Source organism: Camellia sinensis, chromosome 15 (genome assembly GCF_055761805.1).
Source record: "Camellia sinensis isolate YWXY chromosome 15, ASM5576180v1, whole genome shotgun sequence".
Taxonomy (NCBI): domain Eukaryota; kingdom Viridiplantae; phylum Streptophyta; class Magnoliopsida; order Ericales; family Theaceae; genus Camellia; species Camellia sinensis.
In genome coordinates this window covers 51,200,366-51,272,454 of record NC_138975.1, presented here as the reverse complement: position 1 = coordinate 51,272,454, position 72,089 = coordinate 51,200,366, and the positions used below count along the sequence as shown (strand labels likewise).

The 72,089-nt window shown below is 34.8% G+C and overlaps 2 protein-coding genes and 1 pseudogene across 5 annotated transcripts; 2 read left to right on the top strand and 1 right to left on the bottom strand.

Annotated features, from left to right (window-relative positions):
• Nucleotides 1-37,537: 37,537 nt before the first annotated feature.
• On the top strand, nt 37,538-48,100 carry LOC145789024 (uncharacterized). Of its 3 annotated transcripts, none has more exons than XR_014356714.1 (2): nt 37,538-37,749; nt 47,863-48,100. XR_014356714.1 is itself a non-coding variant. In XM_082909148.1 (2 exons), the coding sequence occupies exon 2, from the start codon at nt 43,760-43,762 to the stop codon at nt 44,849-44,851; it is 1,092 nt and encodes a 363-aa protein (XP_082765274.1). In that variant the 5' UTR covers nt 37,544-37,749; nt 42,607-43,759; the 3' UTR covers nt 44,852-44,973. The 3 variants fall into 3 exon arrangements, 1 of the variants encoding a protein (XP_082765274.1); XM_082909148.1 differs by lacking the exon at nt 47,863-48,100 and adding an exon at nt 42,607-44,973 and having other exon boundaries at nt 37,544-37,749; XR_014356715.1 differs by lacking the exon at nt 47,863-48,100 and adding an exon at nt 39,743-39,876 and having other exon boundaries at nt 37,610-37,749.
• A 12-nt stretch (nt 48,101-48,112) lies between these two features.
• LOC114283784 (pentatricopeptide repeat-containing protein At5g50990-like) lies at nt 48,113-51,655 on the top strand (annotated as a pseudogene). Its single transcript, XR_014356716.1, has 3 exons — nt 48,113-49,212; nt 50,231-50,325; nt 51,058-51,655. The product of XR_014356716.1 is annotated as a pentatricopeptide repeat-containing protein At5g50990-like (transcript).
• Nucleotides 50,366-57,136, bottom strand: LOC114283783 (uncharacterized). The gene is made up of 6 exons (XM_028226667.2): nt 56,798-57,136; nt 52,688-52,946; nt 51,728-51,764; nt 51,251-51,356; nt 50,790-50,900; nt 50,366-50,656 (listed from the first exon to the last, which is right to left on the bottom strand). Exons 1-6 carry the CDS (start codon nt 57,002-57,004, stop codon nt 50,540-50,542), a joined length of 837 nt encoding a protein of 278 aa, XP_028082468.2. The 5' UTR covers nt 57,005-57,136; the 3' UTR covers nt 50,366-50,539.
• Nucleotides 57,137-72,089: the final 14,953 nt, after the last annotated feature.

Sequence of the window (72,089 nt, the reverse complement as noted above, 5' to 3'; positions counted from 1 at the left end):
ATTCATATAGTTGTTGGGAAAAAGTACTCTACTTATGGTATTTTGAAATTATAAAACGTCACTCTACTATATGGTATCACCCTGCACGCATGATCATTTCTCTCTGTGTGTTAGTTATTGATTGAGAACTATGAGATTCCTACTGGGCATTAGTGCTCACCCCGTTGTTGTTTTATCTTTTTACAGGAAGAAAGTTTGGATTATTTGATTGAAGATTTATGGAGTTCTTGAGTTCATTTGTATAACTTCATAGTAGATGCAAAGGAAGTGGATTTTGTATTTGTATTTATTTATTTGTAGCACAGTAGGAGATTGGCATGTATGGTTGTCAATGTAATATTCATTGTGAGAGAGAATATGTATTATTGTATTTCTATTACTCAAGTGTAATAGATGTTTATATATGTATAAAAAAAAAAGGACCTAAATTACAGGCTTTGGTAATGTTTCCGAGTAATTAAAAATTGGGGCATGACACAGGTAATCCCTAGGCTGGTGTTTGCAAATAGGCATATCAAACACTACCAAATCTCTACTTTACCGGTCTCTCACCGGAAGGGCAGTGATACCTCCTCCGCGCATGTTTTTGGTCTTTCACCATGAACACTCAGGCCAACTTAAACCAATATCAAACTACACCCCCTATTCTAACTTACCAATGTATTTACCCAAAACAAATCCAAATAATCTTGTTTCACAAAAACTATTCCTTTCTCAAAACAATAGTTTTCAATTACAATTTGAAATCCATGATAACAATAAAATGAAATGGCAATGCAATATGTAACAATGCATTAGAATAGTTCCAATTTCAATTCCACCACACAATGCTCCATTGTGATCAATTTCCATATCTCTGTCAATGTAATACCATGATACCATCCCAAAAGATAATTTAATAATGTCAATGTTCATGTATTTACCACATGTAAATCAACAACTTCCAACTTAGTCTTTTCAAGAAAACTCAACAACATTCTTTATACACAACAAACTTCCAAAATCAAACATTTTCTTATCTTTCCAAGAATCTCATTTAACTACCAGAATGGAAATCCTCTATCGGTTACCAAAATCAAAACTTTTAAACAATAGGTTCATCATTAGCAATAACATATAACACCAAGGTGGGTTCAAGGTTTCATCAATTTCTAATTCACACACTTTATCAATGAAATGTAATTACAATCCCCATCCCAAACATTAAATAGAATCAAATTCCCATTTTCCTCATGCAAGTGAAATATCAAGATTTTCAAGTTCAATCATAATTCTCACTAAGCATAAGTGAATATTCCAACACTTAATCAATTATATCAAAATCTCCTCTTGACTATAATTATAAAATATAACACGAGTGTTCACTTTCCAATTATCAACATCCATCCCATCGAATTAAACCAAGGAAAAATAATAAATAAATAAAAGTTTTGATAACTCTTTTTTTTTTCTAATTTAATTCATCCATTTGCTCCAAACGAGCTAAAATCGCATTCTATTCTTTTCTTGTCAAAAACCGCTAAATAATTCAAATATCTCATAAAAGTTTTGAAGTATGAAATTATTATTATAACATTACTCAACTAGTAAAACTAAGAACCCAACACCATACCACATCAACTCCATCTCGCTTATTTCTCCAAATCTCATACTTGGTCAACTTCGTCACTTTTAATCTCATAATATTAAAGTTATGAATTAAATAAACCCAATAACACTCCTTTAATTGCGAAGGATTTAAAATATTAACCAAACTAATTTAATTCATCAAATTAGTAAGTCCATTATTTTCACCATCTTCCAAATTAATAACACCCAACTTAACCTCACATGCCTTATCCCTCAAACATAACTATTTTTCATGCCAACTTCAAGTGGTAATATTTTTTCCAAATTTTCTATCAATAACAATTTCACAACTTTTTTCTAAAATTACCTAACCAACATGATATTTACATCAAAAATTATGAAATATGCCCAAGAGTAATATTTTCAAGGTTATGAGTTCGAAAGTTTACATTTCCCATTTTTTATTTTCACAAAAATGAACACAACTTAATCATCAACATATCATCTTTCATAAAATATCTGGAATATAGCACTTTTAGGGTTTTTAATCCCAAAATAACTCTATAATTCCAACTTAAGCATTTACTCAATATTCATCAACATTAATTTATTTTTCTCAAAAATAAATTCCAAATCAAAGATGAAAAACAAAATATTTCAGCTTTATATTTCTCAAAATAAATCATCTAATCATAATATGATATAGATACAATCCATACAACTATAAAAATTTAATTTTCAAATTTTTAGCAATAAAATTTCAACACAAAGTGATCTTCCCAAATCAACCTCAAAATACCAATATTCTTAACCTTTCAACATAATTTTTCTTCTAAAAATTACCAAACAAAAATCTGAAAAATATAAATATATGTAATGCCTTCTATGAATATACATTTTCTCAAAATAACCCTAACATAGCTATAATGTAATAATATAAAGAGAGTCCCTACCTCAAATGTGAAGAAAAGCTAATCCGAAAGTGCAAACATTGCCTGATCATGAATCTGAGACCACCATTGCGAAGATCATGACGAGCTCCCCGACTTTCATTTACAAAACTTTTGCGAAATCTCACTCTAGGGACTCCCATTTGAAGCTCAAATGCAAAGCCAACAATGGAGGCCAAGAGAGAGAGAGAGAGAGAGAGAGAGAGAGAGAGACGGAGCTCTCTGCACAAAAGAAAGCAAAGCAAAAGAAAGTAGAAAAGAAAGGAAGAGAAACGAAGAGTCTGATGGGCAAAAGGGAAGGAGCGTGGGGACAACCCCACGGGGGTTCACTTCCCTATGGAAGCTCACCAACTTCATATAAATTAATATAAAATATATGACCATAACATCGTTAAAATTTTGTAACATAATTTATAAAATGATATAATTTTTTTCACCATAAAAATATAATATTTTTATACATCACAAACTATAATATAAAAATATTATATTTTGCTCACTACCAAAAATATACCTGTTAGACTTATTTATTTTGATGATTTATTTAATTATGTTTTAATTTATTTAAAAGAGAAAAATAGAATCCAAAATTTATTTTGATGATTTATTTAATTATATTTTAATTTATTTGAAAAAGAAAAATAGAATCCTAAATTTATTTTGATGATTTATTTAATTATGTTTTAATTTATTTGAAAGAGAAAAATATAATCAAAATTTATTTTATCCCATTATTTCTCACCTAAACTTTTATCCTAAATATTGTTTGAATGTATTTAATATTTGCTTAAATCAGGAGTTCATTTCAACCCAAAAATGATGCCCAAACTAGAGATTCAAATAGGCCAAAACAAAGGTTCAAACAACCCAGCACAGCAACCGGCCAAAAGGTTCAAGTGGAAGATATTCAAATTAGTAATTATGGAGTGGAAGATATTCAAATGAATACAACGGTTATAAACGGCTGTAAATTTCATTATAATTTGTTTTGCCTCTCTCTACTTTATCTCTTTATTTTATTTAAATTGCCATAGCTATATTTCACGTTTTCACTGTGCTAAAATCATTAACTGACATAGTTGTTAGAACACTTATTTTAATTATTTTTATTTCATTAACTATATTTATCTATTGTGTTAGTGATAATTTTTATTGGGGTATTATTCTTTTGATTTGTAAAAACCTAATTCACCCCCCTCTCTCTTAGGTTGTCTTTTGGGTAACAATTGGTATCAGAGCCTAGACTCTTGTTTTAGATTTAACCATCTGGGAGTTTCGATCCATGGAAACCTTAGCTGAAGAACAAGCCACAAATAGGCCACCATTGTTTGACGGAAACAACTATAGTCATTGGAAGGATAAGATGACCCTATAACTACAAGCCACTGATTATGTGTAGACACCCCATTTTGGACCGACCTTAAGACTCAGACGTCATCGATTGAGCGCTCGGTGATTGCGCATGTTGTGCTCGTTTCGAGGTTTCGGAGTTCTTGGCTGAGAGCCTCGCCTCCGGACCTCAGGACCCTTTGTACTATGACTCGATCCGCGGACCAAGTCTTGTTTTCTCTTCCCAAAGGGAGAGAGAGGTCTTGTAGACCATCTCTCAGTGGTCGCAGGCTACTTTATGTGGTCGTAGGCTGCTGTTCCCGTTTGGAGACTAGTTTTCGGTTTTCGGAGCCGTCGGTCGTGCGCCTCGGCTCGGGATCACTTAACATTCTCCGCTTCGCGCGGTTTTTGGAACACACCTCGTTTCCTCTGTTTAGAGGGACACTGTGGTCTGGGAGACCACTTTTGTGGTTGTACGCCACTTTTGATGCTCGGCAGCTGGTTTTCGAGGTTCCCGGCCTCGCGTCTTGCCTCCCGAACCCTCGTCTTGCATCCGTTTTGGTTTGTCTTGGGTACAAACCTTACTTTCCTTGTTTGAGAAGTGGTACAAGGGTGGGAGACCAGCTTTTATCCTTGGAGACCACTCTTCTCCCCGCCAGCCGATTTTCTGGTCAGGAAACTGGTTTTCTTAGTCTTTGGGCCACATTTTCTGGTTTCCCACCCCACCATTGGCTTGCTTTCAATGTGGAGACCACTATTTCCCCTGGCCGACCACTTTTTTCCTGGGAAACCACTTTGGGTGGTCGGCCGACCACTAAAAGTGGCAGGCAAACCACCTTTTCTGGTCGGCAGTTTTCCCCCTGTTTTGGCAGACTGTATAGATGCCAGCTGTGCTAGCTGGAGGGCACAAACTGTATCCTTTATACACGTGTATGGAGGGATTGCATCCAAGTTTAGCTTCTCCAAGAAGCTTGAACCCTTTGTTTTTCTATAAGAGAGGCTCTCCCTCTCCATGCCAGAGGTTCTGAATTTTGGCCTAAGGCACAAGTGTGTATCTCCCTCTATATCTCTATATTTGGTGCCTTAAAGAGTGTTATTCCTTCACTTTTGCACTACAACTCCTAGCCACACACCACCACATTTGAGCTGAGATCATTGGAGGTGGTTTTTGGGTCATAAGAGTTGGTTTTGGGCGGGAGGATTGCTGTTGTTGCAGTGCTTCAAGGGTAACCTTTTTCTTCCCCTTTTTAGCTCTATTTTGATCACTCTCTTAGCCATATTTTCATGCTTCTCTTGGCTTAACTTTAAACTAAAAAAAGCTTTATTTTTTAGTACTTAACATGTTTGTTTGAGGCTCCTTGGGTGTTGGGGGTGTTCTACCCCTTGTTGTGCCTTGTTTGGCCTTGTTTTGTGCCATGCCTTAGGGCCTTAGGGCCTCTGTCCATGGTTGGTTTGGTCACCCTTGGCATGCTTCTCATATGTGTAGTGTATTCTCATTTATTGCTCATCAAAGTAGCACATCAGTCTAGCATGTTTTAGCTCCATTTCTGTGGGCTTTTGGTCATCATTTGGCATGTCATGGCTTTGTTTATGGCTGGTTTAATAGCCTCTTGCATGCTCCATATGCTTGTAGTGTAAATCTTGTTTACTAGCTTGGTTCGCATGATGTTTTGGCTCTTTATTCTAGCACATTTTGGCTTTGCTCCAACATGGTTTTGTTCATATTTTAGGCTGCCTTAGCTCTGTTTTGAGGCCTCGTGGTCGAATGATGCTTGCCATGCATGCTTGTTGTGTAATAGCCTTGACTAGCTTTGAGTTTTGAGGTCTCTTGCATGCTTAACTCAAGATATTTGCATGTTTTGGCATCATCGGGAATGTTATTTCAGAGCATGTAGGGCTTCCATACTTCCATATTTTTCCACTCTTTGAGTGTTCTTTAGAGTTATGCTTTTATGCCCTATTTGTGAGCCATTGCACGAGCCCTATTTTTGTGCCTTTCAAAGCCATCATCCCAACTCATTTTGCTACTGTTTTGGGCTACATATGATCTATTTGGGGTTGGTTTGGTCATTTGAGCATCGCCTTGCATGTCTCTAGTGTAATATCTTTCACTAGCTTTCGATACTTGAGCCTTTCAACATGCATTGCGTGAGTTGTTTGCATGATTCAAAGTCATCTTGCATGCCATTTCAGTGCTGGAACATATGCCACTGTACTCCATGTTGCATCCTTTCAATGCTTTTGGAAAGTTGTGTTTTGTGCCTTAGGCTTGGGCTCTTACATTGTGCATGCTTGTATGTGTTTTGTTGTCTTGATTTCATCACCATTGGCCACTGATTTGGACATGGTTGAGGCCGATCCATCTTGGTTTTAGTCCATTGTGTATTGAGTATGCCATGTTGTTGCATGATTGATCATTACACTTGTGCATGCCATTTTCATCGCATTATATATGTTAGTTACCATGTGCATTGTGTATGCAAGCGTCATGAGCATTGTGTATGCCATGTAATTCATAGCATTGTGTATGCTAGTTGCATATTTGCATGTCCATCACTCGCATGTTTGCATGTCTAAGTTGTATTGCATTAGGTTGCATACTTAAGGTCGCATTGTGCATGACATGTTTGTTGCATTGTGTTTGGGATAGGAGTTAGCCCAAACACGGGAAACGAGGCACGTTTCATACTCGAAGTGATGAAACGTACCTCGATTCCCAGTCACCGACACTCTTGACTATACATGACGGAGTCCTAGGCTTTAGGTGTTTGTATGTGCATTCATTCCATATCGAGTTGCGCAATTCAACCCCTCGGCCATCATGCATCGAGATGCGTGATTGGTGGCCTGAGGGTCGAGACCTGTACTCTCTTGAGCTTATGTAATGATAGGGAAGATGGTCGCGCATACATGTGTTGCAAATACTTTGCCATGCCCCTTGCTTGCCCTCTGTTGCAGAAAACCAAAAACCAATAGCAAAAACTGGTCGGCCGACCAGATAAAGTGGCTGACCGACCACTTTTTTTGGTTTTCACCACAAAAACTGGTCGACCGATGGTCTCCAAGGCTAATATCTGGTTGGCGGCATCCCTACAGATTCCCAAGGTGGATTTCATCTCTCTGGAGCTTGGTGCAAGTTTCTGAGATCAATTACAAACAGAGGCAAATCGGGGCGTCGCGAGGGATTTTCGAACAAGGCGACTCGAGCATGCATGCATCCTTTGTCATCCAAAGCAGAGCTGAGGCAGCCTACATCATATAGTTTATATGCTTATTTAATTGTTAACTTAGTTAATTTGTTAATTAGTTAGAGTTGTGTAATAATTAGCTGTAGCTTGTTATTCATTCTGTTGTGTAATAACTAGTTTAATTAGATTAGCTTAGATTAGCTAGTCGGTTCTGTATTATTCATTTGGACCCTCCGTCGAGAGGGCACAACTGTTGTAAATAAGTGTGCATGTGTATGATGCATGTCTTCCAACCCCCATTTCTTTCTCCCTTTTATTTACCAGCTTACGATGGTTAGTTTTAGGGCATGTTTCAATTAGCATCCTTATGCTCGCATGTTTGCATCCATTCATTTGTCTTGCATGCACCGGGCTCGGCGCATCATACTAACTGCATTGCATTTCAATTCCTGTTTGAATACATGTATCAAATTGCATTTCACATGACATTTTAGAATAGCCGAGCCTATCTTAGTTGCATTTTGTATGTGTTGCATTAGGCATTCTTGACATAGCTAGGATCATGCATTGATTTCCAACATAGCTTTTGTTTTGGCTCGGAGTACTCGGTAAGTGTTTATGCTTTAGCATCCTTGCATGTGTGTGAGTGACTACCATGATAGCATGCTTACCATGAGGCTAACTGCTTATGTCATATAACTGTCTGAATGCCTGTGGGTAAAGGTTGGATTACTTGAATTGGAACAATTCATTGATTGCGAGTTTTAAGCCTACTTGCGAGTAGCAAACCGCTTTCAAAAACAAACATGAGATGTTTTGTTCCAACTTAGGCGATCCAATCTATACTTGTATGTTGTGCGCATCACATAGTAATTCTAGGTTAATAACCGGAATAAGAGCACATGTGTTTTCAAAAACAAGATATCATGTTAATAAAGGCCGATCTTTGATCGGGCAAGCGGGGGTGCTCATTGCATGACCTTCCCCTCTCGTACCCAAGTTCCCAAGCCGAGGCAATTTTGGTGATGATGGACACGTGGCCTTAGGCACGAGTCAGGGTTTCCTTAATTTTCCAAAAATAAAATATTTAGGTGGCGACTCTGTATCTGGAAAAGCAGTCCATGTTTGGCACTTCTTTCTAAAAATCAGTTTTTCAAAACGATTTGCCGAATTTGGATTCTTTGGTGATTTATCAATCTCGCATTACACTTTGCAAGATCAGATTAAGAACCGTGACATTTGAGTCCGAACTGTAGTGAGCCCAATGAACAAAATGGGATTTTCCCAGGACGTTCGGGTGCGTCTACATTATGCCATATGGATTATTGTCACCAAAAGTCTAAAAATTCCTACCAAATTAGTAGACAATATTAGTGTACTTAAAACTGAAGATGAATGTGGTGAGAGGGATCATAAATTATTGCAAGTCAATGCTAAAGTGAAACTCACCCTTGTTTGTGGAGGCAAACAAGGGTGTTTACCAAAGATTTTTGGCTTATATGATGGCCGTGACCTTTGCCTCCACAAACAAGGATAAAGTGTTTTTGGTAAACACCCTTGTTTGCTCCAGATAAAGATTTTTGGCTTATATAACTACCAAAGATTTTTGGTAAACACCCTTGTTTGCTCTAGATAAAGTGTTTACCAAAGAATTGGGAGGCAAAGGTCACGGCCATTATATAAACCAAAAATCTCTCCACACTTGGATTGGATGAGCTTATGGGTTCCTTTATGACTCATGAGATCACCATGAAAGGACATGAGGATGTTGAAAACAAAAAGAAAAGTGGAATTGCATTCAAAGCCTCATCAAATGAAGAAGAACATGAAATATCCAGTGAGGATGAAAGCTATGCCATGTTTAGTAGAAATCTCAAAAAGCACTTCAAGAAAAACAATTATGGAGGAATAAGACCTTTCAAGAAAGAGTACAACAAAGATAACAAGATAGAGCCTATTATTTGCTATGAGTGCAAAAATCCTGGACATATAAAGATGGATTGTCCAAAATTGAAAAATCATGAAAAAGACTACAAAAGAAATGAGAAGGCCATGGATGCAACTTGTCACGCCCTCAAAATAAACCCACAATATCATACAATCATCAGAGTATCCTTACGGAATGTATTACACGTTGACAACAAAAGTAACTGCCCTATAGGCTTACAACTTTCCAAGTCAACACTTGGTTACAAAATGAGGGTACTAACTCAAATACATATTAAGCCCTTAGATTGAATTTACATGAAATACATCCAAAGAAAACAAAACAACAAAATAGTCTGTCTGCCTCTAGCCTCCCAAGCTATGTTCTTGGAGGTGGCATACCGTCGGTACCTTAAAATGAAGTCCCATATAGGGTGAGCCACAGCCCAGTAGAAATATACTAAACCAACTATAAACAATGACTAAAATAGTAACATTCAATAGATGGTCCACACTTATATTCCAACTTATGTCATATTACAGTTTCATGACAATCATGCCCATGCTATATTTCACCTTCCATTCCTTATTCGTCATCAAGTTTGAAAAAAGGCTCAGAGTCTGGCTAAATAATTTAACGGAATTATAACTCATCACTAAAATACTTTCGACATTCATTATGGATACACATTTTGGTTCTGTATCAATAACACATAAAACCACTTTCATACTTCACAAATGATAATGATATACATTTTAGTGCTATATCAAATCAAACAAATACTTCTATACTTCACAAATGATACACATTTTAGTGTTGTATCAAGCTCAAAAAAAATCCGGTTTATAGGTCCATCCCCCATCTTCCAATAAACCGTGGAATACATCTCCCATCTCCTCCCACACAATACAATGTATATAAGCAATTATCATATACAAATTTAATCAATCAAAACAAGTGATACACATTTTAGTGCTAAATCAATGTCAAACAAAACACTTCTATAATTCACAAATGATACACATTGTAGTGCAGTATCAATCTCAAACAAAATCCGGTTTAGAGGTTCATCCCCCATCTTCCAATAAACCGTAGAGTACATCCCCCATCTCCTCCCACACAATACAATGTATATAAACAATATCATATATAAGTTCAATCAATCAATACAAAATTTGATGTATTATACCAACCGCTGCATTCGATAACATACCCAATTGATTAGTTATAGTTTGCCTAATCATCATGCATTGTCTACAACAATCAAGACTATCCTCCACCAATAGCCCAAAGCAGTTATTTCTAAACAGAAAATAAATGCGCCAAATGGATAAAGTATCAACATTTTATCTGGGTGAGTGATAAATTAATCCAACAACACCCTTTGATCCCGTACCTTTCCAATTTGAATATTTCCCATTCCATTTCTCACTTTCCTAAATTAATTATACAAATTAATTTATCATAACAGTTAGGGCTTTTTCCCATATTTACAATACCAACTCTAAGGTTCCGTTTTCCATCAATAATCCAACACCAAGTCCATCTTCCAATGTATTACATACATAAAGGTTTATATGTTTGAAACCTCATCTTTTGAAAATTACATAAAGACCCCAAAACCTTCTCAAAATTACCCAACAACCCCCAACATATCAAAATGCCAAAATTTAAAGACAAAGCTCATAAGATGGAGTAGGATATCCCTACCTCGACGTTAGAGCTCAAACAGAGGAGAGGACCAAACTCAAAGCGCTCCAAACTCCAAACTTTTTGGATCAAAACGTAGCCCTCGACGATCAACACATTTTTTGTAAAGGCCCAAGGGTAGGAGAACACGCTAACTAGATCAATCCTAAGAGAGAAGGGAGATTCTAGAGAGAGGAGCTCTCAAAAGATATTTTGGGAAAGCAAGAGAGAGAAAAGAAAAGTGAAAAGTGATTCCAAAATGCCCAGCTGCCAACTGATATACGCATGACCCGCTCGAGCGGATAATAGAACGCTCGAGCGTCAAGCACAAAAATTGGACCTGCTCGAGCGCAAGAAGTCCTGCTCGACCGCGAAAACCATTCCGCTCGAGCGTAGATTTTTCCCTCCCAGAACTTACACCAAAAAAAGTACTACCCGCTCGAGCGCGAACAAACCCGCTCGAGCGTGACCCGCTCGAGCGCAAAGAAGTCCGCTCGAGCGTGAATAACGCACCTGCAAAAGTTTTACAGAGCACAAAATGTTGGAAGCGTGAAATCTCCGCTCGAGCGCCCAATGACCCGCTCGAGCGGACCACTCAAAAACTGGGCAACGAAAAGAAACCAAAGCTCTACCAACCCGTACCAATCAAGCCCAACGCATCCTAAAACTCGAACAAATGGAATTAAAGGACGACAACAAGATAGATACAACTACCAGCTCCACAGAACCGAGTCCGGAATGCAACTGAACAGTAAAGGGACGACCGGGATCGCTATAACCTCCCCCCTTAAAGAATTTCATCCCCGAAATTAAGAAAACAACACAATTACAAGGTCAACCGACTACAAAGCACTCAACACCCGAGCACTTAGGGAAGAAACTATTCTCTCAACAACTTGGAGAGAAAGTGAAGATGAATGCTCAATTGATGAAATTGAAAATTGTAGCGATCTTGGTTTTGACCCGTCTCTTGTGATGTTCCGAACTCAGGCTTATAATGTTTGAATGGTGGCTCATGTCGTGTTTCCCTTGTATTTCCCTCATTGTTGGTTATTGGGTTACAGTTATGTGTTTGGAAAAAGTTGTTTGCTTGTTTTTCCAAACTTTTAGTTGCCCAAAATTTGGCTCTTCCGCTCGAGCAAGGCTTTCTACACTCGAGCGGGCTTCTGAAATTTTGCTCTACGCTCAAGCAGGCATTCGGGCGCTCGAGCGGGGTCTTTATCTGCAAAAGTACTGGAGGAGCGTATTTTACGCTCGAGGGCAGGGTTTCACGCTCGAGCGAGAGTTTGTATCTGATGCTCGAGCGGGACTTTCCACGCTCGAGCGGACCACATTTTATCAGCTCAAGAAAGTGACATTTTAGATCACTTTTTGCAATCTTCTCTCTCTCTAAAACTTTCCAAGATCCAGATCTTAAGCTTCTCTCTCTAGAAATCATATTCTCTCTATGATTTCTCTAAATCCATTGGGATTTTGGCTATAGTTTCTTCATCAAAGTACTATAACTTCTCGAGGGCTTCGTTGTATACGGTGGAGATCGAGTTTTGACACTATAAATTTTGGGGGTTTCAGCTCTTTTCTTCTTCAAACTTGAGGTATGGATTTTCTTTGAGTTATATATATATATATATGTTTTTGCAAGATCTAGATGATTTTCGAAATCATCATTTGATTAGTTTTGAAAATAGATTGTTGATTCAAGAAGATGAATGTTTTTGAAAGTGGGTTTACTTCATTTTCCTTTAAAAATAGAAATTTAGAGTTTTTGAACTATGTTGATGAAAGAAGATGTTTTTGGTAAGATTTTCTCAAATATTTGAAGATGAATGGTTTTTTGGTGAGAAAACCTAGAAATTGGGGATTTTAAGAAAGATGTTGAAAATCTTTAGAATATGTTGTTATATTTATTTTGTGTGCCAAAATAAATGATGTTTGCAAAATTGTTTATTTATTACATATAAACGATGAATTTCAGGGAATACAAGAATTGTTTTTCATTTTGGAAATTATTGTTTAGAACGTTGAAATAGTCTTGAAATGACTAATTGTTGAGAATACTTGAGAAGAGGAAATTGTGTTATTCCTTGGATGATGAATTGGAATAAAAGTATTTATATTCGTCTTGTGTTATTGACATATCAATTCATTTGATTACATTAAACTTTGAAAGCTGATCTGAAAACTTGCATTGAGAAAAGAATGTTAAGAAATAAGTTTCCATAAATTGGTTTTGGGATAAATACGGTGGTAAATCTTGACAGGTAGTATAGATCATGGGTGTCGAGCCTTCCAGCTAACACTGGTAAAAATGACAAACTAGAGGTGTCGAGTCTTCCAATTAATACCGGTAAAAATGACAAATTGGTAGTATTTGTATAGTCTACTTGCAGACATCGACCTAGGGATTACCAGTGTTGTATTTACCGCCCTTGAAATAAATTGTTAAGTTTTGAACAATTGAAATTGCATGGCATCATTGAGCATGATGGTTTTTCAAAAGATGAAAATGTGATTTATCTTCAAAAAAGGGCATAGCATGGCATATGCATTTCATCTCTTGAGACTTGTATAAAATGTATATACTTTGTTAAGGATTTCCTGCTGTGCTTTATGCTCACCCTACGGGATTTTTGTGCAGGAAAAGATGTGGTGATGCTGCCTAACTAAAGGTGAGGAAATGTGTGTTGAGAGTACGAAACTCTCATTTTGCTGTAACTCTGTGTGTAAGCCAAGGGTTGTATGTGTGTGGGTTTGAATAACCATTTTCTGTAACCAGGCTCAAGCCTTGGAACTTATGGGTTCATTTAGCATGCTTAGGAAGTGTTATGCATTTTTTTGATTATGTGATAATATGTTTATGTGACTAAATGGGTATGAGATTGGACTTTTGGGATGTTGTTTGTGCCTATTAAATTCCTTGAGGTCTCATTAGAAGGGTACTTGATTAGTACTCGTTCTACAAAGAATTCTTAATTTTTCGTGGGACGGATTTCATTGTAAAAGAATAGTCCGTATGTGTTTACATGACTAAGTGTTTATGTGGAGTGAAATTGAATTGTGTATACGGTGGAAAAGTATATGGAATTGTTGTAGTCGAACGTGTAAGTCAAGTTACGAGCACATATGAGTTAGTGTGCTAAATTATTTCTCTTGTGTCCTTTATTAGGATGTCAGGAAGGGGTCAAGTCCCTGGTGGTAAAGGCAGGAGGCGTGGTAGGGCTCGCCGGGGTGTGCATGAGGTATCGGTCCAAGAGATTCCGGTACAACAGGAAGAGTTAGACCAAGCTAATGTGGCCGAACAAGCGGAACAAGTGGGTCATACCACAATAGGGACCCTGGCCCGAGAAAAAGCAAGGGCTATGAACTTGTTGAGGGTAGAGAATCGAGCCCGAGAGAACACCGCGGAGTCAAGGGCGAGCTTTCTCACTAGAGAGTTTTTGCGGGTCAAACCGGATAAGTTCCATGGTGGCCCTGAGCCTAAGAAAACGGATGAGTGGCTCGAACAAACGGTGAAGACATTTGAGATGTTTCACATCAAAGATAGTGAACTAAGAGTGACTCTAGCGAGTTACTACCTTAAAGAAGATGCGGGTTAATGGTGAAAATATACCAAGGGTAAAGTGGAGCCGTCATGGGAAGCCTTTGTGGTTGCTTTCCAAGATAAGTGCTTACCTCCCGCTGCTAGGGAGAGATTGAGGCAAGAGTTCAAAGACCTCAAACAACTCAACATGACTGTGGCCGAGTTCGAGGCAGTGTTCTCTAGTTTATCTAGGTTTGCACCTGAGTTGGTGGCAACAGAAGAGCGTCGTTGCATTGACTTCAAGAAAAAGTTGAAAACCAAAATTTTCTTTAAGATTGTTGGGAACATGATTCGGAACTATGACCGTCTTGTAGAGTCGGCGGCATACGTAGAGATTTCCGTACAAGCCAAGGAGGAGAGGCTTCGGAGTTCGAGACCTAGGGGCCAAGAGTCTCAAGGAGACTATAGGTAGAATAAGAAGAGCAAGGGTACCTTTTCATACCAGCCCCAACCATAGCAGTTTAAATCCACTTTTCCTTTGCCTAGTGTGGGTTTGGGAAAAAGTGCATCGAGTAGCTTCTCGTGTTTCAAGTGTGGCCAACTGGGTCACAAAGCCTTTTCATGTCCATAGAAGGGAGGGGGGCAGCTGACGTTACCGCCACCACCTAACCGATCTCAGAGTCAATCTCAATCTCATAATAGAGGCCAAGGTTTAATTGTTATCAGTGTGGTCAGCCAGGGCATATGAAGAGAACTTGCCCTTAGTTGGGAGGCGCATCTGGCGCATCAGGGTCGAAGCAGACTCAGAGCCACCAGCAGGCTCATTCAGCTCAGGCTTCACGAGCAAATCAGGGAGCCGCTTCGACTCAATCAGCACAACAGGCCTATGCTCCGAAAAGGGAGCAAGTTAATCAGGGGCCATAGGGGCACATGTATGCTGCTACCGTGCCAGAGCAGTTGCCAGAATCCTCAGTTGTAAGAGGTACTTTTGTTGTGTGTAATTCTTTGGCTAATGTGTTGATAGACACGGGTGTGCCTCATTCATTTATATCTATTACATTTGCTTCTGCATTGGGATTAGAAGTAGCACAGTTAGTGTCTCCACTCAAAGTAGTCACTTATTAGGGGTACAGTTGATTTAGACCAAGGTTGTCGTGATTGTGAAATAGAAGTTGCCGGGCGTCGACTTCTATTTGCTTTTGTGTTGCTAGATATGTCGAGTTTTGATGTCATTTTAGACATGGACTGGTTGTGTTCTTATCAAGATGTGATTGATTGCTACCGTCAGAGAGTTACAGTGTGCACTTCGGGTGGTGATCATTTCTATTTTCTAGGGAACCGAGTTGATAGAGCCTTGTCGCCAGTTGTTAACCCTCGTAGTAGCATCAAGCTTAGTGGCCTTCTTACAACTCTCTTGGATAGTAAGAGTGACGGGACTCGTGTTGAGTTACCAAGGGTAGTTTGTGAATACCCAAATGTCTTTCCAGAAGATCTTACTAGTTTACCACCTCATCGGGAGATCGAGTTCTCCATTGAATTAGTGCCTGGCACGGCACTGATTTCCATGTCACTGTATAGATTTGCACCCGCCGAATTACATGAGTTGAAGATTCAACTCCAAGAACTTTTAGACAAGGGCTTCATTCACCCTAGTACGTTGCATTAGGGAGCGTCGGCTCTCTTTGCGAAGAAAAAGGATGGGTCATTGCGGTTGTGTATTGATTACCACAAGTTGAATAGAGTTACAGTTAAGAACAAGTATCCTCTACCCCGAATAGATGATTTGTTTGACCAACTTAGAGGGTCTCGTTGCTTCTCAAAAATAGATTTGAGGTCGGGGTACCATCAATTGAGAGTCTAGGAGGAGGACATTCAGAAGATGACCTTTCGTACTCGTTATGGCCACTATGAATTCCTTGTAATGCCTTTTGGGTTGACCAATGCACCGGCTTCCTTTATGGATTTGATGAATAGAATTTTTCGGGAATACTTGGACCGTTTTGTGGTCGTCTTTGTGGACGACATCTTGATTTATTCAACCTCTGAAGAGGAACACGAGACTCACTTGCGGGTAGTGCTGGGTTTACTTAGTGAGCACCAATTGTATGCCAAATTTGAGAAATGCAAGTTTTGGTTAACTGAGGTGAAGTTTTTGGAGCATGTACTGTCTAGAGAGGGAGTGACTGTGGACTCCTCAAAGATAGATGTCGTACAGAATTGGGAACAACCCAAGAATGTTTTTGAAATCCAGAGTTTCTTAGGATTAGCGGGGTATTATCGACGTTTTGTAAGGGACTTCTCTAGACTAACTGTACCTTTGACTAGGTTGACTAGAAAAGGTATCAAATTTGTGTGGAGTGAGTCTTGTGAAAAGTCATTCTAAGAGCTTAAGACTAGATTGACTACCGCACTGGTTTTGATAATTTCGAAAAGGGATTTGAATTACACTGTCTATTGTGATGCGTCTGGGGATGGACTTGGTTGTGTCTTGATGCAATAAGGAAAAATTGTGGCCTACGGTTCACGACAATTGAAAACTCATGAGAAAAATTACCTCACCCATGATCTAGAATTAGCAGCGGTGATTTTTTCTTTGAAAATTTGAAGGCATTACTTGTACAGTGAGAAGTTTGAAGTCTTCTCCGATCATAGGAGTCTAAAGTATTTGTTTTCTCAAAAAGACTTGAATTTACGACAACAGAGGTGGATGGAATTTGTGGAGGATTATGACTTTGAGTTACACTATCATCCAGGGAAGCCCAATGTGGTGGCCGATGCTTTGAGTCGAAAATCTGTGAGTAGTTTGGCAAGTGTGGCCATTCGAGAATGGGATATGCTAGATGTTATTGGCAAGTTTGATTTGCACTTGGGTGAGTCTGGAGGGAGTGCTACCTTGTTTACTTTGAATGCTCAACCTACCTTGGTTAGTAAGGTCATAGAGGCACAATGAGGAAACCGTGATATGGAATCAATCTGTGTTAAGATTTCCAACGGAAAGGAAGAGAAAGGTTTGAACTTTCACTCGAATCTGAGTGTACGTTACCTAGACCATTTGTTTGTACCAGAATCTTGTAGAGAGGAAGTACTTCGGGAGTTCCATCACTCACGCCTTGCGGTACACCCGGGAGGCACTAAAATGTATCATGATCTTAGTCGTCAGTTTTGGTGGAGGGGCATTGTTACTTAGCTTGTTGCGCCCCCTTTCGGAAGAATGAAATAGCCCCTACAGTTCAGACTCCACTTGTGTTGGTTCTGAATCTGATTTCACAAGTGCAACGTGAAACAGTGAAAACACAAAAAGAGTCCAAATCCAGCAATTGTTTTTGGAAAATCGATGTTTGAATCAAATGCCAAAAATGGACTACTTTGTCAGATTTCAGAGTCGCCACCTAAATGTTTATTTTGGGAAATTTAGGAAACCTGTGACTCGTGCCAAAGGCTATTAGTCCGTCATTACCAAAGTGTCTTGGTTCGGGAACTTAGGTATGAGAGGGGAAGATCAATAATGAGCACCCCACTCACCCGATCAAAGATCGGCCCCTACTAATTATGATGTGATTCTTAGGTACAGTATATGTTCTTATTTTATCTTTAACATACAAGTATAGACTAATTTCACGAATAGTTGGAACGTTTGACTTCATGTTTTTTTTGAAAAAGTGTTTTGAATATGTACCGCTTGAAAAAGTGATCTCATATATATACATTAATCAAAGTATCCCAATGTTAGTGAATAGCCTTCATCCACAGGCATTCAAACAGTTTATCATTTAAGCAATTAGCCTCATGGTAGTATGTTTGGTACGACAGTAATCACACTTATGCAATATGCTAAAGCATAAAAACTTACCTCGTACTCCAAGCCAAAAAAAAAAACTAATTAGAAAAAAATGCATGATCCTAACTTTGTATTATGACTAATACAACACATACAATATGCAGTTAATAAGCTCAGCTACTAGCATGGCATGCGAGTCAATTCAAGGCATGTGATAGCGCACATATTCAAGTAAAGAGTTTGAATTTGACATTTGAATAATATGATAAGCCGAACTTTTATGCATGCAATACAAGTGGATGCAAACATGAGTATGCTAATTTAAACATGATGTCCCTATGCTAACCATCATGAGCTGGTAAATAAAAGGAAGAAAGATGTGGAGTTAGAAGACATACAACTTATTACATATTTGTCCTCACAAATGAGGGTCCGAATGTCCAAGTGTCCGAATAAATAAATATTACAAATCCGAATGAATAATAATGAAAAGAGGCTGTCTAATTTATTACAACAAATAATATGTAATGATCGTGCGATGCTCCTCAGGAAGTACTCTGTCTGCCTTGTTAAGATTTGTTCTGTTTCACCTTATCATTGCTTTCGACCAAAAGTGTATTGTTTGTAATTTATTGGAGCCTTGTCGACCCAAAACAAGACTCGGTCGAGCCCAAGCATACCTTGTTTTCTTTGCGGAAATCTGTTTTTTGTGCCTGAAGTGAAATAGTGCAAACATGCAGACAGGGTATTCCTAGCCATGTTTGTCTTTCTACTCTTCTCTATCATGGAAAACACTCAAGAGAGGAGTGAACTCGGTTCCCAAACCATCTATGGTTGCAAGTTGATTTGCAAGATGATTTTGGACACGATAGGACACAGATCAATAAATGCAATGCATAACAACCACCCCTCCCTCCTATCATGAAGCAAATTCAAGAAGGGAACTAGAGACGCTTCAAGATTCATCAAAGCATTATGGATTAATATAAGACAAGCCTTGACACAATAAACTCGGTATAATGTCTGACCGAATTCAATCAGTCATATTGGTTCTTTATGTTGGTTGATTCATTTTAAGCTCAATTTTATTAGCCTCTTTTATATTACCTTCCCTTTTCTTTAATCCATTAAGTCCACAGTGATATTTACATCCACTAAGTCTGAAATGCAATAAAGGAAAATAATTGTCAACTTAACCCTAATAAATAAATCTTATTTTCTTCAAAGGAAATTACAAAGGAAAAGTCAAACTTATTTACAAGCGATAAGGGATTTCAAGTCAAACTCAAGATGCGCAACAAGGACTATTCAAACTCCAAAGAGTAATAATGACTTAGAAAAATCCATAGTGAGCGATAATGACTTGAAATCCAAACTTGATAATGAGTGATAATGACACTTTCCTTGGCGATTTCCAAGGGTCGATTAATCCCTTAACAGTAAACACACTGATGATAAATTCTTCAGGGGAAATTACAAAGGAAAAGTCAAACTTATTTACAAGCGATAAGGGATTTCAAGTCAAACTCAAGATGCGCAACAAGGACTAGTCAAACTCCAAAGAGTAATAATGACTTAGATAAACCCATAGTGAGTGATAATGACTTAAAATCCAAACTTGATAATAAGTGATAATGACACTTTCCTTGGTAATTTCCAAGGGTCAATTAATCCCTTAAAAGTAGACACACTGGTGATAAAAAGAACTGAAAGTACCTTATTGTACTTTAGTATAAGAAAGGTTTTATGCCATTGATAATGAACCTCCGGAGAGATTAAACCATTAAGCATGGGAAAGTTTTATGCCTTTGGTAATGAACCTCCTAAGAGATTAAACCATTAAGCATGAGAAAAGCTTCTTTCTTATACTTGAACCACAATCCTAATTTTTCACAACTTTTTAATCAAAATCATCAAAGAATGAAGGGAGGTTTCAGAGGTAGTTATGCAAGGTTAATTAATTGGTTAATATAACACAAACAAAATATGTAAAACAAACTTATTGAAGTAAATTAAATAGCCCCCAAAATAACATACAATAGTGCTGAAATTAAACTATAGAATATGTACAATCAAAGAGAGATTAAAGCTAATATAATTATGAGGAAGGGTGGCTAACCCCTCCCCATTTTCACAACTTCCAATCACATAGTTTAGATGTTGAAAGACAGCTCCAAAATAAATTAGCCCCAAAAACAGTGGCAAAAATAGACGAAAGCGAATGGGAAACACAAGGATTTAAGCTAGGAGTAAGGTTCAAGCAAGAGGGATTAACCCTTCCATCTTTGGGTAGCTTTGAATCACAAGTTTCAGCCCTCAAAATAGCCCAAAAATAATATGAAAACACAAGAAAAAGATGAACAAAGATTGAAATAAAAGCAAGAAGGCTTTACCTCTTGTAGAGAAGGTGTTTTTGTTGTAAACCAAACTTGATTCCAAAGTACCCTCAAGTTTGAGTATGATTTTCAATTCTCAAATCAAGTTCAAGTTCAAGTTCAAGCTCTTGTATGGTATGAATGGATAATATGAGAGCTTCAAGGTTTGTGGAGGAACAAGAAGGGTGATAGCTTTGATCTTTTCTATCTCTTGAAATTTCTAACTCACTCTTGATATTTCTAACTCACTTGGTATTGAATTGATCTCTCTAACCAAATTCTATATGTGTTTTTTAACCTCCATACAGCAGTCTGAACCTTGCTATATATAGCCGCCGAGTAGGTTTGAGCAAAATATCTGCAGAATTAGGCAGCTGGCAGTACACTGCTGAATCTATGAGAAAAGTCAAGATGTCCGACCGGATATTGGTATATCCGACCGGACTTCACTTAGGTCCGGTAAGACTTCAATGTATTTCCACTATCTCTCACTTTTAGGTTCAATACAAGTTGATACAAGATGCAATGCTGAAATTTCGGGGTAAAAATATAGTGCGTATTACAGGTTGGAATTGTCTAGAGCTCGAACTCAGATTCTTTTATTGAGAATTTAAACCATTGGCTCAATGTAATCGTCATCATCGAGTACTCAGAATCATGCGCTTAAGTCTTACAAGCAGTCAAAATTAGGGTGTCTACAGGTATAAAGTAGGATGTCGCTTTATTTGTATTGAAGTGCCTTACTTGTCAACAAGTGAAGGCCGAAAACCAAAAGCCAGCGGGTTTGTTACAACCCTTACCGATAGCCAAGTGGAAATGGGAGCGTGTTACCATGGATTTTGTAGTTGGGCTTCCTAGAACACAACAAGGCAATGACGCCGTTTGGGTGATTGTTAATAGGTTTACTAAGTTTATCCATTTCATTCCGATGTGCACCAGCAACTCAATTGAACGCTTGGTAGAGTTGTACATTAGAGAGATAGCTCGACTTCATGGAATCCCAGTGACTATTATGTCAGATAGGGATCCTCGTTTTACTGCCCGGTTATGGCAAAGCCTTCAAGAGGCGTTGGGAATTAAGTTGACTCTTAGCACCACTTATTGTCCTCAAACTGATGGACAGTTGGAACGTACCATTTAAATTTTGGAGGACATGCTTAGAGCCTGTGTCCTTGATTTTAAGCGGCCTTGGGAAAGGCACTTACCATTAATTGAGTTCGCCTATAACAATAGTTATCAAGCTAGTATTGGGATCGCACCATTTGAGGCCTTATATGGCCGATCTTGTAGATCACCGGTTTGTTGGGCCGAAGTGGGTGATGTACCGTTGTTGGGTCCAAAAATTGTTAGAGAGACAACCGAGAAAGTTGTTCTCATTCGGAAGAGGTTAGCTACGGCCCAAAGCTGACAAAAAAGTTATGCCGATAAGAGGAGATAACCATTATCTTTCGAAGTTGGTGACCGTGTGTTTCTTAAAATCTCACTAAGACGGGGTCTAATGAGATTTGGTAAGAGTGGTAAATTGTCTCCAAGGTTCATTGGACCTTTTGAGATCTTAGAACAAATTGGGGAAGTGGCATACAGGTTAGCATTACTGCCACAACTTTCGGGGGTTCACAACGTATTCCATGTATCTATGCTTAGGAAGTATGAACCCGACCCTTCATATGTGCTTGATTTGGTTGATTTGGAGGTAGATGAGGATGCCTCTTATGAAGAGTGACCGGTTCAAATTTTAGATACCCAGTAGCAAGTGCTACAGGGCAAGACTATACCGTTAGTAAAGGTGTTGTGGAGACACCATGGGGTTAAGGAAGCAACATGGGAACGAGAGGCAGAAGTCCGCTCCAAATATCTGGATTTGTTTGAAAATGTTTGAGTTACTTTTCGTTGTAATATTCCCTTGTGTTTGAGGGAAATGTATAGAGATTGTTAAATACATGTTGTTATGTATGTTTTTATTTTAAGCATGAAGTTGTTATGGGTTATCATTACCTTTGGAAGAACTTCATGTTGATGAGTAATTGAGAGGTTGCTGATAATGAGGTAACCATGATGTAATGGTGAGATGTAGTTGAGAGCTAATGTTGTGATTTGGAAATTGAAGAGCGTAGTTTTGATCGCTTGAAAAATCTTTATTTGGGTAGTTTGATTTAATTTCGGAGACGAAATTCTCTAAATGGGGGAGGTTGTAGCGATCTCGGTTTTGATCCATCTCTTGTGATGTTCCAAACCTGGGTTTGTATAGTTTGAATGGTGGTTCATGTCGTGTTTCCCTTGTCTTCCCCTCATTGTTGGTTATTGGGTCGTAGTTATGTGTTTGGAAAAGGTTGGTTGCTTGTATTTCCAAACCTTTAGTTGCCCAAAATTTGGCTCTTCCACTCGAGAAGGGCTTTCTACGCTCAAGCGGGCTTTTGAAATTTTGCTCTACGCTCGAGCGGGCATTCGGGCGCTCGAGCGGGGTCTCTATCTACAAAAGTACTAGAGGAGCGTATTTTACGCTCGAGCATAGGGTTTCATGCTCGAGCGGGAGTCTGTGCCTGACGCTCGAGTGGGGCTTTCCACGCTCGAGCGGACCACGTTTTATCAGCTCGAGAAAGTGACATTTCATATCACTTTTTGCATTCTTCTCTCTCTCTAAAACTCTCCAAGATCCAGATCTAGAGCTTCTCTCTCTAGGAATCATATTCTCTCTTTGATTTCTCTAAATCCATTGGGATTTTGGCTATAGTTTCTTCATCAAAGTACTATAACTTCTCGAGGGCTTCGTTGTGTGCGCTGGAGATCGAGTTTCGATACCATAAATTTTGGGGGTTTTAACTCTTTTCTTCTTCAAACTTGATGTAGGGATTTTCTATGAGTTATATATATGTTTTTGCAAGATCTAGATGATTTTCGAAATCATCATTTGATTAGTTTTGAAAATAGATTGTTGATTCAAGAAGATGAGTGATTTTGAAAGTGGGTTTACTTCCTTTTCCTTTAAAAATAGAAATTTAGAGTTTTTGAACTATGTTGATGAAAGAAAAATGTTTTTGGTGAGATTTTCTCAAATATTTGAAGATTAATGGTTTTTTGTTGAGAAAACCTAGAAATTTGGGATTTCAAGAAAGATGTTGAAAATCTTTAGAATATATTGTTATATTTATTTTGTGTGCCAAAAGAAATGATGTACGAAAATTGTTTATTTATTACATATAAATGATGAATTTCAGGGAATATGAGAATTGTTGTTCATTTTGGAAATTATTGTTCAAAACGTTGAAATAGTCTTGAAATGGCTAATTGTTGAGAATACTTGAGAAGAGGAAATTGTGTTATTCCTTGGATGATGAATTGGAATAAAAGTATTTATATTCGTCTTGTGTTATTGACATATCAATTCAGTTGATTACATTAAACTTTGAAAGTTGATCTAAAAAATTGCATTGAGAAAAGAAAGTTGAGAAACAATTTTCCATGAATTGGTTTTGGGGTAAATACGGTGGTAAGTCTTGACAGGTTGTGTAGATCATAGGTGTCGAGCCTTCCCGCTAACACTGGTAAAAATGACAAACTAGAGGTGACGATCCTTCCGATTAATACCGGTAAAAATGACAAATTGGTAGTATTTGTATAGTCTACTTACAGGCATCGACCTAGGGATTACCAGAGTTGTATTTACCGCCCTTGAAATAAATTATTAAGTTTTGAACAATTGAAATTGCATGACATCATTGAGCAAGATGGTTTTTCAAAAGATGAAAATGTGATTTATCTTCAAAAAGGGGCATAGCATGGCATGTGCATTTCATCTCTTGAGACTTGTATAAAATGTATATACTTTGTTAAGGATTTCATACTGTGTTTTATGTTCACCCTATGGGATTTTTGTGTAGGAAAAGATGTGGTGATGCCGCCTAACTAAAGGCGGGGAAATGTGTGTTGAGAGTACGAGACTCTCATTTTGTTGTGACTCTGTGTGTAAGCTAAGGGCTGTATGTGTGTGGGTTTGAATAACCGTTTTGTGTAACCAGCCTCAAGCCTTGGAACTTGTAAACCCTTGGGGGTATTTATTTATTTATTTACTTGTTGTTGGATTAATGTATTGTTTCATGAAGAACTATTGTATCATGTAATGTAAGTTTGGAGATTTATATTCGGTTTTTCCTTGAAAAAGCCATGATTGTTGTATTATCATTTGGGCTAAAAATTTGGGGCGTTACAAAAATGAAGTAGCCAACTTGTGTCTCATGGCTCTTGAAGATGAAGACTCTACTCAGGATGAGGTAACTACTCTTTATGATGAACTTGAAAGTGCATTCCATGAACTACAAGATGAATTTAGAAAAGTTAGTGCCAAAAATAATGTGTTAAAGAAATCTGTTGCATCTTTATCTGTTAATGTAGAAGAATTAAAGAAAGTTTGTGCCAAAAATAACGTGTTGAAAAAATCTGTTGCATCTTTATCTATTAATGTAGAAGAATTAAAGAAAGAAAAAATTGTTTTGAAAAATGATTTTGACACCATCTCTAATGAGAAAACTGCTATACAAAACAATGTTGATGATTTAACAAAAACACTTGAAAAATTTGTAAAAGGTAGAAATAATCGTAATATGCTTCTTGGAAATAAAAGATGTGTTTTCGATAAGGCGAGCATTGGATATGACCCTATTAAAAAACAAAAGAATCTCAATACAATTTTTGAAAAGGCACCTCTCATGACTCACCCTCATATTACTTGTCATTATTATAGAAAGAAAGGCCATTATATATCTTCTTGTCCATTCAAAAATAATATAAACATGGGAATTAAAAAGATTTGGATTGTTAAGGGATCTAACAAAACTAACCAAGAAGGACCCAAGAAACTATGGGTACCAAAAACCAACACTTTATTGTCATCTTGTAAGTTTGCTTTAAGTCCAAAGCTAAAGAAGGAAAGTGGTACCTTGATAGTGGATGTTCCAGATACATGACCAGAGATAAATCCTTCTTTACTATACTATCATCCAAAGACGGAGGCTTTGTTACTTTTGGAGACAAGAAGAAAGGAAAAATCATCGGTATTGGTAGCATCGCTATTTCTCCTAACCCTTCTATTAAAAATGTTTTACTTGTTGATGCACTTAAGCATAATATACTTAGTATTAGTCAATTATGTGATAAAGGTAATCGAGTTATTTTTGATAAATCATATTGCACAATTGAAAGCACAAATGATCATAAAGCTTTATTCGTTGGTAATCGTCACGCTAATGTTTATGTTTTTCATCTCAATGATCTCTATGCTAGTGATGTTAAATGTCTATATGTTAATAATGAAAATAGTTGGTTATGGCATAGAAGACTTGGTCATGCTCATACGGATTTAACAAAACCGTTTCTTCTTTCACAAAACTCTATCGTAAAATTCAAAATGAAAAAGGCTTTCTTATTAATAATATTCGAACCGACCATGCTAGAGAACTTGAAAATGAGAAATTTGAATTGTTTTGTGATGAGCATGGTATTGGACATAATTTTTCAGCACCTAAAACCCCTCAACAAAATGGTGCAGTAGAAAGGAAGAATAGAACTTTAGAAGAAATGAGTAGAACAATGCTTTGCGAACATAATCTTCCTAAATATTTTTGGGCTGAAGCCGTTCACACCGCATGCTATATCTTAAATCGTGCATTGATTAGACCTATACTTAAAAAGACTTCTTATGAACTTTGCCATGATAGAAAGCCCAACATTAGTCACTTGCATATTTTTTACTGTAAATGTTTTATGCATAATAATGGTAAGGATAACTTAGGTAAATTTGATTCAAAATCTGCTGAAGCAATTTTTCTTAGCTATTCCTTAACTAGCAAAGCTTATCATGATTTTAATAAAAGAACTCTTGTTGTTGAAGAATCTATACATGTGGCATTTGATAAAACTAACATCTCTGCTCAAAAACAAATTGTTAATGATAATATAGATTTGGAACCAAATGTGGAAGATTCAAGTATCTACAAAGAAGAAAACCAACCATGTAAGTTGAACAAAGAGATTGAATAACCTATTCTCCCACCTCAAGAAGAAGGAGGAACAATGATGATTTGCCAAGAGAATGAAAGTTTGTTCATAATCACCCTAAGGTTTTAATCCTAGGTGACCCTACAAAAGGTATCGAAACTCGTTCTTCATTTAGAAACATTTGTAATAACTTGGTTTTTCTCTCACAGATTGAGCCTAAAAACTTTTAAGAAGCCGAATTCAATGAACATTGGATGATAGCTATGCATGAAGAGCTTAACCAATTTGAGAGAAACAAAGTGTGGGAACTTGTGCCAAAACCTAAAGATCAAACCATTATCAGCACCAAATGGATCTTTCGAAACAAGCTTGATGAATCCGGCACAATTATAAGAAACAAGGCTAGACTTGTTGCACAAGGATACAATCAAGAAGAATGTATCAATTTCGATGAAACCTTTGCTCCAGTTACTAGATTAAAAGCCATTCGCATGTTACTTGCATTTGCGTGTTTTAGAGATTTCAAACTTTATCAAATGGATGTAAAAAGTGTTTTTCTAAATGGTTTCATAAATGAGGAAGTTTATGTTAAACAACCCCATGTTTTGAAGATCATGCTTTTCCAAATTATGTTTTTAAACTATCAAAAGCTCTATATGGTTTGAAACAAGCACCTTGTGCATGGTATGAACGATTGAGTAAATTTTTGATTGAAAATAATTTTTCTACAGGAACGATTGACACAACACTTTTTGTTAAAACTAAAAATGATGATTTACTTATTGTGCAAATATATGTAGATGACAATATATTTGGTGCTACTAATGAAACCTTGTGTAAGGAATTTGCTAAGTGTATGCAAGGTGAGTTTGAGATGAGCATGATAGGGGAGCTAAATTATTTCCTTGGACTTCAAATCAAACAGTGTAAGGAAGGAATTTTTATCAACCAAGCTAAGTACACAAAAAAACTACTCAAAAAGTTTGGTATGTATGACTCAAAAATAACTGGAATACCTATGAGCACATCCATTAAGCTAGACAAGGATGAAAAAGGTAAGTCCATTGATCAAACAAAATATTAAGGTATGATCGGCTCATTTCTTTATTTAACTGCAAGTAGACCCGATATTATGTTTAGTGTTTGTATGTGTACTAGATATCAATCAAATCCTAAAGAATCACATCTTAGTGCTGTTAAAAGAATTTTTAGATATCTTGTTGACACTCAAAATTTGGGATTGTTTTATCCTAGAGGTATTGCATTTGATTTAATTAGTTACTCGGATGCCAACTTTGCCGAATGCAAACTTGATAGAAAAAGCACCAGTGGCACTTGTCACTTTCTTGGTAACTCATTAGTATCTTGGTTTAGCAAAAAGTAAAATTCTGTTGCTTTATCATCGGCCGAAGCTGAATATATAGCTTCCGAAAGTTGTTGTGCCCAAATACTTTGGATGAAACAACAATTGGAGGACTTTGATTTGCGTTATGATCATATCCTTATTAAATGTGATAATACTAGTGCCATCAATTTAAGCAAAAATCCAGTTCAACACTCACAAACAAAACATATTGAAATTCGACATCATTTTTTAAGAAATCATGTTCAAAAGGGGGATATTGTACTTGAATTTGTAAACACCGACAAGCAATTGACGGATATGTTCACATAACCTCTAAGCGAGGATCACTTTAATTTTATTCTTGGCGAGCTTGAAATGTCGATTTCTACTTAAAAAGTTTTGTTATGACTATGAAATTTGAATTTTTGTTAAAATGATATATGTGTATTGCTACCTTGATATGGAAACATTTATATTAGTTGAATGCTCTCAAATCCTTCATACATTTATTCTCCTTAAGAGTTTGTCATTCTCAACTGTGCAATTTTTTTTGGGTTCTGCATCTCGAGATAAAATTAACTTTGCATACATTGATTTTTTTTAAACCCTCATGGTATTTTTTTTTTTTTTTGCATTACCATTCCAGCAACACCAACGTCCCATTAAGTTTAATTTCTGCTGATATTATTTTATTTTAATTTATTTTATTTTGCTATTAGGCTTAATTTCTTTTTTTTTTATTTTTTTTTTCTCATTATTATTTTTTGTTTGGGCTTAATTTTCTTATTTTTTTTATTTTCTGCTTTTTAATTTCATTTTTCAATACTTAAACATAAAAATAAAAACAAATCAAAATACAAATATTTACATAAAAAAAAAGCACCCTTTATTTTTTTTACAGCCATACGCCGATCACAATAAACATATTTATATTAAAAGAAAAAAAAAACTTCATTTTTTTTATGGCCTTACGCTGATCTTACTTACTCGCATCTTCCATCGTTTTCTTCGTCTTTTTATCACCTTGGGAGGCCCTTGAAGGCCCTACCCCCATGCTTTCGTCAAGAGCGACGACTCCCTGATGACTATCAAAAGCCAAGAACGACGTTGCTCCAAATCGGGTCATGAAGGTGGTCTTCCGTTTAAGCTTTTTATTTTCGACCTTCAGTGTGCAAATCTCTGATCGCGCATCCTTGTACATGCGCTGGAGCAGCAAGAGTTAGGCGTTGACCTAGTGGAGCTCACTCGTCCTGTTCTACAGTTAGTGAGCCAATTTTGTGACTGCAGTCACCGTCTCCATACAGGACGTCAGTATGCAATGACTGGCTTTAATGTCTGATTGAGCTGCCATTATTTGCTCAATCGACATCATAAGAAGGTTGGGAAGAGTGGAAGCCGGGGCACTCGGCCCAGCAGCACTTACGGGATCATTCAAGTCCGGAAAGAGAGTAAGGGGATGGGACAAGGCCATGAAGTAGAAGAGAGAGATATAATTGAAAGCAAGGTCGTTTTTGGCAGCCTTTCTGCTTTGCTCAGTCTCTCTGTTCTATCTCTCTCACGTAGAAGAAGAAAGGGATAGAAGCGAATGAGAAAGCAGACGGAGAAGAGAGTGATTAAGAAAAAGATGGAGGAGGAGAAGAAGACAAAAGGAAGAGAGAGCCGAGGCCGTTGATTGACCCGTCTCGCTTTTGTCGATCGGTTGACGCAAAAGCGAGGACGCGTCTCCGACGCGATTTTCGACAAAAAAGAGAGAGGCATGCGAATCGTATATATATGTATATATGTTTTGAATTGTATAGATGTCATTTATCACTATCATTTTCCTCCTCCTCCTCCAGTTTATGACCTATGATTTCCTTTTGATAATGTCACAGGGGGAGAAAATTATATGATGTTATGTATTATGGTATTATTTTGTTATGATGTTATGTATTTATAATTTGATATCTTAGTCTCATATCATGTCTCCAATTAAAACGTATTTATTACACATGTGCTAACCTATGTATTTAGAAATGAATTTAGGGAGCATGACTTGAGGGGGAGCTTTTCTTACTCCCAAATCAAATCAAAACATCATTGTGTGCCATCATAAAAAATGAGGAGATTGTTAGACTTATTTATTTTGATGATTTATTTATTTATGTTTTAATTTATTTGAAAGAAAAAAATAGAATCCAAAATTTATTTTGATGATTTATTTAATTATATTTTAATTTATTTGAAAAAGAAAAATAGAATCCAAAATTTATTTTGATGATTTATTTAATTATGTTTTAATTTATTTGAAAAGAAAAATAGAATCAAAATTTATTTTGTCCCATTATTTCTCACCTAAACTTTTATCCTAAATATTGTTTGAATGTATTTAATATTTTCTTAAATCAGGAATTCATTTCAACCCAAAAATGATGACCAAACCAGAGGTTCAAACAACCCAAAACAAATGTTCAAACAGCCCAGTACAACAGCAAGTCAAAAAGTTCAAGTGGAAGATATTCAAATTAGTAATGATGGAGTGGAAGATATTCAAATGAATACAACGGCTATAAACGGCCATAAGTTTCATTATAAATTTGTTTGTCTCTCTCTCCGTTATCTCTTTATTTTATTTAAATTGCCATAGCTATATTTCACATTTTCACTGTGCTAAAATCATTAACTGACATAGTTGTTAGAACACTTGTTTTAATTATTTTTATTTCATTAACTATATTTACCTATTGTGCTAGTCATAATTTTTATTAGGGTATTATTATTTTTATTTGTAAAAACCTAATTCACCCCCCTCTTAAGTTGTCTTTTGGGTAACAATACCCAATTTCATTCTTCATAAAATATATAATTTTTCACCATATGATACACACCATAAAATCAACTATCAAATATTTATTATAATGCTATGTAGTAAATAATAACAACTTCTAAGATAGTTACTACCAATCACATAATCAAAAGGAACAAACAGTTAAATATGAGAAATTAAACAAACTCAATTTTAATTAAATCTAAGTTATGGGTCCCACCCATAAGCCAAACATCACCCAACTACATGTCAAAGTAGACCCAACAACTAATCTCAAGTCATAGTCCAAACACACAAAACTCAATTTCAAATTCTGCTATAAATTAAACTAAATACCAATCAGTCTGCAAATTCTCATAAAATAAATACTCAACATTAAATTTTGAAATTTTATTCAACACATTAGACTCTCATAAGAACACCATAAAAAAATATATATAATTTATGAGATTGAAAATTATATTTTTTTTAAAAAAAATTATTACAAAATTGAACCATTTTCGCACATAACCTTACACAATACTCCAATCCAAATATTACTCAATTAATTTATACACGGAGTATTTAAAAGAAAATATTTTGGGACATTACAGGAACAGGTTGGTTGCTAGTTGGTCCAAACTATTGTTGTCCAGAATTTGGCTTCTTCGCTCGAGCTAAGCTTCTTGTGCTCGAGCAAGCTTTGTGAGTTTTTAGTACTTTTACAGACCTGTAGAAATACTAGAGAGGTAGTGTTCTTCGTTCAAGCGAGACTTCTTGCGCTCGACCGATGGTCTTCTATCGGTAAAACTTCTGGGAGTGTATATTCTGTGCTCGAGCGAAGTTTCTTACGATCGAGCAGATCAACTTATTGTGTTTAGTCGCTTGAGCGACAACTCTTGCGCTTGAGCGAGCTACAAGTATTTCAGTTCGCAGCAACACCTTTTTACATCATATTTTCATATATTTTTCTCTCAAAACCCTAGATCGACTCTCTCTCTCTTTCTCTCTCTCTCTCTTTCTAAAACCCAACTTCTCTCTACAAATACACTTAGATTTAAGGATCTCTTTACCCTACTCTCTTTGATAAAAAGATAAAGCACTCCGAAGGCTCTCATTTGATCCGAATAGAGTTGAGTTTTGGCATCTTTAAAATTTTCCTATTTCTTCCTTTGGTCTTCTAAGCTTGAGGTAGGGATTTTCTATACTCTTTTATGATTTTTAACTTAGCTATTTATTGTTGTAAAACAATAATGGAGTTTTGGAGGATTTTGAACAAACTTAGAGTTTTGGATTTAAAATCAAAAGAGGGGTTTTCAAATGGATGTTTGAAAAATGGTTATAGGGATGGAAATGAGGATGAGTTGTGACTAAAGTATTGATTTCATACTTAGAATGGATTTTAGAAGAAAAAGGAGTTTATCGCTCACATCTTAAATTTTGGATAGTTTATCTCTATTTGAGATTTTATATCTGTTTAGAAATATTTATTTTGGGCTATCGGTGGAGGATAGCTATGATTATTGTAGTAATTACATGAGGATTAGGTGAATTGAAGCTAATTTCTCATCTTTGTGCATTGAACATTGTTGCTCATTTAATACATTGCATATGTATATGAATTTGAGAAAATGGGTGAATATTGGAAAGAGGTGTGTATCACTAAATTAAGTTGGCCTGTGTGTCCAGGGTGAAAGTCCTGAAAAACGCGCGTCTATATGGGTGTCAATTCCTGTAAACGAAATATCCGTAAAATGGCAATAGTGGTGCTTGTATAGACTATGTTTACATGAGTGCCATTTGACGATTTCCTATGGATGAAATATCCGTGAAACGTTGTATCGATTTGAGAACTCCCCCTTGTTTCTAATAGTAAATGATATGATTTGAAAATTGTGATATAAATTGAGCATGACATGATTTTGAGAAAGAAATGTGAACCGTTTTGACATGAACATTGCATATGCATTTTACTCTTATATCTTTGTTAAAATTCATATACTGTGTTGAATTATTTCTACTAGGCTTTGGCTCACCATGTATGGGAAAAACCATTTTTAGGTGTTTGTAAGATACCTCCGCCAAGGACTTAGCTTGGGAGAACTGTGGAGCTGAAGGCTCAGTTTTGTTATATTGTATTTAATGTTTATACAAGCCTAGAGTTTTATATGTATTGAGCTTAAGACTCACTTTTGATATAACCAAGCATTGTCATGCAAAGTTGTAGCCTTCAGAACATTTCCATTATCTGTTTAACTTCTACTTCTTATTTTTTATTTTTATATTTATTTTTTGTTATTGTCACATGCTATAGATTCAGGGTTAGGACTTATGAATGTATATTCGCACGTGCCACATCTTTTGTGCAACTGAATTTCATGAAATGGAAGGATATCATACTCCGATTTAAGGTGTCATTTAATTTTTGTTACGGTTGATTTATTATAATTATTTCGGGGCGTGACAATTCATCTCTTAGTTTTCCTACTTTTTTCTGCTACACACTTCTCTTTTCCTGTTTTAATGGAGAAGATTTTCAAGTTATGAACAATTTTTTTTTTTTTTTGAATTTTAGTTACAGGCATTGAAAGCTGTAAAAAATTTTAGTTACAATTTTTTTGGTTGCTAAAATGAATCGTGTTTTAAAACTACAAAATTTGTGTAAACTATAAAATTTTGTAATTTCATAACATACTTTAAAATTATAAAATTTTACAACTTCATAACATTCTTTTACTGCAAAATTTTATAATTTCATAGCATGTTTTTTAATTTGATTAATAAAGAAAAATACTTAATAGAATCATACTTTGAAACTGTAACAATTTTATAGTTTCAAAACATACTTTTCAGTTTAATCAATATAGGAGATTATTTACTTAAACTCCATATGAATTAAAAAATAACTTATGTTTTTTTCCCATTGTTGTTGTTTCTTATTATTATATATTTTGTCACGCCCTATATTTCATTACTCGGATAACATTACCAATATTTATTAATTAAGTTCATTTACAAATGACAATTCATCCTTTGATAAAATAATGAATAATTTAAATATATATGTTCACTCTCGTTATACAACAATGTCATTTACATACAAATAAAAGAAATACCGTGAGGCTTACAATAAATAAGAGAGTGTTGCCCTTTACAAAGCATAAAACTCGGCCAAAGAAACAATTAAAAGCACTACAACTCATCACTACTTTATAACCATGCCAAGTTGTTTGATCATCAAATCTGAAAAACATTCTATGTACACATGTGCAGGTAAGGGATGAGCAAACCACTAGCTCACCAAGCAATCTTATATTATAACATTAAAAGATATGAGGGTACAAAGATACGAAGTTACCATACATATATACAAAATCATATTATGCCATAACCTTATGATTTTATTACGTAATCCCTTAAATCCAATTTATTTAATTAACCACAACTAGTTAAATAAATAAACATGCTTCAATGATAACAGAACATCCTTCTCAAGACATATGCAATGCCAAGCTTTATATCTCAAATCATGTTATCTTAATTCAGAAATCATCCACTATTTTATTTCATTTCATGAGTTATTTCCATTTATTACAAACAGCCACAATGAGAATACAACTCAAAGGTTCTCAAAACGATAAGATCATCACATAAACACTCCTATTTGCTTTTTACGAAAATTTCGTCTGCAGAAATCGATACCTATGTATATACAACGTTCTCAGGACTTTCACCCTAGATGCACAGGCCAACTTAATTCAATGGAGTCCATCCCTTTTCTTCTCCCAAGCAAGGAGTACATCCCCTTTCTCCTCCCAAACATCATACATATACAATGTATTAAAACACGCAGTCATATTCAATGACAATCGATAAAAGATTAGTTTCAATTCACCTAATCCTCCTGTAATTTCTATAACAATCAATACTATCCTCCACCGATGGCCAAAATAGTTATCTCTAATGCATTAATTAAAAGATAACAACTTAGATATATAATCCAGCATACAACCATAACTTGGATTTTCCCATGATTCCCAACCCTTGAAAACAATTCATATTCCACATTTTAAAACAAAATTTCAAGACTAATATAATTTTCCATCAAACTTAATATTTCAAAGGAGTAACCAATACTCGATATTCTAAAAGTTTTATAAGTGTTTTCCAATCAAATCCACAATTTTAAAACCAAAGATAATCTTTTCCCAATAATCCAACAACTCCCAAAACATTAACATTTAGGATCTTTCACAAATTGGGCCTTTTTCACTTTCAATACCCACATGCAATTTTATACACGGAAAATACATTTAACAGTAAGATTATAGATAATCAACCAAACCCTCAATTTACAAATCAAGTATCTCACATATGAATTTGAAGTACAAAAATAACATAGTAGCATACTTCAACTAATAAACTAATAAAAAATTTCCCAATTATTTTGACTCACACAAAATTTTCAATCAATTTCGTTTCACCTCAAGCAAGATAACGAACATGATTTTCACCAAATTTCATACTTATTAAATATTACTATTTCCATCATACTATATTAAAAGTTATGATATAATCTCAATAACACACTTTTAATTATAAAGGATATAAAATATTAACCAAACTAATAATCCATTAAATTAGTAAATTCATTATATTCAAAAAAATTCAAATTAATAATACCAAACATAACTTCACATGTCTCATCCCTCAAACATAACCATATTTCAACATACCATATTTCATGCCAACCTACTTAAAGAGTTAACATTTTTCCCAAATTCTCTACCAATAATAACAATTTCACAACTTTTTTCTAAATTACCTAATCAACATGATGTTTTACATCAAAAATTATGAAATATGCTCAAGAGTAACATTTTCAAGGTTGTGAGTTTGAAAGTCCACATTTCACATTTTTATTTTCACAAAAATGAACACAACTTAATCATCAATATATCATCTTTCATAAAATATCATGAATACAACACTTTTAGAGTTTTTAATCCCAAAAAAACTCTATAATTGCAACTTAACACTTCACACAATATTCATTAATATTAATTTATTTTTCTCAAAAATAAATTCTAAAATCGAAGATGAAAAATATTTCAACTTTATATTTCTTAAAATAAATTATCTAGTCATAATATGATGTAGATATAATCCACCCAACTATTGATTTTATTTTTGGATTTTTAACAAAATTACCAACACTATGATTTTTCCAAATCAATTACAAATACTAATATTCTTAATATTTCAATATAATTTTTCTTCTCAAAATTATCCAAACAAAAATCTGAGAAATAAATATATGCATACCTCCTATAATGATATATTTTTTCAAAATATTCACAACATAACTTTAAAGTAATAATATGAAAAAAAAAGTCCCTACTTTATATAATGAAGAGGAGCAAATCCGAGAGGCAAACTTTACCTGATCATGAATTCAAAACCATCGTTGTAAATAGTACGACGAACTCTCAAACTTTCATTTACATAACTTTTATAAAATCTCACTCTAAGAACTCTCATTTAAAACTCAAAGGTTAAACTAATAATGGAGAGAGAGAGATGGGGGGACGGGACGGAGGGGAACCCTCCGTCAAAAAAAAAAAAAAAAATTGAATTGAACGGGAAAGACGGGACAAGAAAAGGGGGTTGTCTTCTCAAGGCACCTCTCTCAATCCAACATCAAAAATTAATACAAAATATATTATAAAATATTTTAAAATTTTGTAAGAAAAATTATATTATCATAAAATATAATATTTTTATACATTATAAAATATAATTTTTTTACTCATTATGAAATATACATTCATTTCATTTACTATAAAAATAAATAATTTTTTCACCGTATGACACACATTATAAATTTAACTTTCAAATATATAGTATAATCATATATAATAAACAATGACAACTCTCATGGTGATCAATACCAATCGCATAATTAAAAATGACCAAACAGGTAAATATGAGTAATTAAATAAACTCAAATTAAATTAAATTTAAATTATAGGTCTTGAATTAAAATCTCACTTATAAACCAAACATTACCCAATTATATATCACAGTAGACCCAACAAACTTTATCTCAAGTCATGGTCCAAACATCCAAAACTTAGTTTAAATTTTTTTTATAAATCAAATTGAACACTAATCAGTCCGTAAATTTTTATAAAATAAATACTCATCAATAAATTCTGAAATTTTTATCGAATGTGCTTAACTCATATAGGAACAACAAATAAAAATTTAAAATTTTTTTGAGAACGGAAATTATTTATAAGAAAAAAAATCAAACTGTTTTCACACAGAATTTACACAGCAGTCCAAATCTGAAAATTTGCTCAATTAAATTATGCACTGACTACTTTTAAAAAGAAATTTTGGGTCATTAAATATTTTTTTTCTTTCAGTTTATCAAATTTTAGCATATTTTGTTATATTTTTTCACTTTAATTTCTCTATTTATTCTTTTTTTGGGATAATATTTTGGACATTTTGATAAGTCTCTGGCGATATTCTTCACATCCAGCGACATTTTACACATCCCAGAAAATTTTAATGTGTTTGAATTCAATTTTCTAAAAGTTGAGTTTTTTTTTTTTCGTTTTTTTTTGTTTTTAGTGAATATTGTAAAATTTTAAGTAATTTTTTTACTTTTTTAAATGCGCTTTACTTAGATATATCTAAAAACTAAAATATTTTAAAAAATTAATAAATACACAAGAATACAAAAAATATATTGAATTCTCATATTTTTTTAATAATATTTTTGGTATTTAGAATATTTTTAAATTTTTTATAAAAATGTTATATTTTTTAAAAATATATTTATCTTTATCTAAAAATTAAAAAAAAATTACTAAGAATATCAAAAATAATAATAATAAAAAATATACGAAAAAAAAAATTTTGAAAACTAAATTTAAAAAAACCAAACCAAACAGCTGCGTTCAGAATATTCTGACAAATTTCTGATAATTATCCGATGACTTCCCTGTTATCATCTTTAAATTTTTTAAAATAAAAAAATAATTTTTTTTAATAACGAATAAAAATATGTAGCATACGGTGACCTTACTCTGATTCTCAAAAATCACGTAGATGCAAATGCTGAGACTTGCAGCGATTAGACTTGCTTCTTCTTCTTCATCTTTATCATGGCGTCCGAATCGCACTGCAAAATTGACAATGTTTTCCAGCGACAGTAACTACGACGACCCTTCTCTGAATTCCACCCCCAAATACCCATTTTCTCCATCAGAGTTTCCTCATTCAAATACAGGTCACTATTCTCTCTCTCTCTCTCTCTCTCTCTCTCTCTCTCTCTCAACTTGCTTTGATTTGTATGTTTTCTTACTGTATTCAAATATTGGGTCGCATTTGTATTTGGTGTTTTCTGTGACAATATTCCTTTGATTTGCTTTGATACCATTATGAATTTTTGCTTCAGACCCACAAATTCCTTGGTTATGTTTCTGTGAAGAGCTTAATACGATGATCAGAATTTTAATTTTTATTGAAACTTGTAGTTTACTACAGTTGGATGTGAGGCTTTCTCAGTGTTCTTGTGCTATCTTATGGTGTTTGAGTTCTACAATTTAGTGGTCTAGATAGTTTATGGTATTTTAACATTGGTTTGACTTTGTATACTAGTTTTCTGGAGAGCTTATTTACCTCAAAAGAAGAAAAGAAAAGAGCTTGACGATGGAAATATTCCTCTTGGACCTAACTTGATACCTAGTACTTGCCCCTCCTAATGCCAGTGTGTTTATGTTGTTATTTGGTACTAATTGGTTTTCATTTTCGAAGATGATGAAAAGAGGTCGGGATTTGGGGAGTTTCCTAGACCCTCAAAATGTGAAGAAATGTGTGTTTTTTTTAATTGAATTGGTAATAATCAGTTAGTAAGTACCTTAACTCTCTGTGTGTGTGTGTGTGTGTGTGAGAGAGAGAGAGAGAGAGAGAGAGAGAGAGAGAGAGAGAGAGAGAGAGAGAGAGAGAGAGAGAGAGAGAGATTGATAGATTCCTTAGTTCGTTTTAAAATTTTGTTTCTCTTTGTAACTGTCTAAGAAGCATGGACACGTGACACAACACGAATACGACACGGACACGCCGACACGTTAATTTTAAAAAAATGCAGGACACGACACGTGGAGGACACGCATGAAATATATAATTTTATATATTTATTATATGTTATATACATGAATATATCATTCAAAGATAATAAAAAATGCAATATAGCACTACTTCCTATAAATTTATATGGTTTTTATTTTATTATTGTATCTTAAGTTGTTTTGTTCAAACTTATAATTAGTTTTACATATCTATAATCAATAGACACATGTGTTTAAACAATTGACACGTGTGTCCTCCAAGTGTCCAAAGAGTGTCCGGGTCTTTAAAAATATTTAAAAAATAGGACACGTTTTGAAAAGTATCGGACACGTGTCCTAAGAGTGTCTAAAGAGTGTCGGTGTCCGACACGGACACGACACGGATACGTCACCTTCTTAGAAGTGTCCGTGCTTCTTCCGAAAATAGTTACTTTCGGATGATTGAATCATAAATTACATGCATTCCTTAGTTCGTTTTAAATTTTTTTTTTCTCTCTTTGTTACTGTTTTCGGCTGATTGAATCATGAATTGTATCTCGTTGTGCTTATACTTCTCATTTCCTTTTGTTCTTTTTTTGTCCATTCATGTTGTCTTTGCTTATTTGATTTCCCTGTTAAAAAAAAACATTATCAAAACACTCTTTGCAAAAAAGAAAAGAGAAGAGACGACAATTATCAGGTTTAATAGTATATTGATCTGCTATAATAGGATGGCTAAAATTGTATGCGTGGAAAGAATAACTTGATCATATCTTTGTACCTCTTACATGGTTTTTGTCCTATTAAATGAGTATCAAGTGTAAACTTGTTGCAACACAGTCAAATCCGCTATCATCAAATTCAATTTTTTAGTATTTGGGAGAATCATCTGCTTGCTATATTTGTCTTGTATGATACTAATTTTATGATGCACGATAAGAATGACCTGCCAGACATATGAGTGTGTGTTTGCATATGATACATGCACTTATAGTTTCCTCTCTCTTACCTTGTATGTGCCTTTTCACATGATTACACCACAAGCTTGTAAAACTAAAATATAGTTCTTCTCTTGCATTTTCCATTTTCTAATGTTGTGTACTAGATGTTCAATTGTGACATTTCCAATTTTACTATACTGTTTTGATAGCTCTTGCAGCCTTGTTCTTTTTTCAGATGGATCTGTTACTTCTGTATATCATTCATTATAGATGAGAAAACTTTTGTTGAATTTGATTGAGAAGTAAAAGATAGACAGAAGTAAAAGATACAAAGGTTTTTCAGAACAAAAGTTTTTCAGAACACTTTTGTTGAACACATTTTCCAGAACACATGCTAGGAGCTCGTGATCATGCTAAATAGACAGAAGTAGACAGAAGTAAAAGATACAAAGGTTTTTCAGAACACTTTTGCGATCATGCTAAATAGACAGAAGTAGACGAGCTCGTGATGCTTCTCTCAAATACATGCTAGGAGCCCATGAACACATGCAGAACCCAGAAAAGGTTTTTCTGAAAAACCATGTGTTTTGAACACTTTTGTTGAATTATAGATGATATACAGAAGCTCGTGATCTGCAAAATAGACTCGTGATCCTGCTCGTGATCATGAACGACTAGGAGCTCGTGATCATGCTAAATAGACACATGGTTTAATGATTGAGAAGAAAATTGCACTAAATTACATCCTGGGTTCTGCACTTATAGACATGTACTCAAAATGTGGAAAAATTGAAACTGCAAAAGAAATTTTTGAAACTATTCAAAGAGATGACATATCTGTTTGGAATGCACTGATTAATGGGCTTGCAGTTCATGGGCTTGCTTTAGATGCAATTGCAATATTCTCTCGTATGGAGGTGGAAAATGTTTCACCCGATTCTATAACTTTTGTTGGAATTCTTACAGCATGTAGCCATTGGTTGGTTGAACAGGGTCACAATGTAACAACCTGAATCCAAGATTAACGATAATCCGTGATTTAATGTGCCTAATAAGATATTAAGACCAGATTTTGAATTAATTGCATATATGGTGCATTATTTATGTTTCCATCTGTTTATTGTAGGAATATCTGTTTGAGTTTCTGCTATATTCTGTGAATTAAAGGCCTTATCGGCATCCGAACCAGAAATTGATTTGATTTATATGTTAATTAAGATTTTTAGAATTTTATGGTAGGCTTAATTAAAATTTGATTCGGAACGATTAAATTAGATTAAATTAATGTCCATTTATTTTAATCTCAATTAACTATACTATAACCAAGCCTTTTATGCACCAATTGAGCCCCACTCACCTCTTTTCTGTCATTTGAGCACATTGAGCCTCTTCAAGGAAGAAAAACGCAAGAAAGGGGGAGTAGGGAGGAATTGAGCTCAAACAAAGAATAGGCTAGGAAATTGAAGGAGAATTTGAGAATTGAGCTAGGATTCACCAAGAGCCCAAAGAATTAAAGACTTTAGGTAAGAAGCCAAACCTTTAGTCTTGAAGTTGAGTTGATTCACCCATGAATCTAAGTGAATTGAGCTAGGAAATGTGTGAACCAAGCTTAAAAAGTAGGAAGGAATATCAATTCAAACATGCATGTACATTTCATTGCATTTGGGACATGTTTACCAAGAATTCTCCCATGCATGTCTTGACTTCACCTTAATTTTGTGGAATTATCAAGTTTCATGATGTTTTGTAGCACTTGATCATGTTTTGAGAAGTTGGAGTTTAAGAAAATTCATGCATGTTATGTTCATGAGACATTCTTAATGTTTAAGTTGAATTTTTGAACAATTGACAAGCTTTTGAGCCATGATTCTTTGAAATCAACTTTCATTCTTGTTGTTTTAAGAGGTTTCATGTATTTCCTCAAGTTTTGGCCCAGAAAAATCGACTTTGATGCTTTAAAGTTTGAGTTTGAAGCTTGGAGATCAAATCTAAAAATTCTAGAATTTGAATCTACACTCGAGCGTAGGAGTTCACGCTCGATCGATAACTCTGAATGCGCGCACTTCCGCTCTAGCCACATGATAACCGCTCGAGCATAAAATGCATGTACCCAGAAGTTCATATGTTTTGCGGCACGCTCGAGCGAAGGCCTGAGCCTCATGCTCGAGCGTGGGTCGCGCATGAAATGCAAGCAACTAGTACTTTTTCAAAGTTTACAGTACGCTCGAGCTAGGGAAGTCACACTCGAGCGAACCCTTACTTTTTGCATGTCCGCTCGAGCGGGTAAAGACAAGCTCGAGCCTGGACCCTGCTTTCAGGAAGTCTTGGAAAATGATTTTAAGTGCATTTTTGTATCTTCATTCCATCCTAAGCATTCCTAAGCCAAGATTAAGACACCGTAATGAGGATAAAAGGAGTAGAAACACACTAGAACAAATGAAATAAGTTAAGTGTAATCCAAACGTGTGTTTCAATGTATGTATCTGTCGTGCTGTTTAGGTCACGCGCCACAAGGAAATTGGCTGCTCGGTTTGTTTACTTGGAGCATCTATTATCTGTGAGTAATAACTTAGTAAAGCTATGTTCAAGTAAATCATTTTCTGCTCACAGATTAAGAATTGCTTTATGAAATGTTATGTTTTATGCAATGAATGATTGTCCAAGTCTAACAAGCACTTATAACATTATGCTATGATTCAAGTAATATCACGATTCAAGTATATGCAAGTTCCCGGTACTGGAGGTTCCTTATGGGACTGACAAGCTATCTATACTTGGTTGGAGGTTTTTAAGTGGAACTGACAAGTTTACAAGTTCCCAGTCCGGAGGTTCCTTTGTGGAACTGACAAGTTACCCGGTCGGAGGTTCTTATATAGAACTGACAAGTATGGTTTAAGAACAATCTATGTGTGATCTGTCAGTGTTGATGGATGTATTATGTAAGACTAAGCATTAACTTTGAATTCTATATATGCTCTGAATGAAAATACGAATGTGCATTTCAGTCACAACCACAGTTATGGGACATCATTCATTTACCCCTTTACTTTGTTATTATTCACTGGGGTTCCATTCACTAGTTATTTATTATGTATGTAGGTGAGCAGGCCCGTGATCAGGCTTAAGATGATACCTAGGGTATTTTGTGTGGGTCAGCCACCCCTTTTGTGCCTCACGAGGAGGTTCCAGATCAAGTCATGTGTTATGGCTGTGTCAATATGAATGTATAAGACTGTTTCTCTTGTTTTATGAACAAGTTCGCCTTCTGTATGTACTTGTTAGTGACGTGTAAATACTGTACCTATGACGTCACTTATATGTATATAAAGTTTGAGATTTTCAGTTCTATGTATGTCTTCACAGCTCAATGGACTTCGTACGTTATATATTTGCTTCCGCAGTCCCTAACTATATGTTATTATGCTAAGAGGCCTTTGGTAATCCAATGATTACTGGCCGGTTACAACGCTAAACTTATAGGGGCGGGTTTGGGTCGTAACAGGATGGTATCAGAGCACGTGTTCTACCACACACACAAGTCTATATGAGCTTAGGATGTCCTAGTGAGAAGTAGGGGCATTCCATCTGCATGTATAAGTGTGTGTGTTTAAATGTGAAAGCATAAATCCAATTATAATCATGTGATATGGGAACAAACAATCTGAATAATGTAAAAAGGGCTATTTGCCTATGTTCATAATGTCCTGTTTACCCATAGCAAATGGACAATGCAAGAAGTGATGGAACGGCTGAATCATCTGAGGCTCGAATGAGTCGAATGGAACAAATGCTTGCAGCTTTGACTGAGGCAATGACTCAACAACAACAGGGGCAACAACACTTACCTCCCCTGCCGGTCTAGATGGAGCCGGATAACAATGATCTCATAAGTTTAACTCAGAAGTTTCTGAAGATGAAACCACCGACTTTCTTACGAGGCATTGAACCGTTAAAAGCCGAAACATGGCTACTTGAAATGGAGAAGCTATTTGAAGTGTTCCCTTGTTCTGAGGTCCAGAAAATTCTAGCCACCTATACTCTGAAAGATGAAGCCCGAAGATGGTGGTTGCTAATCCGAAGTAGTAATGGGAATATGACATGGGCACAATTTAATGCAATCTTCTATAATAAATATTTTTCCCAATGTTTCCGAGATTGGAAAGTTTCTGAATTCCAAGAACTTAAACAAGGCAGAATGTCTGTGGCTGAGTATAAGGCCAAATTTACTGAGTTGGCCTGATTTGCTCCTCATATGGTGGATACTGATTATAAAAGGTCACGAAAATTTGAGGGCGGACTGGATGTAGAAGTGTTTGACCAAGAGGGCATTTTGAAATTACCTAGCTACGTGGAAGTTTTGGACAGAGCAATAATGGCAAAGGCCACAATAGCAGCAATGAAACAAGCTAAAACACCAGTAACGGAATGGAAAAGCAAAAGGCCTAGATCTAATCTTCGCAAGGGTCGTTTCTTCTTCACAAACAAAAAGCAAAATACGGGATCTTCAAGCCGCTCTAGCCAGAATAGAGGATCTATACCAACTTGCTCAGAATATGGAAGGAGGCATATAGGCATATGTCAACGTGCATCGAGTGCGTGTTTCCGGTGTGGCAAAACCAGTCATATGATTAGAGATTGTCCAATGAGGTTTGACAATGTTAGCCATCCAGCGGCAAGTTCAGTCGGATCCGTTCCTATAACAAAGGCCAATACTAAAACAAATGCTAAAGGTAATATTGGAAATGAGGCACTGAGGCAAGGAAGAGTGTTTGCACTCACCCCTAGAGATGTACAGGATTCCGAAACAGTGGTGTCATGTATAATTCCTATCTATGCTCAGAACGCCTATGTACTGATTGATTCTGGTTCTACACATTCTTTTGTCTCGCAAGCTTTTTCTCAGAAATTAACTAGACCGATAGAGCCTGTGAATTGTTTGCTATCTGTGTCTACACCATCTGGGGGTTGTATGATATGTGCTTATGTACACCCAGCATGTGATATTCTAATTGGTGACATGACGTTGTATATTGACTTACTGCCCTTGAACATTGATCATTTTGACTGTATTTTGGGTATGGATTGGCTGACTAAATGCTGTGCTACTATTGATTGCGTAAACAAAACCATTGTGTTCAAACCACCTGGTATGCCTGAGTTTACTTTCACTGGGAATAGGGTAGTTCCTCCATCATATTTGATTTCGTTTATGAAAGCTCAAAAATTGTTAAGGAAAGGTTGTCGGGGCTACTTGTGTTGTGCATTAACTGAATCTTTAGATAGCACCGGTGTAGAAACCATTCCTGTGGTTTGTGACTTTCCTGATGTGTTTCCTAATGATTAACTTGGGGATCTAGTTGATAGGGAAATTGAATTTACCATCGATGTAATACCTGGAACACAACCCATCTCCAAGACTCCATATATGATGTCGACTTCTGAATTGAAAGAGTTGAAAGTCCAACTTCAAGAACTCTTAGACAAGAAATTCATCCGTCCGAGTACCTCACCTTGGGGTGCTTTGGTTTTATTTGTTAAAAAGAAAGATGGATCTTTGAAACTATGTATTGACTACTGTGAGTTGAACAAAGTGACTGTCAAGAACAAGTACCCACTACCCCGAATTGATGACTTGTTTGATCAGTTTCAAGGAGCCCAAGTGTTTTCCAAAATTGACCTTAGGTTTAGGTATCACCAGTTAAAGGTCAAAGCAGAGGACGTAGAGAAAACTGCATTCAGGACTAGATATGAACACTATGAATTTTTGGTAATGCCATTTGGGGTAGCAAATGAACCAGCAGCTTTTGTGGACCTAATGAACAGAGTTTTCAAACAATACCTTGATGAATTTATCGTTGTGTTTATTGATGATATTTTGATCTATTCTAAAGATAGGGAAGAACATGAGAATCACTTGAGAACGACTCTACAGACATTGAGAGAAAAGAAACTATACGCTAAATTGTCCAAATGTGAATTATGGCTGGCAGTGGCATTTTTAGGGCATGTAATCAACAAGGCAGACATTTCTGTTGACCCTCAGAAAATTGAAGCTATTGTGGACTGGCCTAAATCGACAAATGTGATAGAAGTTAGAAGTTTTCTAGGACTAGCAGGTTACTACAGAAGATTTGTGAAAGACTTTTCAAAACTTGCTATGCCATTGACCTAGTTAACTCAGAAAAATGTGTCTTTTGATTGGAACGAACAAAGAGAGTCAGCCTTCCAAGAGTTGAAGACTAGATTGGTAACCGCACCGAGTTGAACAGGGTCACAATGTAACAACCCCGATCCAAGATTAACGATAATCCGTGATTTAATGGGCCTAATAAGATATTAAGACCAGATTTTGAATTAATTGCATATATGGTGCATTATTTATGTTTCCATCTGTTTATTGTAGGAATATCTGTTTGAGTTTTTGCTATATTCTGTGAATTGAAGGCCTTGTCGGCATCCGAACCAGAAATTGATTTGATTTATATGTTAATTAAGATTTTTAGAATTTTATGGTAGGCTTAATTGAAATTTGATTCGGAACGATTAAATTAATGCCCATTTATTTTAACCTCAATTAACTATACTATAACCAAGCCTTTTATGCACCAATTGAGCTCCACTCACCTCTTTTCTGTCATTTGAGCACATTGAGCCTCTTCAAGGAAGAAAAACGCAAGAAAGGGGGAGTAGGGAGGAATTGAGCTCAAACAAAGAATTGGCTAAGAAATTGAAGGAGAATTTGAGAATTGATCTAGGATTCATCAACAGCCCAAAGAATTGAAGACTTTAGGTAAGAAGCCAAACCTTTAGTCTTGAAGTTGAGTTGATTCACCCATGAATCTAAGTGAATTGAGCTAGGAAATGTGTGAACCAAGCTTAAGAAGTAGGAAGGAAGACCAATTCAAACATGCATGTACATTTCATTGTATTTGGGACATGTTTACTAAGAATTCTCTCATGCATGTCTTGACTTCACCTTAATTTTGTGGAATCATCAAGTTTCATGATGTTTTGTAGCACTTGATCATGTTTTGAGAAGTTGGAGTTTAAGAAAATTCATGCATGTTATGTTCATGAGACATTTTTAAAGTTTAAGTTGAATTTTTGAACAATTGAGAAGCTTTTGAGCCATAATTCTTTGAAATCAACTTTCATTCTTGTTGTTTTAAGAGTTTTCATGTATTTTCTCAAGTTTTGGCCCAGAAAAATCGAATTTGATGCTTTAAAGTTTGAGTTTGAAGCTTGGAGATCAAATCTGGAAATTCTAGAATTTGAATCTACGCTCGAGCGTAGGAGTTCACACTCGAGCGAGAACTCTGAATGCATGCACTTCCGCTCGAGCGACATGATAACCGCTCGAGCGTGAAATGCATGTATCCAAAAGTTCATATGTTTTGCAGCACGCTCGAGCGACGGAAGTCACGCTCGAGCGAAGGCCTGAGCCTCACGCTCGAGCGTGGGTCGAACGTGAAATGCAAGCAACCAGTACTTTTTCAAAGTTTACAATACGCTTGAGCGAGGGAAGTCACGCTCGAGCAAACCCTTACTTTTTGCATGTCCGCTCGAGCGAGTAAAGACACACTCGAGCGTGGACCCTACTTTCAGCAAGTCTTGGAAAATGATTTTAAGTGCATTTTTGCATTCTCATTCCATTCTACGCATTCGTAGGCCAAGATTAAGACACCGTAATGAGGATAAAAGGAGTAGAAACACACTAGAACAAATGAAATAAGTTAAGTATAATCCAAACGTGTGTTTCAATGTATGTATCTGTCGTGCTGTTTAGGTCACACGCCACAAGGAAGATGAATTGGCTGCTCGGTTTGTTTACTTGGAGCATCTATTATTTGTGAATAATAACTTAGTAAAGCTATATTCAAGTAAATCATTTTCTACTCACGGATTAAGAATTGCTTTATGAAATGTTATGTTTTATGCAATGAATGATTGTCCAAGCCTAACAAGCACTTATAACATTATGCTATGATTCAAGTAATATCATGATTCAAGTATATGCAAGTTCCCGGTACCGGAGGTTCCTTATGGGACTGACAAGCTATCTATACCCGGTTGGAGGTTCCTAAGTGGAACTGACAAGTTACCCGGCCGGAGGTTCTTATATAGAACTGACAAATACAATTTAAGAACAATCTATGTGTGATTTGTCAGCGTTGATGGATGTATTATGTAAGACTAAGTATTAACTTTGTATTCTATATATGCTCTGAATGAAAATACGGATTTGCATTTCAGTCACAGTCACAGTTATAGGACATCATTCATTTAACCCTTTACTTTGTTATTATTCACTGGGCTTCTGCTCACTAGTTATTTATTATGTATGTAGGTGAGCAGGCTCGTGATCAGGCTTAAGATGATGCCTGGGGTATTTTGTGTTGGTCAGCCACCCCTTTGCACCTCACGAGGAGGTTCCAGATCAAGTATTGTGTTGTGGTTGTGTCAATATGAATGTATAAGACTGTTTCTCTTGTTTTATGAACAAGTTCACCTTCTGTATGTACTTGTTAGTGACTTGTAAATACTGTATCTATGATGTCACTTGTATGTATATAAAGTTTGAGATTTTCAGTTCCATGTATGTCTTCACAGCTCAATGGATTTCATATGTTGTATATTTGCTTCCGCAGCCCCTAACTATATGTTATTATGCTAAGAGGTCTTTGGTAATTCAAGGATTATTGGCCGGTTACGACGCTAAACCTATAGGGGCGGGTTTGGGTCATGTCACACAAGTACTTCGATTCAATGACATGTTACTCAATTCAGCCACAACTTGAGCATTACGGAGCCATGGTTGATCTCTTGGGTCGAACTGGGCACCTAGATGATGCTTGTTCAATCATTAAAGAAATGTCAATGGAACCTGATATTGTAATATGGATGGCACTTCTCAGTGCATGTAGAACTCAGAGAAATTTTGATTTGGGTGAAGTTGCTACTGGGAAAATTAAACATTCGGCAGTGGGGATTACCTTTTGCTATCAAATTTTTATTGTTCTGTAAACAAATGGGATATTGCTGAAAGAGTGAGAGATACTATGAAAAAGAATGGAATTCGTAAATATAGAGGAAAGAGTTGGATAGAGATGGCAGGTGCCATTCATCAATTTAAAGCTGGTGATGTATCACACTTGGAAAGGGAAGCAATATACAAGGTGTTGGAAGGATTGATTCAACGGGCCAAAATGGAGGGATTTTCTCCCGCAGTGGAGTTAGTGTTGGTGGATGTATCTGACGAGGAAAAGGAGGAAAATCTGAATTATCACAGTGAGAAATTGGTATTGGCATATGGGATTTTAAAAACTAGCCCTGGAATGGAGATCCAGATTAGCAAAAACCTCCGGACTTGTCTTGATTGTCATTATTGGATGAAAGTGGTTTCAAGGATACTAAACAGGGTTATAATTGTGAGGGACCGTATCCGTTTTCATTGGTTTGATGGTGGTGTGTGTACTTGTGGAGATTATTGGCAGTAGCCTTTAAGGTACTTTGGCAAACCAAAAGATATGGTCGAAATAACTTGAAGTTTGCAATTAGAGTGCATCTGCTAAGGCTATGAATCTGGATAAACATGGTAGAGCAAGGCCAATCTTTTTGGCTTGATTGGACTTTAAGAACGTTCCATATATGCTAATGCTGCTCGAAACAGATGGAACCGCGCAATGTGATCCAAACAACCACAAGGTGTGCTAATAATTGTGCTTTGCATGGTTATAAAGCTAAGCATTTTCTTAGTCTTTCTAAGCTCATTGCTCATGCTAATGTGTTTCTGGTGTTGTTTCCTAATTTTGGAGTAGATATAAGCTTGAAAATTTCTATCCCGACTCATTGTATGTTTAACGTAGTTTAGCCATGCTACTAGAAATATCTGGTAAATTTCCAATACTGAGTAAGATTTTGTTTTGACTGTCGGTTATGCATCATTTGAATCTACCTTGGAGTTACATAATTTCTGTTAAAAGGGCATGTACCAAAGTTTTCTTCTCCACTTAGAGAGTTTTGTTGATACTTGAAATGTTATTATGGGTTTAGTCTTGATAAAATTCTACACATCTTTAGGCCGTGGTTTTGGATCATAACTATGGTTAGGGATTTGGAAAGATAAAAGAAAATGTGAATGAAATAAGCTTCTTCTTCTTTTTTTATTTTTTATTATTATCTATTTCTCACACCTTTTCTCAGCCTTTCCAAATCCATACCCAAATCCATGACCTAAACACAGGCTAAGTATTTTTTTGAGTTTCTTCTCTCTCTCTCTCTCTTTCTCTAACTCGCTCTGTTGCTTTTTTTTGTCCTCAATTCGCTCGTTTTCACCAGCACTCCAGCTTAGTTAAAATTGTCTTATGCATAATCCCAAGCTTTGGAATAATGATTCTTAATTTTATCCCGCTCTGTCTATCAAAACTTATCTTAGATCTGAACCTTCCTGCATCAAAGCGTAATTAAATTAGCTTTATACACTGTTCAAGAATGATCATGGGCCAATTAGCATCTGAAGGTCATTGTGTTTGACCAACAAGCCACACTACAGTGTCTACAAATGGTTGTTCATTAATATTCAGACAGCCTCAGATGCAATGCTAATTTTTCTTCTTAAATATTTTTTTCAATCAGGACAGTATATGTAGTACTATGTTATTCTTGATGGTATTTTCAGGTCATATATAGCAGGTTTTCTGATTATTGTTGATTGATGTTGAAGGTTTTGGTTCTAAATCACATGCTCTGGGATGCAATGCTTGTAGTGTTGGACCTCTCAGCAAGTGGTGCAGCGAAGAATCCCTATATGAAAATTAGGTATGCTGAGCACAAACACGAATATTTATCCTCCTCTCAATTACGACAATTCTTTTTTTTATACCATTGAACAATTAAATAGATACTACATAGGTTGTTTTAACACATTAGATAATTCTTTCTTGGAAACTCAAAAACAGACTCATCAAGGGTTTTGTACAACACATGACAGGTCAAACAAATCATGACCTTCGAAATGTAACATAGCAACTACTTAGCTGTCTTGGATAGGAGCCAATGGCAGTTTGCCTCCATAAATCTCCGGAAGCTGGCTCTCGTCAATGTCTTGTAGCAGAGTTGACTTCACTTTCTTGTTCTCCACAAACATGATCTATGACAGAATGGGACACAGAATGATTAGTTTACCCTATTGTGATACAATTCAATTGTGCACTTGAACATAATACATGACATTTGACTGTGGTTAGCTTGCTTGTAAAATAGAGAGTTAAAACTTTTTTTACCTTCTTCTTAGTATTGTCGTCGATAAATGAATATACAACCTTCCACACTGCCATAAATATGTAAGGCACATGAATGATAAATAACTTCCCAAGTCTTTCTGGATAGTAGTCCTGCCATTATCAGCAAGTTGTTAGTTATTACTAGTAAATCAATGTCAACAAATACTACATTTGATCTTCTTAATATAAATGTTAGATTGGTTCATCCTCTATGTTCATGTTATAGTTCGTTTCATCAAGTACAAACTGAAAATAGGGTACATTGCAGGAAAAGTTTGGGCTTCTCTCCAATCATTTGACGGTCCAGAACCCAAACCCTAGATAAAAAGGAGGCTATTTTTCAGTTTCAGAAGATCAAGTTTCTGGTATGTCCTGGTTGTGCCGTCCAATCAACAAGATCTTGATCAAATTTAGTAAGAAATTGAACACTGCAGAATGAAGAAATATACAGAGGGCTAAACCTGCAAAATGGATAGAGCTCCCAGGTATGCGCGAATGTCACTGTTTGCATATCCCCATCCCTCAAGATCGCAGATAACAACAAACTTCTCCTGTCCTGCTGGCATCCTGAGACATCAATGTGACATAAGATATAGCCTCATTAGGGCACAAGAATTAGGGATTGTTTGGTGTAGCTTATGGAGCTACTTGTATATATATATATTTATTTATTTTGGAAATGTGTCAGAATGTTTAGTGATGTTTTTATTTATTGTTTATGAGGTAGAAGTAACTAAATAGGTGGGAAATAGCTGATTATTAGGAAGTAAGAGAAGATGTGCTTTTAGCTTTTGGTTTATGATTTATCAGCTTTCAACCTATACTAGAAACTACACCAAACAAGCTCTTAGTTTGGTTCACTGAAATGAGTTTGATGGCTTGTGTGGGCATGCGTGTGAGAGTGACTGAAGAGAGCTAGCTTTTTAGGAAAGTACTACCTTGAACACAATTTCTCAAGAGCAAAGACTGTGAAACCTGTGAAAAGAAGAGTTTAACGGTTTAATCAATAACTAGTTCAACTTCAACATCTACTTGGTAAATTAATGGGCTAGTTACACTAAGACTCCTTCAATTATTAGCAAATATTACTTTATCTCTTAATCTATGAACTTGTATATTTTGATCCTCTCTATTATAGAAATATATAATTTTCACCCATTCTAGATCACTTTTAAAATGGGTGTATTTATATAATTTTCATATTTGAGGAGATCAATATGTACAGATTCATAGATGAGGGATTTTGATGTAATTAATTCTTCCTAAAAGAACTAAAAGGAAATTGATAATTTTTCATTTTTTATTTTAATGATAAGGAACCTCATCATGGCACGACTCCTGCAAAATAAATCTCATATATTTACAATTACTTGCAAAGTAAATCTCAAACACTTAAAATTACTTACAAATTACAAGTATCAATTAAGATTGAGGGATGAGAGTTGAATCAAAGATATCTTGTAACTGGTCTCAAGGTTTGTCCTCTGTTGAGCTACTTGTATAGGTTATTCCTTTGCTTTTTGTAAATTTTATTACACCGTAACTCTTGAAATTTTTTATTTTATTTATTTATTTATTATATTTTCTAACATTTGGTCTGATGAAAAAAGAAAATCAAAGCAAAATGTTTTTGTGGTTAATAGAAAATGAGTTTTATTTTTATTTTTAATTTTTTTTAAACTTTTGAACGATATAAAATATTTTCGGATTAAAATCGTACCAATATCACAAGACCACCCGACCTCCAATAACATTGCCACTAATACAACCATTGGTCCATTAGTTGGAAAATATTTTTCATGGAACCAAACAAAGCATATCTGAACTTCAATGACTCATAATTTAAGCATGAAAAAAAGTGAAAAAAAAAAAAACATAGAAAAATGTGAGGAACATACGTTTGAACTCAACCAAACCTCCTTTGTTGTGAAAATGTCTACCACCAAAGGCAACTGTTATGGGACGTCCCTTTTTATCCATTCCTTGAAGAAACATTTTGTTCTGTGCTAAGTCATGTTGGATCTCTGAAGCGGATATGAATCCATTCGATACAAATGTTCTTCTCCATTTCAGGTACTTGAGGAACATTGTTGAAGCCTTTTCTACGTCTAGATCGCGAGCTCGGAGAAACCTTCTGATCATCAAATCATCTGCATCCTGTAAATCCATTTCAACCCAAAAAAAAAATCAGTGATCTGATCACAGTATATATGCACAATGCAGGCTAATGCTTTAGTATCCACTACTTACATTTTGTTTGATCATCATTATTTTTTCAATGTTTCATTCTTTAAAATTTAGTTAGTTCTTTCTTTTAATACAGCTTCTTGTAGAAGAAACCATTTTAAAGCAATCTAGCTAGCATGCTTGGAAAAGAACATGTACCAGCTGGTTGTAGAGGAAAGTAGATATGGTTTGAGCAAAGAGTCATCCTTCCTTTTGCTTTTCGTATACTACAATTATACATAAACTCTAAAAGGAACTAATGCTCAGTTCATTTCGGTAGAAAATATTTTTTTGATGTTGAAACTAATATATTAATGGTTATATTGGAATGGTAGTGGTGGCGTTGATATGGTAGTGAAGGAAGAGGAGGAGGAGGAGATGGTAGAGGTGACAGTGGTCAGGTAGTGGCGTGATGGTAATTGTGGTGGTGGTGAGTGGTGGAGGTGATGACAGGGTGTGGGGTGATGGCACTGAGGTGCATTGAGGATGGTGATGGTGGTGGCAGTGGTGTGATGATTTGTAAGTTTTATGTCATAATTAAAATATGGTTTGTAAGTTTTATCGTTTCCCTTCATTTAATTGGACAAATAACCCATCAAAGATAATTAACAACAAATAAATATCTCAACTAGGGGTGGCTCTATTTACACACTACCTTTTCTCTCAAGGCAAACCATTAATTAATTTTTTTTTATTACAATTTTAATCTTAAGTGAAATGACTATAGAGGACAAGTTATGTTACACACCATTTGTGTATTTACCATAAAGGACAAGAATGAATATAATATAAATCATCAATTTCAAACTTGTTCCTTACGTATCTTTTTTGTCAATAATACAAAAACCCTAAAACCAAAACCAAAAACTCTTCAACAAATAATAAAAAATATAGTATTATTGAAGATTTTGAATGGATTCAATAAAGGATGCATCTGGCAACTTTGATTCGCAACAATGGAGTAAGGAAGAGGTTATTTTTTTGTTGTTTTTGTTTTCGTTTTCGTTACTTGCTGAGTGGTAAGTAATTGGTACAGTTCGGATAACCAGAGGTGGATATTATATCATTGTTCAACATACTAAAGTCGAACAAAATGCCTTTGTTCAACATACTACGGTCGAACAAAATGGCTTTGTTCAACATATTACGGTCGAACAAAATGCCTTTGTTCAACATACTACCGTCAAACAAAATGTCTTTGTTCAACATACTACAGTCGAACTTTGTTCGTATATTCGGTTAACAACAATCGAGCAATTTCATTTAATTCGACTCTGTACTGCTGAACATTTACAATTTATTTTTTTGTTTTTTTTTTTTCAGAACGGGGCATCCATGGAATGCAGTAATGTTGTGTTTTCAGCAATGGAGATAAGTGCATAAAACCCTAAAATAAATAATAACTCACCTACTAAATCTCCAATGTGAAGTTCCAACTATGTTGAGCAACACCATAGACGACGTGTGTTTTCAGCAATGGTGTTCACCAGTTTGAATAGAGAATGGAGGAGGAGATGAATATCGTGGGTGTGGGGTGTGTGGCTGTGTGGGGGCAAAGGTGGAACTTTGTGTGTATATTGTTGGGGTTGGTGTGTGATTATGGATAAATACATAAATTTGTGGTGTGTGATTAGAACAATATTTATTTTTCAAATTATTTTTGGTGTGTGTTTAGAAATGGTTTGCCTTGAGACAACTTATGATGTGTATATAGAGCCTCCCCTCAACTAGTCCATGGAAGTAGGGCTGTAAACGAGCCAAGTCGAGATTTGTTGAGCTTGAGTTCGGCTCGTTTAATTATGAAGTTTGTTTATTGAGCTCGAGTTCAGTTCGAGAATTAATTGGGTTCGAACTCGGTTTGGCTCGGCTCAATAAGATTTTTTATATATATATGTATATATTTAGTATATTATTTAATATATAAATAATATATTTAATATATAATTTAAATAAAAATAAACAAGTCGAACTCATTCAATTCATTTATTAAACGAGTTGAGTCCTTAATGAGTCGAGTCAGCTCGCAAATAACTCAATCCGTTTATAATCTTACATGGAGATGAAAAACTTATTTTATTCACATTAAGCTTTTCTATGATTTTCTAAAAAAGTGAAAAAAAAAACTAAATAAAATAAGTAAATAAAAATGTTGAAAAAGCAAAAAAAAAAAAAAAAAGAAAGAAAGAAAGGGTGATTGATATGACTGGACGATCCATATTCGATCTGACGAGAGAATGGTAAGCCCGTGAAAAGGAGAAAAATTATTTTTAGTTCACCTGTGGTAAAATTATGTGGTGCCTTCAAGGCTTCAACTTGTTTTTAATTGATTTAAATAATAAGATTTATTATTTTTATGTTACTTTTTAGAAAATAAAAGAATAACAGGAAATTTTTTTTTTTTTATGAATTTGTTTACTTTGAAAGTGATGAAAAATAAAAAAAAAAATTAATTTTTTTTTATATAACCCATATTGACATTGTAATTAATTTTTAATTTTTTGTAAAAAAATTACAAGAAAATTAAATGTGTGAGATATCTATAATTAAACTTTTACAATTTTTAATTTTTTTCTTGCAAAATTTTCATCTTAATCAAATGTTTTTAAAAAATATATTTTCTTTTCTATTTATTTTCTTTCATTTTCTACTGAATTATTTTTTTTTTAATAAAATAGAACCTTAAGATTGGATTTGATTGGAGGATTTAATGAGAGAAATGAAATAAAATGCAATCTCACTTTTTGTTTGGCTAATTGGGAACACGGAAAAAAAAGTGGGAAGAAAGTGTAATTTCAATTTTCGTGTTTTAGATTTACTTAAGTTCTTTTCTTTATTCAATTTTCAACTCAACTAAATATAACTTGAAATAATCTCAATCCAACCAAATATAACTTGAAATTCGAATTTTATTAAATTTTTTTCATTTTATTTCTATTTCATTTTCCTTTTAATTTTTCTTATCAAATTGTTCTACAAAAACTACCCATTAAAGAGAGTGAGAGAAAGTGGGAACGTAAATGGGAGAGAGACATGGATACGGAACAATTTCACTATAATCACCTGAGTGAATAATTCTTGATAGATAAGGTTAGTTTTTTTAGTTTTTTAATTTTTTTTAAGTTATATTATCTCTATTTTTTATACATTTATAAAATTAAAAAAATTGTTTAAAAGGTTAATTTTTAACTTTCCAAAACATTCATTTGGGAACTGGGTTAAAAGACAACTTTTTAATTTTTTAAAGTTATATCACCTTACTATTTCTTTACACATTTTTTAAAAAAAAAATTAAAAAATCAACTTTTAACCTATACTTTCAAAATAAGAGAGAATTGCTTTTTTTTAGTAATTTTTTGTTTTTATTGAGAGTTTGTTTGGAGTGTTCTATATAAGTAAACTTTTTTATCTTTTTTTTTTTAGTCATATCACCTCTTTACTTTTCTATACATCTTTTCGTAAAAAATCAAAAAATAAACTTATTTAGATCAATATTTTTTTTTATATTTTTTTTATTATTACAAAGATTATGTTGCATTTTAATTTTATAATACGATAGGCCTTTTTTATTTATTTTATTTTATTTTTTTCCTTCTCTTTGATTGCTTTGGATTTAGGAGTTGAAGGAAATTTGTTGACTGAAAAGAAAAGGAAACATTAAAAAATTATTCCTTTTTATGTGGATGAAATATATATATATATATATATATTTTCTTTCTAAATCCTTATCGAAATTCATGATCTAAATATATAGGATAAAAAGAAAAGGGAGTGAGAGAAGGAACCTTGGAAGAAGGATCTTGTGTTTGTACAAAGGCCCTCATGAGATGAATTTTGTTAAGCTCATCCTCATTGCTTCCATAGATGCACTCCACAGCTCTCTTTGTTGTTGTTGTTATTGCTCCTTCTTCTTCTTCTTTTGTTGTTTTTTTAGATTCATCACTAGTAGTTTTTTTAAGAGTGGCAGGCGCCTCTTTCTCCTCCATCATCATAACCTCTTTCTCTGCCCTTCTTTTGTTACTCGTAGCAAAACTACACCTCTCACCAACACATTCTCTCTCTCTCTCTCTCTCTCTCTCTCACTCTCAATGTGAATAGTGTTTAAGAGAGGAAAGATGGTACCAAACGACTTAAATGAATAACGCTTAGCAAACTCATAGCGTTAAACCATTGCTGATGAAAAGGTGGACATCACAATTTTTTCAACCACCCAACGAGAAGTTATTTGGTGATTTTGGACCATGGTCAGATAGTACACTTTAAGGCTTAGTTGGAAAATTGGATGAAGGAAATAGAAAGGGAAGGAAAAATAGAAATAGAAAGAAAAGAAATTTTTTTCTTTTTATGGGATTTGAATTTCAAATTATGAATTTAAAAGATAAAAAGTGAGATTGAATTTTCTTATTGCATTCTTTTCTCCTGTATTTTTTATTATAACTAAATAAAAAGTGAGATTGTATTTTTTTTATCTTTTCATTTCTTTCATTAAAATTTTCAACTGAACACATCCTAAAAGAATTATGATTAATAAAAAAAGTGCGACTCGTGATTTTGTATTGAGACATAAGCAATAAGAAGAGACTGGACATGTGATGATCAGTGGAACGTATGAATAATTATTCAGTCTTTCAAAAATTTTATATTATTAAGACCTAATAATTATATGACTTTAAAAAATAAAAAATAATAAGCAAATAACATTATCTCATTAAATAAGTACATGATCCCATAATCTTTCTACTTTTGAGAGAACAGAAAAAGCCTGTACCGGCTAATAATTTTTCAACCCAAAGATTGCATATTGTCGGCAACATTTATAGTTGGGAGGTGCTTGATTGTTCAACTACTTCTACTATTAATGAGGAGAGATGTTATAATGTGTACTCTTAAAAAAAATATGTTTTTTATAATTTTTTTTATAAAATTTTATAATTTAAATTCAAAATGTCATAACTTTTTATAAAAGTTATAATTTTTTTTACTGAAAAATGTCGTAACAAAATTTTAAAATGTCATAATAAAAATCACAAAATGTCCTAACATTATTATTCATAACTTTGGAGTGTACATCATAAATTTGCTACGTATATTTTTGCTACAAATATTATAACACATATCACAAATAATTATAACGTTCATCATAAAAATCATAATTTTTTTTACAATATGTATCATTTGAAAGGGTGTGCATTGTAATTTTGTCCATTAATTAAAGAAAATGCTATAGACACTTTATCACAAAATATATAAATTTTTGCAACATCAATAAAATTATGAACATTTTATTATGCTAATTTGCGATGAAATTACCCATTTTATGATTGATATTATGAAATTTTGTGATAAAATTATACATTTTTATAGTAAAGTGCATATGGTATATGATTTTCCATTAACTATGGATCACTTTGTAGCACATGTGCCAAAAAAAAAAAAAAAGAAAAAGAAAAAAGTTATGATATTTCATATCAAATGATGTGACTTATTACATACTGTTTATTTCAAAACAAAATACCTATAAAAATGATATTCTTTCTAAAAGTGACATTGTCATATTATTTTTGTGAAGCTTTTTGTATGATTTTTATATATGAATAAAGTTTTCCAATTTTATTTTAAAAATTATATATTACACTTAATTTCATACAAAATATATAACATTTTACATAAAGAGTAGGACGGGCCTCAGACCAATGACCATGAGTTTAATAATAAATGTTCTTACCACTTGAGTAACACATACTATATGTATATTTTTCTTTGTCATTGTTATTATTATTTAAGAAAAAATTTAAGAAAAATGTTAGGGGTACTAACATATTTACTAATAATCTTAGTAGTACGCTCATAAGTTGATGTGGGTTACATACCAAATAATGGTTAATCTTTTCTAAACTTGTAAGTGTATTAATAAAATTGATAGTAAATGTGCTAGCATTTCTAGTATTGTCGAAAATTTAAAGCTATCTAAGATCAGGCCCATAAATTAAGGGCCATATCTTAGACCTAGTTGTTCACCTAATCTAGAAAAGTGATTAGAATATTTGATGACAATTGATTTAAACTTTATATTTACAAAAATGTTATGGGTTTCATATTCTAAAAAAATATTTGGTAATTCATTTGGAATTCTTAACGTTGCTCTTATATTTAAATTTTATAAGTTTTTTAAGTTCTGTTCGACATGAGCAAATTTGAGAGTTTTAGTAATTGTATTGAACACTGAAAGTAGAGTAGAGATCAAGTTTGAGTCAATTTTTATACTAACCATTCCTAGCTCAAGCTTAGTCATTAGAGAATTGTCTTGTGCAATCTATTAGTAATCAGCCCACTTATTTATTTAAATATTAATTGGTAAATATAAGTCATGAATATTAAATATTCATTTGGGAACCACTTTCTATGCTATGTGCATTTCTCAACATTTATGTTTTTATTTTATTTTTTTATAAATTTAGATTAATGCATTGGGGTTCTGTTTGCACTCATTTTTGTTAAGTTCCTATTGACAGGTGGATCAACCAAATGATGACACATGGCAAAGTCAAAATGAGAACTCTCCATTAGTCAAAAGGACAAGTGGCATTAGAGGGGTTGATCACGTGCATTGAATGGCCCAGAAGGTGAAATAGTTATTAGGCTAAGTCGTTGACTTAGTGGGTTGGTTGCAAAAAGGATCAGGTGTAGAATGAAGACCTAGCTCTATCGATGAGAGGCCCAAAGTGTTGAAGGACACATGGCAACATGGAGGAAAGACAGTTCGATAGGTGAAATTGAAAGTTTAATGAAGTTTGAAATTTAAAGTTTAATGAAGTTTGAAAGTTTGGAAGCGAGGGAGCAGTTGCAGCAGTTAAGCAGTGGTAGTTGCAAGACTCGGGGAAATCATGCGATCGTAGGCCAGGAAAAGAGGAAGTGAATATAAAGGCCATAAATTTGAAGGGAGAAGGATATCATCAACTCAACAACACTCAGCTTTAGATTTAGGTTTATCTTAGGAGTAATTTCTCTTTCGAAATAGGAATATTAGTTTATCACTGTGATTTGTAAACTTTTGTGAACTTCAGTAGTATTACCTTTGAAATTACTTTTTGTTTACGTTGTTTACTTTGTCACTATCAATTGTTCCAGAGAAATCCTCATTCCTTTGAGGCATTTGAATCAATTACACAGTTGCTTGATTATTCTTATTTGATTGTTTAGTTTAAATTGTTGTTTAATCCTTGTCGATTGGGAATAAGCATAATTTTTACTAACAATTTTTGGCACGCCTAGTGGGACAACATTGTAAACACCCTATTTTGACCACCCTTAAGACTTGGGCACCTCACTCTAAACACTCGATGATGAAACGTTACGCTGTGCAATCGTTCAAATCTTCAGCAAAATGATTTGGTTTCAAGCTTTAAAACCTAAACCTTGCACCCTTTTTAGACCAAAACCTTATTTTTTCTAGCCCGACCACTCAAAGAATAGCTGGCCAGCAAATGGCTAGCAGGCCATTTTCATTTGGCCAACCGTATCTTTTCATGGCTGGCCAGCCATGTTCAGTGTAGCAGCTATTTTGACAGTTGTTGCCTGCTCCCATGTACATGCTTTGGACCAACTGTCTTTGATACAAATATTTCCAACGTGAGAACCTTTTTTTTTTTTTTTTTTATAAATACAACACCCCATTAGGGGTTAGAAAATTCCCTAAGAGCCTAAAGCTTAACCAACCATCTTCTCTACCTTCTACACAATACATACACCTTATAAGATTAAACTTGAAGCTTTTGCTGAGGTTCTTGAAGATAATTTCAAATCCTAGAGAGTGTTAAAAGTGTGGTTTGTGAACTAAGAAGAACATCCTCTCTTTCAGGAGGTAATCTTTGAACTCTTCAACCATCTTTTCTCTCTCTTTTTCTTATATTCACTTTCTATTTTCAGAGTGTTTTGAGGCCTGAAATATGTGATTTAAAGTCACAAAAAGAGGAAGGGTTAGCTACCCTTCCTTAGGCTTGTTGGTTAGATGAAACCTCTTGGTTTTATTCTACTTTTGCCCACATTTTTTCACCTTATAAACTTGATTTTCAACACTATTTTTATGTTGTTTGAGTGCTTTTTAATGTGTTAAATTATGCTTTGAGTACTATAGTTGTGTTGTTGTAAGTCCTCCCGAATTTGGTATGTTTAGGACATTGTCGCCAATCCGTTTGACTTAATAACCTTTTCCTTCATTTTTACAGCTTTCATGTATATATTCATGTCATTATAATCATCCACTTTTCATTCATACTCTGTAACCTTCTCCCTTTCTTTGCTCTTTCGATCAAAGGTTGTATCAAATGGATTATTGTTCTTGGTATAAGGGAGGGGGTTTCTCGTGCTAAATGGTTTAATCTCTTTGGAGGTGCATTACTAGAGCATCACTTTTTCCTTATACTAAGCACAATCTCTTGTTTGACATATCCTTCGGTCACCAGTGCGTTACTTTTAAGGGACTAATATTCTGGTTAGACCATTGGAAATCATAAAGGAATGATTCATTATAGCTCATTATCGGGATTGGATTTGGAGTTTATCGTCCGTTTCGGGTTTGACTCCGAATTCATTATCACTTGTAAATGAGTTTGATTCCTCTTTTGTTATTTCCCTCGTAGAAAAGGGCTCAAAGAGTTCATTTCTCGGATCAAGTCATGCTTGTTAATCTTTCTTGCTTTGGACTTAGTGGACTTAATCATCACTTTCGGACAAAAAATGAGAAAAGATTTAAAAAAAAATTGGAAAGGTAAAGTAAAAAGGCTAATAAAATTAGAGTAAAAGAGGTAAAAAGATAATAAATTTTGGTTAGGTTCGGTTGGACATTATACTAAACCTGTTGCTTCTAGAATTATCGCATGTTATTTTAGTGATGCTCGATGATTCATGAGGCAAGTCTACCCCCCTCCTTTGAGGTAGCTCCATGATAGGGAAGAGGTATTGTTTGTCTTTTGTTGCATTTATTAAACTCTTGTCCTATCGCTTCTAAGATCATTATGCTACAAATTTGCAATGATTGATGATTTGGGAAGCAGACCCACTCTCTCCATGAAAATCCTTATGATAGGAGGGAGCAGGAAGGATGAACAGATTTCGGAAACCCCATGTTTTGCTCTGTTCTAGTTCTGCTACGACAGGGGATTCCTCAAAAATAGTGATCGCCCGACCATTACTCAGTATGGCCAACCACCTGATCAGGCCGGCCAGCCGGCCAAGCATGTTGTACGACAGTGGTGATTTTATAACAGAACAAAACAGATTCTCAGGCCAAAACAGAACTATTTTCTGACTATAAACAGAGCAGCTTCTGGCAGCAAACAGAGAGATTTCTAAAGGCTGTTCTCGGTTGTGCGCAAGTGATTACCCGCCATTTGTTTAATTCCTTTAGATTAGCTCCTATATAATTAATTAGTTTCTTTCATTCAGACTTGTAATAATTAATTAGTTCATTCATTTGTGTTTGTAATAATTAGTTTAAATTTGGACATTCGGACCCTCTTGTGCGAGGGTAAACTTATAATATTTGTGTGTCTTCTAACCTCCATTTCTTTCCCTCTTTTATTTATATGCTTACTGTGGCTGCATATAGTGTTATGTTTTCGTTTCATATCATTGCCATGTTTTGTATCCATTTTTGCATACATAAGGTTCGATTCATCATTTTTTAATGTCATTTTGATTTCCTACTTACTTGAATACATGAGTTACCATATGCTTTGAGTTGATCCATCCATGTGACATGTTAATTAGCTTAACCTAATAATTGCATTCTTGTATGTGTTGCATTAGTCATGTGCATCGTTGGGGTCATGCATTTTTCTCTAATCACTTTCTTTTTTTTGGCTTACCTCGGAGTTCTAGGTGAGCACTTTATGGCTTTAGCATATTCATGTGTAGGATTGTTTCCATGTTTGGCATCTTACCATAAGGCTACGTGCTTACTTGAAATGAACTGTTTGAATGCCTGTGGACAAAGGTTATTTTATTTGCATTGTGGATGATTTTGATCAAATGTATGTGCGAGCTCATTTCTTTCATTTTAAGTTGTGTGCACTCAAAATTCTTTAAAAAATCACATAAAATCAAGTCATTTCCAAAGCAAGCGAAACAGTAAATACTTATTTGCCTCACATAGTAAGATAGCATAATAAAATCTGAACAAGAGCATATAATGTTGATAAGAATCACATCATGATTATTAGAGGCTGATCTTTGATCGGGTGAGGGGGGTGCTCAATTCATGACCTTCCCCTCTCATACTTAAGTTCCCGAACCAAGACAACTTTGGTTACGACGGACAAGTGGCCTTTGACACGAGTCACGGGTTTCCTAAATTTGTCAAAAATATTTAGGTGGTGACTCTGAAATTTGGCAATGCGGTCCATTTTTGTATCTCTAATGATTAATGGATTTTCTAGGATTTGTCGGATTTAGACTCTCATTTATTTTCTATTTCACATTGCACTTGTGGAACCAGATTCAGAATCACGAGAGTCCGAACTGTAAGGCTATCGTATCTGAGGAGACTAAACCCCTTTGAAGAGCACAAGAAACAAGCTACAAACATCATAATTTGGAACAATGGTGAAGGCAAAGAAGCAAAATGACAAGCACTTGGAGAAGAGGCATATTGAGTTCGAAGAAGAAGTAGAAGAAGTAGACCAAGACTCAGTCTTGGCCAACAATGGAGATTCCCAACATATGACTCAGGTGGTTACTCCAAAAGGGAAGATAAGTGGCCAAGCATTGAGTATACTAGGCCAAACAAGTGACCATGCCAAAATCCCCACAGGAGTTTTGGTTGCACAATTGAGAGAGGCTATGGCAAACCAATCACTTGAAGAGAACCAAATCCTTCTAAGAGAGGTTAGGAGTGTGATGAATGGTCCATCGATGGAACATTCAAGTCAAGTTGAAGTGAAGACACAAAAAATGTCCTCAAATGTTGGAGGTGTGTCTATAGTGCCATCAGTTGGAGTACCACAGCAATCTCCTGGGGAACCAATGTCCTTTTACAAGTTCTCAACTGCTGAGGAAAGAATGCAGAGGCATTTCAAACTCCAAATTTTAAAATTCAAGAAAATTGGCCTAAAACTGGACATGGGGGGCAATTTAGGCCTCATACTTTTTCTAATCCTCTTTATGGTCCAAAGGGGATAGAAAATAAAAACTTGTTTAATACAGAATTCAATAATTATCACAATGTAAGGCCAGGGAATAACCTTGTATTTGAAAACTATAAGCAAGGTTTTGAAAACCAAAATGTTAGGTTTGGTGAGTTCAAAATATGGGTTACGAGAATCAAAGGTTTAATAATTTTGAGAATGCTAGTATATATCATGAAATGAATAGGCCCAAAATGTACTATGATCCATTTGGAAATGGCTCAAGGCCAAGAGGATAAGGACCACCTATAAGGGATTTAAATTTTGACAGATAAGAACATTTTGAAAATAATTTGAATAATTATGGCCATGGGGGGGGGGCAAAATGCCTTTAATCACATAGATAACTTTTAGAGAGACCAAATTATACAAATTGTTCAAGACCTTTATGATCCAGGTGCGAGAAAGCCTGAAAGGCCAAGGTTTAGGAAGCCTTACCCTCAATAGGTAGATGAGGAACATTTTCCTAGAAACTACAGAGTTTCTGAGTTTTACTTGTTTAATGGTGAGGAAAGTCAGTCAACAACTGAACATATAGGGAGGTTTACTTTGCAATGGTGGGAGGTTGGAAACAATGACGTACTTAAGATGAGATTATTTCCACATTCCTTGTCAAGAACTGCTTTTTCTTGGTTTATAAATCTTCTTGCTAATTCTGTTCATGCTTGGGTGGAAATGGAAAATCAATTTCATGCTCAATTTTATAGAACTGAACCAGAAGTGACTCTTATTGACTTGTCTGAGTTAAGATAGAATTTTTTTGACGATGCAGAGCACTTTATTAATAGGTTTAGAAGGGCAAAGAATAGGTGTAGAATGTATATGCCTGAAACTGAAATTGTTAAAATGGCTCAAAATGGGTTAGAATTTGAATTAAGAAAAAAATTTTAAAAGAATGGAGTTTAGAGACTTGTTTGAGTTGTCACTTAGGGCAACCAGGTATGAGTCTATGTTGGATTTATTTTCTAGTGTGGTCCAATAGCCTACATATTTTTACATGTTTTATTTTATTTGGACTCCACAATTAGATAAAGCCAATATTATATATAAAGTTCAGTAATTAGAATTTTAATATAATCACTCTTCTAAGATAAGAAGGAAACCTTGATGGATTAGGAATTCTTCTGATAGAGTTTATCTGGCCCTCTTCTCTCCTCTATATAAGGATGGGTAACTCCCCTTTCATATCATAAGTATTTTCCATCACTCTAAATTTTATAGTCATCCTAATTAAGAGAGACAGAGAGAAGAAGGAGAGCCAAGAATTAAAGGTTCAACTCTAAGGGGTATTTTCTCAACTTCTCTAATTCAATGGCTGACAAAGGTATGTTCGTTTTATTCTTGAGTTGTATTGAATTCAAGATCCTGCTAAGTTTAATTCCGCATTATTATTATGGTTACATGTATTATTAATACTTACATGTGGTATCAGAGCTTTCGTTTTGTGAATCAATACACCTTGAAATAATATATATTTATGAATATTATTATTATAATTATTCATAAAACATACTTTTGTTTTTATTTAAATGATCTTTACATAATGCTCCTATTTAAGTTCGGCAGGAAATTCTCCGAGCCTCTTTCCACAGAGATGCGGCCTTGGAAACAAATGGTGAGTAATACAAGCCACGTTACGAGTGGTGAATGGCATGTAAATGTGAATATGCATGTTTTGATTTATTATTAATTTTAAACAATAATAATAATTATTATAATCATCATAATTATAATAAAGTGCATAGATTAAAAGCAATCTTAGAATTTTGTTGAATTGTTGGGTCTATTAAATAAATATATTTATTTCATTGTATCATATTAGAGGGTTATGTTTTTGCCTTGTTTAATTATGCACACTTATTGTCTATTATTGTTAAATATTTATATATTTTCATGATTTAAAACTGATGTCATGATATAATTTTATGACATTGAATATTAAATATTAAAGTGGTTAATTCATATTAGGTGTAATTCTTATTAACCATTATGTGAGATATTCATGATTGTTATATTATATGTTTTTGATATATAAATATTCATGTTCGTCCAGAGTGATTATTATTATTATATTGGTGATTACAATCACATAAAAGAAATTTTAGAAATCATAAAATAGTAATTTCATTAAAATTGTGATTGAATTAATGATAATTAAATAACTCAAAATTAATGAATAGAGAATATTGTTGGTTAGTTCCGTATTCATAGGGTTTACTAATTTAGTAGCTGCCAAAGTGGCCTAGATTTGTAAAACTTGCGAATATAGAACTACATAAAAGAATTGTTAAAAGGGTAACATTAAGGTCGATAATATTCTCAATTGCAGTTATAATTAGGAGATTGAGACTAGCCCAAAGGAGAGTCACTTTCAAATAATTATAAACTGGGTAGGATAATGTAACTTATGTAATTTGACAGATTAGAATTGAATACCCAAAGGTAACATGACTAGCTGGAAAATTGCATAAATTACTTTAGACCTACATAAGTGATTCTTGACGAGTGGACAATAGATATACCTAAGTTTTTCCCAAAGGAAACACTTATGTGATATCAATAGTTCATCATAATTCTCAAAGCTTTAATATGTATATTGTTTATGCCTTTTTCTGTATTACTTATGAGATCTTGTGTTAATACCTCTTAAGATCTGTCAAAAAGATAGCTTGCTATCTAAGGTGGTTGGACTTAGAAGGAAGGCTATATTGACTCCTCCGACCTTCCTGGGATCTTACTTGGTTATTGACCAAAGGACTCTTTAGTAACGTTACCCTAACGCTTAAAGTAAAATTTGGTTAAAGGTTGTTGAAGATCGACAAGCCACTTGCTGGCACTATTATGGCTGAATTGACAACAATAAAATATAATGGCCACCAAGGAGTTTAGGATCACATCTTCAATATGGTGACAAAGCTGCGAAACTTAAAACTTTAGGAATGCAAGTTGATGAAACTTTCCTCATGCAGTTTATTCTTAACTCACTTCCATCACAGTTTGGCGCATTCAAAATCCACTATAACACCAATAAAGATAAGTGGAGTTTGAATGAGCTGACTAATATGTGTGTTTAGGAGGAAGTGAGGTTGAGGGAGGAAGGACGTCAAACTGCATTGGTTGTAACTCATGGAGCTATAAAGAAAAAGATGGGTAAGTTTGTAAAATCAAAGAAAAATCCACCAAAGAAAAAGAATGAACCTGGGGAAGAAAATCAGGCTCAGAATGGTTTCACTGTCAAGTGCTACTTTTGTGGCAAGAAGGGACATGTGAAGAAAGATTGCAACAAGCAAAAGGCTTCGTTCGACAAAAAAGGTAAGAAATTTTCTTTTGTTTGTTATGAATCAAATCTTGCTGAAGTACCTTCTAATACGTGGTGGATTGACTCTAGGGCCACAACCCACATTACAAATGACATGCAGGGATACCTCTCAACCAAGAAACCGAAGGAAAGTAAAAGATTTGTCTATATGGGGAACCGTCTCAAAGCTGAAGTCGTAGCTGTAGGAACCTATCGACTGATCTTAGAGACGATTCATCAGATGGATCTAGAAGACACTTTTTATGTTCCTTCAATTTCTAGGAATTTAGTTTCGTTATCCAAATTAAATCGCGTTGGATATTCAGTTTTATTTAGTTGTGGAAAACTCAATTTGATGTTTTATAGTGATTGGTTTTGGTAATTTATGTGATGGTTTATATAAAATTACCTTAAATCATGAGTTTGCACAATCATTAGTAACTCTGCATTCGAATATTGGTTTAAAATGCAGTGTAATTAATAAAAAAATCCTCAATCTTGTGGCATAGACGGTTGGGGCATATCTCTAGAAATAGAATTGAAAAATTGGTGAAGAATGAGATTTTGGAAAACCTAGACTTCACTGATTTTGAGATATGTGGATTGCATTAAAGGAAAGCAAACCAAACACACCAAGAAAGGTGCCACAAGAAGTAATGAGCTTCTTGAGATAATTCATACAAATATTTACGGGCCACTCAACATCCCATGTCTTAGTGGTGAAAAATATTTTATCACATTTATAGATGACTTCTCACGTTATGGATATGTGTATCTAATTCATGAAAAGTCTCAGGCTATTGACATCCTTGAGGTGTACATAACTGAAGTCAAGAGACAATTAGATAGAAAGGTTAAAATAGTGAGATTAGACAGAGGTGGTGAGTATTAAGGTAAATATGATGAGTCAGGCCAAAATCTTGGCCCATTTGCCAAATTCTTAGAAAAGAAAGGCATTCGTGCTCAGTATACAATGCCTGGTACGCCACAGAAAAATGGAGTTGCTGAAAGGCGTAATCGTACACTTAAAGATATGGTTAGGAGTATGTTAAGTTACTCAATTGTACCTATTTTAATGTGGGGTGAAGCTTTAAAGACTGTAATGTATATTTTAAATAGGGTTCCTAGTAAGGCGGTCCCAACAACTCCTTTTGATTTGTGGATTGGTAGGAAACCTAGTTTGAGACACTTACATGTTTGGGGTTGTCCAGCAAAGGCGAGAATCTTCAACCCACAAGAGAAAAAGTTGGACTCAAAAACAATATATGGATATTTCATTGGTTATCTAGACAAGTCTAAAGGGTACAAATTCTATTGTCCTAATCACAGTACGAGGATAGTGGAGACTGGTAATTCTAGATTCCTAGAGAATGGTGAAATTAGTGAGAGTGACAAAACACGAGTGGTGAATTTCGAGGAAATTAGGGTGGATGTCCCAACATTTGATCCTTATCGAAAAATTGTTGTTCCTCAGACTATTTCACAGGCTGAGGGAAACGAACAACATAATGAAAATCCTTCACCACCTCATGTTTCACCACTTCATGAAGATACCACCATTGAAAATATTGTAGAACCACCACAACCGGCAGTTCTGAGAAAATCTCAGAGGGAAAGAAAGCCTGTCATTCCAGATGATTACATGGTGTATCTACAGGAATATGATTTTGATATTGAGATTAACAAAGATCCAGTCTCATTTTCACAAGCCATGAATAGTGATGATTCTTCTAAATGGGTCAATGCTATAAATGAAGAGTTAAAATACATGGAACAGAATAGTGTTTGGGATCTTGTCGAATTGCTAACTACTGCAAAAAGGTCGGGTGTAAATGGGTCTTCAAGACCAAGCATGACGCAAAAGGCAATATCGAACAATTTAAAGCTAGACTTGTTGCCAAGGGTTTTACTCAAAAAGAAGGCATAGACTATACAGAGACCTTTTCTCCAGTATCTAAGAAAGACTCGCTTAGAATCATCCTAGCATTGGTAGCTCATTATGACTTAGAGTTGCATCAAATGGATGTGAAAACTGCTTTTCTAAATGGGAATTTGGATGAGGAAATTTATATGGAGCAGCCAGAAAGATTTGCAAAGAAAGGTAAAGAACATTTAGCTTGCAAATTAAAGAAATCCATATATGGCCTTAAACAAGCTTCCAGGCATGGTATTTAAGGTTTAATGATACCATTATTGATTGTGTTTTGGAGAGATTCAATATGCAGTTTTGTTTAGCCGGTGATGCACCCATCATGAAGAGTGATAAATTAAGTGAAAAATAGTGTCCAAGGAATGACTTGGAAAGAAAACAAATGAAGGACATTCCATATGCATCAGCTGTAGGGAGCTTGATATATGCCCATACATGTACCAGGCCAGATATTAGTTTTGCAGTTGGAATATTGGGAAGATTCCAAAGTAATCCAGGAATGGAACATTGGAAAGCAGTGAAGAAAGTTATGAGATATCTTCAGGGAACAAAGGACTATATGCTCACCTATAGGAGATCAGAACAGTTGGAAGTTATCGGATACTTAGACTCAGATTTTGCTGGTTGCCTTGATAGTAGAAAATCTACATCAGGTTTTGTTTTTCTACTAGCTAGTGGAGCAATTTCATGGAAGAATGTGAAGCAGTCCACTATTGCTTCATCTACTATGGAGGCTGAGTTTGTGGCATGCTTTAAGGCTACAAATCATGCTTTATGGTTGCGACATTTTATCTCAGGACTTGGTGTTGTTGACTCAATTGCCAAGCCGCTGAAGATAAATTGTGACAATACTGCAGCAGTTTTCTTCTCTAAGAATGAAAAGTACTCCAGTGGTTCGAAACACATGGAAGTAAAGTACTTAGTTGTTAGAGAAAGAGTCCAGAAACAACAAGTGTTAATTGAAAACTTAAGCACTTCTCTTATGATTGCCGATCCATTCACAAAGGGATTGCCACCAAAGACGTACAAAGAGCATGTTATCAGGATGGGTCTTTTAAGAAACCCTTGATGTGTATGGTTAATTCTGGGTGCTTATTTTTATTTGACACTATTTGCGCAATAATAATTTTGTTTCTAATTTTCCTGTTTCTAAAAGTGTGTGTACACATTAAATAGAATATTGATAAACAGGAAATGTCTTAACAAGACAAATTACAGGGGCCTTTCAGGAAAATAATTATATATCCCGATAATGGACTGGGTTAGTGAAGGTTATCGATGGTGTAGTGCATAGAAGGAAATATGACATAAATGTTATATAACTGCTATGACTCACATTGGTGATCTGAAGTAATCACAGTATTATAGTTTCTAATATATCTGAACTTATTGGCTATTTTTTAAAATTCGTGATCATGTGTCAAAGTTTTTAGTGTGGAATCCAATGAGTCAAAATTTTTTCTAAGTTGTATATTTTTTGGAAAAACTCATAATTGCATCATAATCGGCTTAATGGGCCAAGTGGGAGAATATTGGATTTATTTTCTAGTGTGGGCCAATAGCCTACATATTTTTACATGTTTTATTTTATTTGGACTCCACAATTAGATAAAGCCAATATTATATATAAAGTTCAGTAATTAGAATTTTAATATAATCACTCTTCTAAGATAAGAAGGAAACCTTGATGGATTAAGAATTCTTCTGATAGAGTTTATCTAGCCATCTTCTCTCCTCTATATAAGGATGGGTGACTCCCCTTTCATATCATAAGTATTTTCCATCACTCTAAGTTTTATAGTCATCCTAATTAAAAGAGACAAAGAGAAGAAGGTGAGCCAAGAATTAAAGGTTCAACTCTAAGGGGTATTTTCTCAACTTCTCTAATTCAATGGCTGACAAAGGTATGTTCGTTTTATTCTTGAGTTGTATTGAATTCAAGATCCTATTAAGTTTAATTCTGCATTATTATTATGGTTACATGTATTATTAATACTTACAGTCTATACTTAGAGAAGAAAAACATAGGAATGCAAACTCCTATGGAACTTATTTTCAAGAAATGGATTTAGAAATAGAAATTTATGTTGATGTGGCACAAGTTGTTGGCAAGACACTAGTGGTTTGTGGGACTTTGAGGAAAGTAGACAAACCAGTGAACATGCCAGCAACTTAACTAGCAAAAAGAAATGCAAATACAACCTTTAGGCAATATTCATTTGATATGTCTAAGGTTGATATTATTTTTGATGAATTGCTAGCTAGCAAGTTTTTAACCTTATCTCCTGGACATGTGAGGATATGTGATTCCAAAAGAACAAGATATGGTGGGGAAAGAGTATTGTAAATGGCATAATACTTTTAGACACTCTACTAATAATTGTGTGACTTTTCAAAATTATGTACACGATTTAATTCAGAAGGGGTTGCTAAAGTATGCTAAAAAAGACAAAGGGGTAATGGTTGTGGATAGCAATCCATTTCCAAAGATGGCACCAATTCACATTGTGATAACTAGTATTAAAAAAAAGGCCCCAAATCGAATTGTGTTACTGGCAGATTTGGAAAGAATTCATAAGGAGAAAATGGAGAAAGGAAATAAGATTACAAATACATATATGTTTGTTTGCTCAAGATGTGGAACTAAGAAAGAAAAGTTTCAATCA

Excerpts from the sequence above, each read along its gene's own strand:
- LOC145789024 (XM_082909148.1), top strand. The coding sequence starts at position 43,760 with ATGGTGGATACTGATTATAAAAGGTCACGAAAATTTGAGGGCGGACTG.
- LOC114283783 (XM_028226667.2), bottom strand. The coding sequence starts at position 57,004 with ATGATGATGGAGGAGAAAGAGGCGCCTGCCACTCTTAAAAAAACTACT. Across the intron at positions 51,765-52,687 it reads AGGTTTGGTTGAGTTCAAAC|GTTTCACAGTCTTTGCTCTT; the intron begins GTATGTTCCTCA and ends TTCTTTTCACAG. Across the intron at positions 50,901-51,250 it reads GAGCTCTATCCATTTTGCAG|GACTACTATCCAGAAAGACT; the intron begins GTTTAGCCCTCT and ends TGATAATGGCAG.